The sequence below is a fragment of the Saccopteryx leptura genome, chromosome 4 (genome assembly GCF_036850995.1).
Source record: "Saccopteryx leptura isolate mSacLep1 chromosome 4, mSacLep1_pri_phased_curated, whole genome shotgun sequence".
In the NCBI taxonomy this organism is placed as follows: domain Eukaryota; kingdom Metazoa; phylum Chordata; class Mammalia; order Chiroptera; family Emballonuridae; genus Saccopteryx; species Saccopteryx leptura.
Genome location: NC_089506.1, coordinates 71,653,932 through 71,726,020, shown reverse-complemented (window position 1 = coordinate 71,726,020; position 72,089 = coordinate 71,653,932). Strand labels below are relative to the sequence as shown.

At 39.5% G+C, this 72,089-nt stretch overlaps 1 protein-coding gene across 2 annotated transcripts; it reads right to left on the bottom strand.

Moving 5' to 3' along the window:
- Positions 1–34,102: 34,102 nt before the first annotated feature.
- On the bottom strand, positions 34,103–66,560 carry EDNRB (endothelin receptor type B). Of its 2 annotated transcripts, none has more exons than XM_066380715.1 (8): positions 66,328–66,560; positions 65,058–65,583; positions 41,824–41,936; positions 41,489–41,693; positions 39,579–39,728; positions 39,046–39,179; positions 38,398–38,506; positions 34,103–36,966 (listed from the first exon to the last, which is right to left on the bottom strand). In XM_066380715.1, the coding sequence occupies exons 2-8, from the start codon at positions 65,529–65,531 to the stop codon at positions 36,832–36,834; spliced, it is 1,320 nt and encodes a 439-aa protein (XP_066236812.1). In that variant the 5' UTR covers positions 65,532–65,583; positions 66,328–66,560; the 3' UTR covers positions 34,103–36,831. The 2 variants fall into 2 exon arrangements, with proteins under 2 accessions (XP_066236812.1, XP_066236810.1); XM_066380713.1 differs by having other exon boundaries at positions 66,310–66,559.
- Between the last annotated feature and the right edge of the window lie 5,529 nt (positions 66,561–72,089).

Below are 72,089 nucleotides of genomic sequence, written 5' to 3'. Positions count from 1 at the left end.
GCAAACCTATATATCATATTTACAAACTTATTTGACCAACAATGCTCAGCTTGTATCTGCAACTTACGAAACCAATTGGCCTCCTTTTCCAGGGCACGCTCTAGTTTCAGGATCTGCAGTTCTTTCTCCCGTGACCATTCCAGCTTCTGCCATTGCTGCTGCTCAGTTTGCAGACTTTGGGCAGCCTCTTGTACAGAGCTGTTGGTCAAATAAGTTTGTAAATATAATATATATGTTTGCTCGCTTATAGTTTGCATTGGATGTGGGGGGACAGGCTGTAAGCAGGCAGAATTCTTATAGCCTAAGGCTTAGTTTCAAGACTAAGCCTTTCCTACCCTTTTTGATATAGGGTTGTGCACTCTCATGAGTTATCCCATTATGCCTCATCTAAGTGACTTTGTATCAGAGACTTCCTTGTTTGTATATTGCAGTGGTAGCCAACCTGGTCCTTACCGCCCACTAGTGGGCGTTCCAGCTTTCATGGTTAGTGGCAGAAGAGCAACCAAAGTATAAATAAAAAGATAGATTTAACTATAGTAAATTGTTTTATAAAGATTTATTCTGCCAAACTTAGCAAAAATCCGACATAAAGTACTTGGTAAGTAATTATTATTATATGCTTTAACTTGCTGTAACTCTGCTTTATAAATTTTATATAAAGTAAAGTTATTTCCCTACTTTATAGATCACCATTACTGTGGAACCAGTGGGCCTTTAAGATATTTTACTACTAACAGAGATACAAAAGTGGGCAGTAGGTATAAAAAGGTTGACTACCCCTGGTATATTGGATTAAAGATTTTGTTTTCTACACTATAAAGTGGGACAGACCAGGAGCTTGCTCTCTCTCAGTTACTGAGATTAGCATACAGAGGAGAGCAGAGTAAGGCCACGTGGAGGAGACCAGGAGAAGCAGCCAAGATGGAGGAATGCTGAAGGAGAAGCCAGATTGTGCAGAGTTTGTTTAGAGAGAAGGAGATGGGGAACAGAGGTGAATAAGGCTAGTGAGCTAGAAACCTTTGATTCTAGGAAAGTCGGTGTAAAGCCAGTAGCCAGGGCTACTACTGTCAAAACAGCCTGGCCCATGCAGGTTCACATTGGATTCGGACAGTCGACAAGGAAACAATGGAGCCAAGAACTGCTGGGCCATAGTCTTTAATCCTAGCTTGCACCAAGCGGGCAAGTAAAAAATACACACTGGGCTCCAAAACCCACTCACATTCAGTGCTCACAAAGCTACTGACTTATCCGAGTTTCCTAGAATCAAAGGTTTCTAGCCCACCAGACTTATTCACCTCTGTTCCCCATCTCCTTCCTTCTCCAGCGTCAAACTGCACAAACTGGCCTTTCACTCAATACTCCGCCATCTTGGCTGCTTCTCCTAGCCACATGGCCTCTTTCGGCTCTCTGCTCTGCTCCCTCTGCTCTCTCATGCTAATCATCCCAGGAACCAAGAGGGAAAGCTCCCATTCTCCCCCCATTTTATAGTGTAGAAATCCAAACCTTCAATCCAATATACAAAACAGGGAAGTCTCTAATACAAAGTCACTTCTCTGAGGCATGATTGGATTGTACTGCCCCACATCAAAAGGGGTAGGAAAGGCTTAATCCCAAAACCAAGCCCCAAGCTATAAGGATTCTGCCTGCCCACATCCCGCCTCCAACACACATTAATATCACGTGGGCGATGGACTCCTCGTGGGCAGTGTCATCTTTAACAAAGTGAGCATAATACATTTTATCTGCCCAACAGTCGGATAAGTCCGTAGCTTTGTGTGCGCTGAATGAGTGGGTTTTGGAGCCCAGTGTGTGTTTTACTTGCCCACTGGGTGCCATCTAGGATTAAAGATGATGGCCCACCAGTTTTTGGCTCCATTGTTTCATTACCATCTGTCTGAATCTAATGCGAACCTGCATGGGCCAGGCAACTGTGATGGTGGCCGTGGCTACTGGCTTTACATTTGGCATAGTCTGTGGCAGGATTTGATATAGATTGGCAAGAAGCCACCACCACCTTTGAGCTGTGGAGTAGAGGACTGGCTGCTGTTATGGTTCCCCATGGCTGTCCTTTTGGGGGCCATAGGCTGGCTGACTTTTACAGCCATGCATGAAGAAAACGAGAGCTCTGTGGAAGAGGCTGCCCGGGACCTGCAAACCAAGCAGTGGAAGGAGCTGGAGCAAATGTGGGAGAAAAAAATGCTGACCTGGAGCTGGAACAACACCAGAGAAGGATGCCCACCAGGTTCGTGAGATTCGCTTGGAAATGGAGCAGCTGCTGGAGGAGGATTCACAGGTTTGTGAGTTGCAGATAGCTCTGGACATTGTGGAGAGCCAGCAGTGGCAGGAGGCCGGGAGTGAGGCTGAAGCTGGGGCTGCAAGGCCCACGGAGCAGAAGGCTGCAGCAGCCCAGGGCTTGAGCCCGGCAGCAGGAACTGGTGTTTTCAGTTCCTCTTGGGAGGATGAGGAGAATTGGGCTGGAGTTGCGATCCTCAGTCTCCAGAAGGTGAGAGCCCAGCAGCAAAGAGTATCTACTATGCCCCTTGTAGGTCTGCAATTTTGGGACATAAGGTTGAATGCCTCAGGTTCTCTGGAGCAGAGATGAAAATGCTGACTGCCATTGCCACGTGCTCCTCCTTGGGGCAGTGTAAGACCTTCCAGGATGGCAGGAATGAGGGGGGAGGGGGGTGGCTGAGGCCCCATGTGAATGGACTGATTTCCTGGACTACTACAGGAGTGGGCACTGGCTCCTTTGTTGGATGGACTTATGGATTTTGGACAATGTGAAATACCCTGATGGGGTTGGGGGGCGGCTTTGCTGGAAGCACTCCCCTGCCCCAGGAAGCTTTTCCCATGGCTAGAAAGAAGAGAAAGGACATTTTTCACAAAGTGCTCAGAGACTGGTGAAATGTACCTTTGTAATTGTTGAAATTGTGTGATTTGTCATGTTGTTGTAATTTGTGTAATGTGCCTAATTTCCTTGTGCAGGAATACCTGTGCTTTAGATTGTGAAGTGAGCAAAAGGGGTGGAATGTTGGTCAAATAAGTTTGTAAATATGATATATAGGTTTGCTTGCTTATAGTTTGCATTGGGTGTGGGGGACAGGCTGTAAGCAGGCTGGATTCTCATAGCCTAAGGCTTAGTTTTAAGACTAAGTCTTTCCCACCCTTTTTGATGTGGGGTGGTGCACTCTCATGAGGAATCCCATTATGCCTCAGATAAGTGACTTTGTATCAGAGACTTCCTTGTTTGTATATTGGATTGAAGGTTTTGGTTTCTACACTATAAAGTGGGGCAGACCAAGAGCTTGCTCTCTCTTGGCTCCTGAGATTAGTATTAGAGAGGAGAGCAGAGTAAGGCCACATAGAGGAGGCCAGGAGAACCAGCCAAGATGGTGGAGTGTTAAAGGAGAATCCAGTTTGTGCAGAGTTTGTGCAGAGAGGAGATGGGAAACAGAGGTGAATAAGGCTGGTGAGCTAGAAACCTTTGATTCTAGGAAACTCAGATAGAATGATTTTTTTGGTAGATTTTCAAGTGAGATATATCATTTAAATTCAATCTATAAATAATTACTATAAAAAGTAATTAGAGCCCTGGCAAGGTAGCTCAGTGGATAGGCTATCATCCTGGTGTAAAAGGTTACAGGTTCAATTCCCCTCAGGGGACATATGAGAAGCAACCAGTTAGTACACAACTTTGTGGAACAATGAGTTGATGCTTCTCTCTCTTTTTCTCTGCTTCCTCTCTCTCTCAAATCAATAGGAAAATTAAAAAAACATAATTAGATGATATTGTCATGTAGTACGTACTTTTTAAAAAAAATTCTGTTAGATTTGTCCACTTAGTCTGATAAAATATAATTATAACCTTCTAATAAATAAGAATAAAGCACATAATTAATATCATTGATTTTGTAATACAAAGCAAGGTTATTTATTTAAAGTTTGCGGTGCCAATTACTGAGTCCATGAATCTCTGAAAAAACTACCAAAATAACCTGTTGATAAAGCAAAAACCAAGTTATTTATTACCTCAGTAAGGAAGACTCCTACTTTGAGAGTCTTTGTAGTGTATCAGAAGGGAAAGATGGGTGAAATATTTATAAGATGTTTGAGGATTAATTTTTCAGTATGGGTAGTGATCTGATTTGGACTGAGGAAAGTTTATAACGAAACAGTTTTGAATTGGTGGACATAGTGAGGTAAGGGTTTTAAAGTGCATCTTGAGTAAACAGTTGATTGATAAGCTAAGTGGAGCAATCCAATGTGCTGAGAAGGGGTATTTACTCTGAAGAGGACTAGCTGAACAGTCTATTATTGGAGCAAATGCATTTTGGAGAAGTTCTTCCAAAAAAGCAATTAAGTTATTTGCAACTGCATCTTCCTGGGAAAGAGTTTACTGGAATAGTAAAGTTTCCTTAGAGCAAGAGGCTAAATTGTAAAGTCATTTTGAAGTCAACAGTATGTTGGGTGTTGATTGATAGAAATTTCTCCACAGTAAGTTTTTGTAATGTAATTTTCAGTAACATTTAATTTTTTAGTCATTTGTTGATTGCCCCTGATATAAATAAAATTTATTGAAAGAGGTAATTTAGAAAATATTGTTTAGTATTTTAGAGCTAAAAAAATAGAAACAATAAAAAATTTGAAGTTAGTAAATGCCAGAATAATCCTAAAAAGATGAGATAGAGACTTTTTATATAAAAATTTTTTGCTAGTTATCTATTTTTTAAACTTTTTATTTTTATTAATATGTAATCTGTCTGTGGTTTGTGGTTCTTTCAAAATAGATAATGTTATTTTTATTATACCTTCTTACAGGAAAAATCTTTCTAGACACAAAGCTTATTATATATTTTTAAATTCATGTTTCTTATTAGGAGTTAACATTAATTGTGACATTATTAATGCTGCAGTAAATTTAGAATATTTTGGACGGAAATCCATTTGTTTTTGGACATGTGTCATCTAGTTCTGTCATACTAATTGATGAATTACTCTAAAATTTGGCAAATGCAGCTATTTCAATATTTTGCAGATAGTTTTGGTATAACAGTAGAAGTCAAAACAACATAAAATATCTTAGAGTAATGAAACAGAATTCATAATCTTTTGGGAAAGAGGTTCCATTGGAATATTTTTTGCTATTATTTCCAACATCGCACTAGGAATTACACAGGTGTGTCTGGCTTGTGATGTTTGTCTCTTCTTCCCTTTCTTACAATTTAACTGCAAAACTTTCATTCCCTCCTCTCATTTTATTTAGTAGGTAGCATAAGAACCTATATTTTTTATTTCTCTTTTTTTAAGTTGGAAAAATCAAGATTTTTAGAGGTGAGCAAATTTAATAATAAAAATATATACTACATATTCTTTTGCTTGTTTATATAATATTTTAATATTTATTACTTTCTTTTATGGTTCCCAATTTCTACTTTTCAGATGCTAACAAATACAACCACATAAAAATAACCCTGAGGATGATGTATATAGTTTCTGGTGTATATCATGGGCTTTCTAAGGACTTGAGTTGAGTCTCAATATTGAGAGAGAATTGGGATAATTCCTAAACTAAATCCACACTACATTCTCAAAAGACCAAGTACAATGATTGTGAAACTTAGGTTCAGTGTTGATAACCTGGTATGTCAGTCTCCCTCAGAATGGCGTTATTTGCTCTCGAATCAATCAGGTGGAATATAAACCGAGTAAGTGGCTCTGACAATGAACTACATATAGCATTCAGAACAGCAAATCTTGTAATAATCTTGATCTTTCAATTTCAGATTAATCCAAAGCTCAGGGTCTTGAGATTTGGGTAGAGAAGGGAGTTCATGATGAGAAGAAATTAATTTGGCCAGGAGTTAGTTTAAAGATAGTTGAGTTTGTCAAATGCACATCAAGCTATAGGGTTTTTACTATCACTAAGGCAAATGAATGAGTTTTTTCTTTTCTTCCTGGACTTCTGTGATGGAATATTGTTTTCCCTTTTTAAGACTAACTTTGACAATAACTGCTGTTTGATTTCACTTGGAGGGGAGAGGAAGAATAAAGGGGGAAGACAGAAATAAAGACATAAGTTAGACTCCTAAAAGATGTTTTATTTTATTTATTTATTTTGAAAGAGAGACAGGAAAATCAAGCTGCTCCTGTATGTGCCCTGACCAAGGAATTTAACCAGCAACCTCTGCGCTCTCGAAAAACGCTCCAACCAATCAATTGAGCTATCCAGCCAGGGCTTATTTATTTATTTATTTTATAGACTGAGGGCAGAAGGGAGAGAGAGGGGAGGGGGGAGGAGAGCACTCATTTGTTGTTCCACTCAGTAGTGCATTTATTGGTTGCTTCCTGTGTATGCCCTGATCAGGGATTGAACCCACAACCTTGTTGTTTTGGGACAACACTGTTAACCAACTGAGCTAACCCACCAGGGCCTCCTGAAAGATATTGCATTCATTCTTTTTTTTTCTCTTTTAATGAGCAAGAGAGAAACAGAGAGAGACAGAAAGAAAGAGAGATGAGAAACATCAACTTGTAATTGTGGCATTTTAGTTATCAATTGATTGCTTTCTCATATGTGCCTTGACCAGTTGGTTCCTGACAAGCCAGTGACCCCTTGCTCAAGTTAGTGACCTTTGAGTTTAAGTCAGTGACCATGGGGTCATGTCTATGATCCCACACTCAAGCCTGAGACCCTGCGCTGAAGCTGGTGAGCCTGCACTCAAGCCAGTAACCTCAGTGTTTTGAACCTGGGTCCTTAGCATCCCAGATCGATGTTCCACTGCACCACTATCTGGTCAGGCTAGATTGCACTCATTCTTAGGGATGACCTAATCTTTAAGCGCCTTTCAAATTAAAATGTTAACTAGGAGTATTATTAGTTTTCCCCTAAATATTCAAGTGTATTAATGTTCTGATTCCAATTCTTATTATCAATATGTGTTTATTCAACTAGTATTTATTGGATATTTGCCATGTATAATGTTATCTGATATGACCCAGGGATAAAATGGTTCCTACCCCCATAGAACTTATATTCCAGATAGAAAGACTGACAGTAAATCAAGTAGGTCTGATATAGTTGCACGACAAACAATGTGAAACATGGGAAAAATTAAGCTAGAAAAACTGCAGTTTAATCATTTCCTTCCAGTCTTGTGTCTTATGGTAAAAATCTCAGTTTACCTCTACAGTTTCTTTGTTATGAAGAGAATGTAAATTTTTGGTTATATAACTATAATGAGAGTATATATTTATTGTCTTGTGGGAAGGCTAGAAAGGCATACTTACCTTGTGTTTAACAAAGACAATTTCTCCTTATAGTTTTCAAGTACCAGAGTTGCAAAAGGGTCTGCGAAACTTCATGGATAGAAAAGGATCAAGAACTTGAGCCTTTCTCTTCTGACAATCATTCTAGAACCTCTAATGAATCAAGATGGTCCTAAAAGGAACTGCTTCCAGAATGTCCATGTAAGATCCTTCGCAAGCTGATTTCCCTGGGGTACACCATAACTAAGGAAAATAGTGTGTGTGGGGGGGAGAAGAAAGTGAAGAAAATGTCTTACAATCATACAGAAAATGAAGAAACATTTATGTGAGAAAATCTATTGTCTTAGTAAGTGTTGCGGACTGAAATATAAACGGTATTTTTACAATCTGGATATCTTGGGGACAGAGGTGCTGGGCCTCACCCCCCACCTCACCTGCCTAGTTAACAAACAGCTATGCCTGATTCTCGCTTGTCCCACCCATGTTCTCCGGAAGAGGCTGGAAGCTAGTTTCTTATTGGTGTAAAGTTAGATTTAAATGATATGGTGGAGTTGTCTTTGAGTTATCTTGGAAACAATTGAATTGCTAGTGGACCACGTTTTTTTTCCCTGAATAAAGACTGACACGCTTTCGGGAGCAGGCATGTTACAGCAACTGTTCTCCATGCCATCCTCCCGAACCCATCTGTATGTATACATCTTTAAGTCTCTGTCTATCATTTATTCAATTCCATACCTTTTCCTGTTGGAAGACCCCATAATAGATTTGTCGTGGCTGGACCGTGACAAGTAAGAATAGTAAGAGCCTGTAGCACTTGAGCTATGGCCTGTTTCCTCTCCCCTCTACCTCTCCCCACCGCAGCTCACATTGACAGAAGCTTCCCTTTGTATGGATATGGCTAAAAATACAGGGTTTCTTCTACCCACTCCTCTCCACCCTCACTCCCTCAGCTCTCAGTCAAGGGCTACAGTACTTTCTTCAGGAGGAAGAGGCCATCAGCATTTTTTATTTTACTAGGCTCTGTGTTGCAGAAGGGAAGTTCTAGGTGGTTATGGCTGATAGGTTGGAGGCTCACCTTCCTTTCTTCAGTCCCCACTCAGTTGGGTGGAGGCTGTACACCAGGCATAGCAATCTGGGAACACTGGGGGCCCATTACCTTTGTCTAGGCTTGCTTATAGGGTGGAGGACCCACAGCAGTAGAAGGAAGCGAGAGGATCAGAGGGTATAGTCAGTGCTTAGTGCCCTGATCTTCCAGCAAAGGTGTCCCTCTGAGAACAAAAGGCACTTTCCCAACCTCCAGTTCTGACAGTGGCTCAGACACTTTTCCTAGGATGGAGAAGTAGGCCATTGAACAAAGACCACCAAAAATTTCTCCAAAAGAATGGCTTGATTTTTAATGGAGTGTGGCAATGGTAGCTATTCTATCAGAGAGCAGAGAAAGAGATAGATAAAACAAACTCTCCTATGACCAGAGAATACCTCAGAGACTGACTCCAAACATCACCTTTGCAAAGGAACCTAAATTTAATTGGATCAGGCTATGGAGCAGTTTATATTCTAAGGCATAACAACAGAGCAACTAGTGGAACTGAAAAATGCTTGTAATACTAACAGAGGCAGACAGATTAACAAAGAGATGGAGAGAAAGACAGTCAAAATGAGCCCAGCTAAAATAACTGTCATCCCAGAGCGACTATGCTGTGTCCAGAGCAGTGCCCTCTGAGGACCAACAGTAGAGGCTTTATACTGTGAGGGAATGAGACCTCACTAAAACACTGCAGTCCCAAGCCCTGGCCGGTTGGCTCAGTGGTAGAGCATTGGCCTAGCGTGCAGGAGTCCTGGGTTTGATTCCCGGCCAGGGCACACAGGAGAAGCGCCCATCTGCTTCTCTACCCTTCCCCCTCTCCTTCTTCTCTGTCTCTCTCTCTTCCCCTCCCACAGCTAAGGCTCCATTGGAGCAAAGTTGGCCCGGGCGCTGAGGATGGCTCTGTGGCCTCTGCCTCAGGTGCTAGAATGGCTCTGGTTGCAACAGATCAACAGCCCAGATGGGTGGAGCATCACCCCCTGGTGGGCATGCCAGGTGGATCCTGGTTGGGCGCATGCGGGAGTCTGTCTGACTTGCCTCCCTGTTTCCAACTTCAGGAAAATACAAAAATAAAAAAAAATTAAAAAAAATAAAACACTACAGTCCCACCATTAAACAAATAATTAAGCAAAAAGCAACAATAATATAGCTTAGGGAAATCAATACCTACATCTACAATATATTATCTAAACTGCCTATATACAGGAGAAAAGGAGGCAACAGAAATGGCCAGTGAAAGAGCTCAGATGTTGGATTTAACAGACAAACACTTCAAAGCAGCTGTTATAGAAATGGTCAAAGGATACAAGAAACTCATGCTTAATGACATAAAGAAAGGTATGATGACTATGTCTCTATTCAAAAGAGAGTATAAATACAGAAATAGAAATTATTATTTTAAACAAAGGAACCAATTGGAAATTCTACTGTCGAAAAGTATAATGCCTGAAATGAAAACTTCGTTAGAGAAGCTCCACAGTAGATTTGAAGTGGCAGAAGAAAGAACAAGATAACTTAAGATGGATGAATAGAGATTGTGCAATCTTTATCATTATTTAAAATAATGAAGAAAAATGAACACTCTCAGAGAAGTGTGGGACAGTATTCAACGTACCAATGTCCATGTAATGGGAGTATCAAAAGAAAAGAAGAGTGAGAAAGAAGCAGAAGAAAAATATTTAAAAAGATATAATGGTTAAAATGTGAAAACCAAACACATGGTATCCTGGGGGAAACTTACCACAAGGGAGTCAGAGGCCTAGACTGACATTCATCCAGGCCCTATGTGGGTTGCATAGTTGATGCTGGCAATCCTCTGATTTACTTGTCCTCAGTGTGGAAAAATGACTCATTTCCTGAGTAAATGACATTGAAAGGAGAGAGCTGAATGATGCATGAGAATGAGAGAGGGAGAGGTGCATTTGTTCCCTCATTTAGAACAGGGAGAATATGGGCAATTTCCTTAAGACAGAATAAAACACTGTGTACACAGACAGTGAAGCCAGACGATTTAGTTCCTCCCTGTATGTCCCTGATGCCTTTCAAGCTGCTGCCCCAGTGCTGGAACTCAGAGGGGGTGAGTCCAAGTAAGTCCATTCTCAGGCTCTTTAAGAGGAATGCCTGGGACTCCAGTAGCCCTCTGTACCACTCAACCATAATCTCCACTGGTTTTTACAGTCAGATGTTATGTGGACTTCCCTTCCTGGCAATAGAACCTCGGGCTGGGGGTTCTGGTGTGGAGCTAAAACCTCTGTCTTCTTAGGGGATATCTCTGCAGCTGCGATATCCTTTCTGATTTTTAACTGGCACATGTGGGTGTGGGACCAGTGTGTTCTGCATTTCTGTCCCTCCTACTTAGCTTGACTTAGCTTCTTCTTTATATCCTTAGTTATAGGACTTCTGTTCAGCTAGATTTCAAGTGATTCTGGATGATGTTTGTTCTTTAGTTTAGTTGTAATTCTGGTATGTTGTAGTATGTTCCATGTACCACATTTACCTACACTGCCATCTTGACCAACCTCCCCCCCCCAAATGCATATTATTTACCCAAGTTCCCCTATTGGTGACATCTTGCAAAACTGCAGTGCCACATTGCAACCAGATATCGACATTGATACAGTCAAGATTCAGAACATCTTCATCCCCCAAAATAGCTCTCAGATTGTCTTTTTATAGCCATATCCACTTTCCCTGCTCCCAACTCTTTCTTATTCCCAAGCAAACACTAATTTTTTTTTATTAGAACAATGGCAAATCACTGTGTAGTGAGGTGGTAGAGCTTGAAGCGCAATTAATAAAAGAAATAGATGTTTTGCAGGAGTTAGAAATTCCAAAGAAGTTATTAGTTTTAGAATGTCAAATAATATTCTTAATTCTTAATATGAATTTGATATTTACCTATAAAAAATCTGAAGACATGTGCACCACTGTAGTTTCTACTAAAGTATATATTGCACTTAGAGTTCTCGGTAATAGTGATGTTGACATTATTGATGTGATAGTTGAAGAGTCAATTCAAGAGACAGATGAACAAACCAGGCCACTGTGTGTTGGGAACAGCTGCTGCAGGAAGACAGTTGCTAAAACTGTTTTTAAGAATGGCTGGGAAAGCCGAAGAAAGGAGATAATAAAAATCAGAGCAGAAATAAATGAATTAGAGAACAGAAAAACTATAGAAAAAATTAATAGAACAAGGAGCTGGTTCTTTGAAAAGATCAACAAAATTGACAAACCCTTGGCAAGACTTACCAAGGAAAAAAGAGAAAGAACTCATATAAACAAAATCCAAAATGAAAGAGGAGAAATCACCACGGACACCGTAGATATACAAAGAATTATTGTAGAATACTATGAAAAACTTTATGCTACTAAATTCAACAACCTAGAAGAAATGGATAAATTCCTAGAAAAATACAACCTTCCTAGACTGAGTCAAGAAGAAGCAGAAAGCCTAAACAGACCTATCAGTAGAGAAGAAATAGAAAAAACCATTAAAAACCTCCCCCAAAATAAAAGTCCAGGCCCTGACGGCTATACCAGCGAATTTTATCAAACATTCAAAGAAGACTTGGTTCCTATTCTACTCAAAGTCTTCCAAAAAATTGAAGAAGAAGCAATACTTCCAAACACATTTTACGAAGCCAACATAACCCTCATACCAAAACCAGGCAAGGATGGCACAAAAAAAGAAAACTACAGACCAATATCTCTAATGAATACAGATGCTAAAATACTAAACAAAATACTAGCAAATAGAATACAACAACATATTAAAAAAATAATACATCATGATCAAGTGGGATTCATCCCAGAATCTCAAGGATGGTTCAACATACGTAAAACGGTTAATGTAATACACCATATCAACAAAACAAAGAACAAAAACCACATGATCTTATCAATAGACGCAGAAAAGGCTTTCGATAAAATACAACACAATTTTATGTTTAAGACTCTCAACAAAATGGGTATAGAAGGAAAATATCTCAACATGATAAAGGCCATATATGATAAACCATCAGCTAACATCATATTAAATGGCACTAAACTGAAGGCTTTCCCCCTTAAATCAGGAACAAGACAGGGTTGTCCACTCTCTCCACTCTTATTCAATGTGGTACTAGAGGTTCTAGCCAGAGCAATCAGACAAGACAAAGAAATAAAAGGCATCCATATCGGAAAAGAAGAAGTAAAGGTATCACTTTTTGCAGATGATATGATCCTATACATTGAAAACCCCAAAGAATCCACAAAAAGACTACTAGAAACAATAAGCCAATACAGTAAGGTCGCAGGATACAAAATTAACATACAGAAGTCAATAGCCTTTCTATATGCCAACAATGAAACAACTGAGAAGGAACTCAAAAGAATAATCCCCTTCACGATTGCAACAAAAAAAATAAAATACTTAGGAATAAACATAACAAAGAATGTAAAGGACTTATATAATGAAAACTATAAACCATTGTTAAGGGAAATCGAAAAAGATATAATTAGATGGAAGAATATACCTTGTTCTTGGCTAGGAAGAATAAATATAATCAAGATGGCTATATTACCCAAAGCAATATACAAATTTAATGCAATTCCCATCAAACTTCCAATGACATTTTTTAAAGAAATAGAGCAAAAAATCATCAGATTTATATGGAACTATAAAAAACCCCGAATAGCCAAAGCAATCCTAAAGAAAAAGAATGAAGCTGGGGGCATTTCAATACCTGACTTCAAACTCTATTATAGGGCCACGACAATCAAAACTGCATGGTATTGGCAGAAAAATAGACACTCAGACCAATGGAACAGAATAGAAAGTCCAGAAATAAAACCACATATATATAGTCAAATAATTTTTGATAAAGGGGCCAACAACACACAATGGAGAAAAGAAAGCCTCTTCAATAAATGGTGCTGGGAAAACTGGAAAGCCACATGCAAAAGAATGAAACTGGACTACAGTCTCTCCCCCTGTACAAAAATTAACTCAAAATGGATCAAAGATCTAAACATAAGACCTGAAACAATTAAGTACATAGAAGAAGACATAGGTACTCAACTCAGGGACCTGGGTTTTAAAGAGCATTTTATGAATTTGACTCCAATGGCAAGAGAAGTGAAGGCAAAAATTAATGAATGGGACTACATCAGACTAAGAAGTTTTTGCTCAGCAAGAGAAACTGATAACAAAATAAACAGAAAGCCAACTAAATGGGAAATGATTTTTTCAAACAACAGCTCAGATAAGGGCCTAATATCCAAAATTTACAAAGAACTCATAAAACTCAACAACAAACAAACAAACAATCCAATAAAAAAATGGGAAGAGGATATGAATAGACACTTCTCCCAGGAAGAAATACAAATGGCCAACAGATATATGAAAAGATGCTCATCTTCTTTAGCTATTAGAGAAATGCAAATCAAAACGGCAATGAGATACCACCTCACACCTGTTCGATTAGCTGTTATTAGCAAGTCAGGTAACAGCAAATGTTGGAGAGGCTGTGGAGAAAAAGGAACCCTCATACACTGTTGGTGGGAATGTAAAGTAGTACAACCATTATGGAAGAAAGTATGGTGGTTCCTCAAAAAACTGAAAATAGAACTACCTTATGACCCAGCAATCCCTCTACTGGGTATATATCCCAAAAACTCAGAAACATTGATACGTAAAGACACATGCAGCCCCATGTTTATTGCAGCATTGTTCACAGTGGCCAGGACATGGAAACAACCAAAAAGCCCATCAATAGATGACTGGATAAAGAAGATGTGGCACATATACACTATGGAATACTACTCAGCCATAAGAAATGATGACATCGGAACATTTACAGCAAAATGGTGGGATCTTGATAACATGATACGAAGCGAAATAAGTAAATCAGAAAAAAACAGGAACTGTATTATTCCATACGTAGGTGGGACATAATAGTGAAACTAAGAGACATTTATAAGAGTGTGGTGGTTACAGGGGGGAGGGGGGAATGGGAGAGGGATAGGGGGTGGGGAGGGGCACAAAGAAAACAAGATAGAAGGTGACAGAGGACAATCTGACTTTGGGTGGTGGGTATGCAACATAATTGAACGACAAGATAACCTGGACTTGTTATCTTTGAATATATGTATCCTGATTTATTGATGTCACCCCATTAAAAAAATAAAATTATATTAAAAAAAAAAAAAAAAAAAAAAAAAAAAGAATGGCTGGGAGAAGGGAGAAACTACCAAATGCTGGTACTAACTGTGAGGGTAACAGCTGTTAAACTGCTGATCAGAGCTGCAACAGGGAGCAACAGATAGGGTTAATACTGAGATACGGTCTTTCCAGGATCCTCCATGCCTCTCCATCACCTCAACATGAGTCACTTGAAAGAAAGAAGTGTATGTGTGTGCATGAGTGCCATGTACATGCAAGGGGGAGGGTTGGGGAAGAGTTAAAATTAGATTGAGATTTGTGGGAAGTGATTTTTTTTTTAATCATTGAGGAGAGGGACTAATGATATCTATGTTGCATCCCAGTGGGACTAGCTTCCTGGGAATTTAGAACGGACCCTTGAACCAAATGAAAGAGAGCAAATAGTAAGTAGGCAACCGGAGTACTGGTATCCTAGGCAAGAGGGTTGGGGAAGAACTCGGAGGAGCTAAGTGATGCCAGAATTAGTTATCTCTTAGATTCTCTCTCAACTCCCAGATATTTGTACATTTATTAGATGCCTGATGGAATTGAATTCTCTTTCTGATTTCTGTAGAGTAGATAACTGTGTAGATTTGAAAGTGAGTCACACTGAGTGGATGCTGAATTTTATACTTTAATTGTGACCCATAAGAGAATCTTTCATTTGTGCTGCTTTTCAGCAGAAGTGGAGCCTACAGGTGGAGCCAGAATTTTCATCAGAAGTTTGCACTTCTCACACACTTGAATCCATGCATACTATAGTGGTTTTAAAACACTGACATAGCAGGAGCCTACCCACAGGATTCATGTGACTTTTTTTGAGCTCTGCAATTCTAAGTAGTTTATATTGCATTGCCTAAGGCCGTCAGTATTTGAATTATACTAATATCTATTATAGGGATATATAAATACTCAAGTTGCCCTCCATTTTCCACCTATACTTGCAATAAAAAATCTAGTAATGAAGAGGTTAAATGTTTTTAGCAATAAAAATAGTTACATAAACTGGATTAAAGATATACATATTTTCTAAAATTAAATGGAAAGAAAATTAGAGTCCACAAAATACCACAGAGATAAATTTTAGTTTTCTTTGAGCTTTTCTATTTTGGTTTAAAAAAATCTGAATAATATCCTGTTTTAACTGAGGATTGCAGTGAATTATCTGAAATGAAACAAATAATTTTGGCTCAAGTATACTTAAAGTGGCTAGAAAAAATATGAACTTCTATAGCCTCAAGCTTAAAGTGTGGGCCTCCTAATAGGAAACATATAGTTCTAATAATTTCAGTCAGAATACACTGAAACTTGATAGAGAAAAAGATAAAGCCATTTTAAAGTGAAAGGGGATGTCTCAAGGAAACTTCTGTTTTACATCATTTTCGGCAACATTACTCATTGACTCATTGCCATGAAGAGCCTGCCAAATGTGTCTTCTGATATCATTCTTCTTTTTATATTTGAGGCAGACTAGTAAAAAGATTACAATTTTATTTCCTTGAGTAAAGACTGCTATGACAGCTTAATTATGCTAAGCTATAAAACATGATTTTTTAAACCAATGACACTGATATTTATCATTGCGCATGACAACATTCTTTTTTCTTTTTTTCTTTTCCAAGTGAGAGGAGGAGAGATAGAGAGACAGACTCCCTCATGCACCCCAACTGGGATCCACCCAACAACCTCCATTTGGGGTCAATGCTCTGCTCATCTAGGGCCCTGCTCCCAACTGAGCTATTTTCAGTGCCTGAGGCAGAGGCTCCACGGAGCCATCCTTAATGCTTGGGGCCAATGCGCTTGAACAAATCATGCCATGGCCCCAAGAAGGGAAGAGAGAAAAAAGAGAGAGAATGGGGAAGGGGAAAGATCGAGAAGCAGATGTTCATTTCTCCTGTGTGCCCTTACCAAAAATCGAACCCGAGACTTCAACATGCCACGTTGATGCTCAACCACTGAGCCAAATGGCCAGGGTCTGCATATGACAAACTGACAAATTTCCATTAATTACTGGGTGAAGAATGGAGTTAAAATCATAATCTTGTAAAAGCTAGTTCATGTAAAATTTGTAGTTAATCACAATACTATGAAATGTTTTTCTTTTTTGAAGAATAATATAAAAAATTTTTCATGTGAATTTCCACACATCTGTTTTTGGGGTGGAAAGATATATGTGGATAGTTATCCTCTTTGTCTTCTTTGATTCACCTGTGGTTCTTTGTGGGAATTGTTATTTTACAAATATTGGAGAGTTAGAATCTGAAGGCTCCATAGATGAAATCATCATATGAACCCCCATTCTGCACTTGCTCTTAAATTTTTTGCTTAGGATTTGTCCCCTGTGTTGGTCAATGTCTCTTAAATATGTTCCAAATTTTAAAAATTGTCTATAATTTAGGACGCACAAAAACTTTCTTCCCTAATAGAATGTTATGATTTTTGTTTTCTGATACTGAAAAATAATTAATTGACATATTAACTAGCTCATAATCAATTATACCTATTCATAGAAAAGATATAGATATATTTATAAATTAATCCTTTTTTAAAAAAGATTTTAGATGTAGTCTTCCTTCTAAATGATCAACTTTTTAACTTACATTCTTTGTTGTGAACTCCTCAAATCTCATGTAGAAATAAAGTTGATGTACTGGTAAGTAGACTATACATAACCTCCTCATAGTCCATACCAAGGTATGGCTGGGTTAAGCTGAATTTTTGATGATAGCTAGCCAAGTCATAATAAATCTCTTGTGTTTATGCAAATAAATGAGTATACAGTAGTCCCCCTTATCTATGGGGGATACATTCTTAGACCCCAAGTGAATGCTTGAAGCCACAGATGTACTGAATTCTATTTGTACTATGTTTTCTTTTTCCTATACATACATACCTACAATAAAGTTTAATTTATTAGTTAGGCACAGTAAGAAATTAACAACGAACAATATTGTAGAACAATTATAACAATATACTGTAATAAAGTTACATGAATGTGTTCTCTCTCTCTTTCTCTCAAATACCTTATCCTAGTGTACTCACATTTTCACTTATAGGAAATACTTTCTGGCTTCTCTGGCATATTTGAATCACCAGCACTGCTACTCTTGGGCTTTGGGGCCAGTATTAAGTAAAATAAGCTTTACTTGATCAGATGATCTGATAACTTAAGCGGCTACTAAGTCACTGGTGGCCAGGAGCGTCTGTCTACAGCATGGGGATGCTGGATGATTCATGTCAAGGACAATTGATGTCTAGGACGGGACTATAGAGCAGGATGTCACAAGATTTCATCAGGCTACACAGAATGGTGCCCAGTTGAAAACTTATGAATTGCTTATTTCTAAAATTTTTCATTTAAAACTTTTGGACTACAGTTGACCATGGGTAATTAAAACCTCAGAAAGCAAACCATGAATAAAAAGGGAATTACTGTATGTAGAAATAAAGCCTTTTAATGTTTATTGTTGTATGGCCAGGGGCCTCAGTCAGGGCCATTCACATGCAGGTTCTCATTGAATTTGGGCAGAAAGTGAAACTATGAAGTCAGAGAATGGTGGGCCATTCTGTTTATTAGTGTCTCACCAAGATAGGCAAGCCATAAGGAAAACCAAGAGAAAAGCAGAAAACCTGCTTCCCATAGAGGGTAAGGGATCAGGGAGAAGAGAAAAGAAGTCTTTCCGCACCTCTCAGTGGTGGGGACAGAATCTCCCTTCTAGTAAACACTAGCATAACAATGGCCCTTCCCAAGCAGGAAGGTAATTAGCCCTTCTACCTAGACAGTGGCCATTTTTAACAATGAAAGTGAGCAAAACCAGAAAATGAAGATTTTACAAACTTATTTGCCCAACAATTGTCTTCAAAGCAGTTTTCAGGATAACTGGCTATACTGGGCCACATTCTTTCAAGACCTGCTCTCTATCACAAGAAAATCCTGTAAACTCATTTATGTTATTTTATTCTTTTCTATCTGACAGTGGTACCTTATAGCAAGGTGTAAAGCCAGTAGCTTCAGCCACCATCACAGCCACCTTTCCCGTGCAGGTTCGCATTTGATTCAGACAGACAGTAATGAAACAATGGAGCCAAGAACTGGTGAGCCATTACCTTTAATCCTAGCTCACACCCAGCGGGTGAGAAAATACACACAACAGGAAAACATTTCCCTTTCCATTCAGGGCTCCCAAAGCCACTGACTCATCTGAGTATCCTAGAATCAAAGGCCTCACCAGCCTTATTCACCTCTGTTTCCCATCTCCTTTCTGCACAAACTCTGCACAAACTGGCTTCTCCTTCAGCACTCCGCCATCCTGGCTGCCTCTCCTCTGCAGTGCTGATGGCAGGAACTGAGCCCCGGGTCTGCCTTATTTTATAGTGTAGAAATTAAAGCCTTTAAGCCAATTTACAAATAAGGAAATCTCTGATACAAAGCCACTTATCTGAAGCATAAATAGGATTCTTCCTAAGAGTGTACCACCCCAAATCATGTAACAGTAAAGGGTGTGGGGAAAAGCTTAGTTTTGAGAAGATCTTAGTATTAGAAGGATGTTGAAAAGATCTTAGTATTGAAAGGGTGGGAAAGGCTTAGTCTTAAAATTGAGCCTTAAGCTATAAGGACCCTGCCTGCTTACAGCCTGTCCCCCACACCCAATGCAGACTATAAGCAAGCAAACATATGCATCATATTTACAAACATATTTGACCCACACAAGGAAATTCTGGAGACAATAATACTACAAAGTTTAACACCAGCATAAAACATTCTCACAGTTTGCAGACTAGTGAAGGAGCTGTTTTAGGATTTAGGGGCTTTGTTTTGTTCAAGTTATCTCCAAAGTAGTTTTCTCAGACACTTTATTTGATGACTTAAATGGGTCCATGTAAGGCCAGGAGCCGCCATCGTGGCCATTCACATGCAGGTTCCCATTGGATTCAGACAGACGGTAAAGAAATGGCAGAGTCAGAGGATGGTGAGTCATCCTGTTTATTTGTGTCTCACCAAGACAGGCAAACCACAAGAGAAGACAAGGGAAAAGTAGAAAACCAGCTTTTCCCATGAAGGGCAAGGGATCAGGGAGGCCCCTGCAATGGTGATAGCAGGAACCGAGGAAGCAAGCTCCTGGTCTGCCCCACTTTATAGTGTAGAAACCCAAAACCTTTAATCCAATATACAAATAAGGAAGTCTCTGATACAAAGTCACTTATCTGAGGCATAATTGAATTCCTCATAAGAGTGTACCATCTCATATCATGCAATCAGTCAAGGGTGTGGGGAAAAGCTTAGTCTTAAAACTAAGCCTTAGGCCAGTGTTTTTCAACCAGTATGCCATGAGACATGGTCAGGTGTGCTGTGGAGAAATTAAACATGGGTCCCCAAACTACGGCCTGCATGCCAGAAACAGCCTGCGGAGGCTATTTATCTGGCCGCCGCCAGCCGCCTCCATCCAAACATAAACATTCCCTTCACAATCCCTCCAGCTATCAGCGACAGGAAGAGTAGAGGCCAATCACCTTCTAGGATTCATCCCGACCACTAGCGATGAACTAATAGTAGGCTGCCTCTCATCCACACCCAGGAAGGTCCCCGCTTGGGCTGCCGTGCACTTGTCATTGTGTGGCCCGGTGAGTAGTTGAAGCTGCTACTCCTCCCCATGGTCCCAATTTCTAATCCTGGTCAGGACTGGAGGGAAATGTTGCCACCACTAGATGAAGCCTCAGTTTCAGCTCGTTATGTCTATCCTGATGGTGTATATATATATTTGACCTTTTTCTTTTTAAAAGAGGCCCCCGCAGAGGGTGATATACAATGCATCACAATGTTATCTAACTTTAAAGCTAAAGTTTGCTGATCTTCTTTTGGACAGTTTTTGGTTATCTGTTGCCAAGGAGTTCCCCATTCTGGCCAACAAAGCTATTTTGACATTGCTCCCGTTTTCAACCACATATCTATGTGAGCTGAGCTTCTCAAGCTTGACTGCGATAAAAACTAAAAACAGAGAGAGACTGAGAACTGTTGAGGAAGAGCTTTGTGTGTGTCTTTCTACCATTCCTGCCAGGATATTCCTTTTGTGTTCATTGAAACTGGCCCAGGTTTCACACTAAGTGAGTATAAGTACATTTAGAAACTATATTATTAACTATATGTATAATATGTACTGTGTTAGAGTGTCATTTTGTGTCATTTGGTAAGTGGTGTGCCCCAGGATTTTGTAAATGTAAAAAATGTGCTGTGGCTCAAAAAAGGTTGAAAATCACTGCCTTAGGCTATAACAACCTGGCCTGCTTATAGCCTGTCCCCCACACCCAATACAAACTATAAGCGAGCAAACATATATATCATATTTAAAAACTAATTTGACCGACAGTCCACAACAATGTAAATTATTCCTAGTTATGGCAATGTAAATGATTTTAGTTGGGTGGAGAAAATAAATCTCTTTAAGTGTAAATCTCATTAGAATGAGTTTTACCATCTTTAATTTCTACTGGTTCCTTTTTGCTTTTTGAGAGGTTTTATATTTATCTTTTCAACCCATAGTTCCTAGAATCAATGAAATATTTGTAAAGCTGATATGCAGATAGTAAAGAACAGCTCCAAATCAACTAAGGGCGATTGGAAGGAAGGACGGGTGGAAAAGGACACAGACCTCTGACAGGCACGTGACTGCCTGTGCTGTGTCTGTTTAAGCTGCAACAGGGAGCACTCTGAAAAGTCAGACTTCTGGACAGGACAGTAATGTTATCTTCTGGGGAAACTTGAAAAGAGAATAAACAGCACATTCCTCTTCATTAAAGTACGTCACACTGCTGATTTTTTGCATGTAAGAGTTTACCAAAGAAATCTGGAACCACTAAATGTTACTTGCTCAACCATTACCCTGTAACCATAACATTGAGCTCTTTGAAAGAAGGAAGGAAGCATGACGAAGTATTTTAAAGTATCAAAGTCCCTCTAAATGGCAGATGCACCATCAGAAAGTCAATGGTGTTTGTCAGTTTTTAAATCTATAGCTCAGTTTTAATTTTTATAGCATGAAAATGCTGTGTTTTTTCAGTTGTAGGAGAGAGGAAGTAAGCTGGATTGCCTCAATATCAGTGATTGCTCTCATTCTAGCACAATTCTACTAGGATATATGTTGGGCAGATAAAATGTATTATGCTCACTTTGTTAAAGATAACACAAGGAGGCTGTCGCCCAGGTGATATTAATGTGTGTTGGGGTGGGCTAAAGGCAGGCAGAATCCTTGTAGCCTGGGGCTTGGTTTTGGGATTAAGCCTTTCCTACCCTTTTTGATGTGGGGTGGTACAATCCAATCATGCCTCAGAAAGTGACTTTGTATTAGAGACTTCCCTATTTTGTATATTGGATTAAGGGTTTGGATTTCTACACTATAAAATGAGGACGGAGCGGGAGCTTGCTCTCTTGGTTCCTGGGATGATTAGCATGAGAGAGCAGAGGGAGCAGAACAGAGAGCAGAAAGAGGCCATGTGGCCAGGAGAAGCAGCCAAGATGGCGGAGTGCTGAGTGAGATGCCAGTTTGTGTAGAGTTTGTATCTGGGATAAGGAAGGAGATGGGGAACTGAGGAGAATAAAGCTGGTGAGCTAGAAACCTTTGATTCTAGGAAACTCGGATAAGTCAGTGGCTTTGTGAGCACCGAATGTGAGTGGGTTTTGGAGCCCAGAGTGTGTGTTTTTACTTGCCCACCGGGTGCAAGCTAGAATTAAAGACTATGGCCCACCAGTTTTTGGCTCCATTGTTTCTTTACCGACTGTCCGAATCCAATGCGAACCTGCAAGTGCTGGGCTGCTCTGATGGTGGCCCTGGCCTTGGCTTCTGGCTTTACAATATAATACAAATCCTGGGAAAGTAGGATTTGTTTTTTTATATTTAAAACAACAAGTATCATATTGTTAGGCTCTTTGTCAAAATCAGCTCTGTGTTCCTCAAAGTCTATGTTGAAACTTAATCCCCAATGAGATGTTATTTGAAGGTGGGGCCTTTGGAAGGTGGTTAGGTCATGTGAATAGAGCCCTCATGCATGGGGTTAATGCCCTTCTAAAAGAGACTCCAGGGAGCTCACTGGTGTCTTGTGCTCTGCGAGGACACAGGTTGAAAATAGTCATCTATGAAACAGAAATTGCTACTCAGCTATCCTTTATCAATGACTTCTGTAAAGCCAGCAGCCAAGGCCACTATCACAGCAGCCCGGCCCATGCAGGTTCGCATTGGATTCGGACAGTCGGTAAAGAAACAATGGAGCCAAAAACTGATAGGCTGTCATCTTTAATTCTAGCTTGCACCCGGTGGGCAAGTAAAAACACACACTGGGCTCCAAAACCCACTCACATTCAGTGCTCACAAAGCCACTGACTTATCCGAGTTTCCTAGAATCAAAGGTTTCTAGCTCACCAGCCTCATTCTCCTCAGTTCCCCATCTCCTTCCTCATCCCAGATACAAATTCTACACAAACTGGCATCTCACTCAGCACTCTGCCATCTTGGTTGCTTTTCCTGGCCTACTCCACATGGCCTCCTTCTGCTCTCTGCTCTGCTCTCTCCTCTAATGATAATCTCAGGAACCAAGAGGGCAAGCTCCCATTCTACCCCTATTTTATAGTGTAGATTCAAAACCTTTAATCCAATATACAAAACAGGGAAGTCTCTAATACAAAGTCACTTCTCTGAGGCATGATTGGATTGTACCACCCCACATCAAAAAGGGTGGGAAAGGCTTAATCCCAAAACCAAGCCCCAGGCTACAAGGATTCTGCCTGCCTTTAGCCCACCGCCAACACATTAATATCACCTGGGCGACGGCCTCCTCATGTCATCTTTAACAAAGTGAGCATAATACATTTTATCTGCCCAACAACTTCCCAGCCTCCAAAAACTGAGAAATTTCTGTTGATTTAAAGACATGCAGTATATGCTATTCTGTTATAGCAGCCCAACTAAGATAGAAGATAGAAAAGACCAGGCAAGGGATGGTTGCTCTATCATGTAGGGTAGTCTGGAAAGGTTGATAAGTGAGTAGATGCATCAAGAAAGTGAGAAAGAATGAAAACAGGTATGTTGGGCAGATAAAATATATTATGCTCACTTTGTTAAAGATGGCGCTGCCCACGTGGAAGGCGGCCACCCAGGTGATGGCATTGGTTGCCCTTCTTGCTTTGGATGGCGTGATTATATTAATGTGTGTTGGGGGCGGGCTGTAGGCAGGCAGGATCCTTGTAGCCTGAGCTTGGTTTTAGGACTAAGCCTTTCCCACTCTTTTTAATGTGGGTGGTTAAGAATCCCATTATGCCTCCTATAAGTGACTTTGTATCAGAGACTTCCTTGTTTGTATATTGGATTAAAGGTTTTGGTTTCTACACTATAACGTGGGGCAGACCAGGAGCTTGTTCTCTCTCGGTTCCTGAGATTAGCATTAGAGGGGAGAGCAGAGAGGAGAGCAGAGAAAGGCCACATGGAGGAGGTGAGGAGAAGCAGCCAAGACAGCGGAGTGTTGAAGGAGAAGCCAATTTGTGCAGAGAGAAGGAAGGAGATGGGGAACAGAGGTGAATAAGTCTGGTGAGCTAGAAACCTTTGATTCTAGGAAACTCGAATAAGTCAGTAGCTTTGTGAGTACTGAATGAGTGGATTTTGGAGCCCAGTGTGTGTTTTTACTTGCCTGCTGGGTGCAAGCTAGAATTAAAGATAATGGCTGTTAGGCAGATAAAATACATTATGCTCACTTTGTTAAAGATAGCGATGCCCACGTGGAAGCCTATTGTCCAGGTGATATTAGTTGCCCTTCCTGGTTGCGATGGGCGTGATTATATTAATGTGTGTTGGGGGCAGGCTGTGGGCAGGCAGGACCCTTGTAGCCTGGGCTTGGTTTTAGGACTAAATCTTTCCCACTCTTTTTGATGGGGGTGGTGCACTCTCATGAGAAATCCCATTATGCCTCAGATAAGTGACTTTGTATCAGAGACTTCCTTGTTTGTATATTGGATTAAAGGTTTGGATTTCTACACTATAAAGTGGGGCAGACCAGGAGCTTGCTCTTTGGGTTCCTGAGATTAGCATTAGAGGAGAGAGCAGAGAAAAGAGAGCAGAGAAAGGCCACATGGAGGAGAGGTGAAGCAGCCAAGATGGTGGAGTGCTGAGGAAGAAGCCAGTTGTGCAGTTTGTGCAGAGAGAAGGAGATGGGGAACAGAGATGAATAAGACTGGTGAGGTTAGAATCCTTTGATTCTAGGAAACTTGGATAAGTCAGTGGCTTTGGGAGCCCTGAATGGAAAGGGAAGTATTTTCCCACTGTGTTTATTTCTTATCCGCCGGGTGCAAGCTAGGATTAAAGCTAATGGCCCATCAGTTCTCAGCTCTATTGTCTCATTACTGACTGTCCGAATCAAATGTGAAACTGCATGGGCCAGGTGGCTGTGATGGTGGACGCAGCTACTGGCCTTACATTTGGCATAGTCTGTGGCAGGATTCGATACAGATGAGTTTGGAGCCACCACCACTTTAAGTGGTGGAGTAGAGGACTGGTTGCTGTTATGGTTCCCCATGGCTGTCCTTTTGGGGGCCGTAGGCTGGCTGACTTTTACAGCCATGCTGGAGGAAACCGAAAGCTCTGTGGAAGAGGCTGCCTGGGACCTGCAAACTGAGCAGTGGAAAGAGCTGGAGGAAATGTGGGAGAAACAGATGCTGACCCTGGAGCTGGAGTAAGCACCGGAGGAGGCCAAACAGGTTTGCGAGATTCGCTTGGAAATGGAGCAGATGCTGGAGAAGGAATCACAGGTTTGTGAGTTGCAGATTGCCCTGGACATTGTGGAGAGCCAGCAGTGGCAGGAAGCCGTGGCTAAGGCCGGAGCTGGGGCTGCGAGGCCTGCTGAGCAGAATGCGGTGGTGGCCCGGGTTTTGAGCCTGGCAGCAGGAGCTGATATTTTCAGTTCCTCTTTGGAGGATAAGGAGAATCGAGCTGGAGTTGCAATCTGCAGTCTCCAGAACATGAGAGCCCAGCAGCAAGAAGTACCTGCTACGCTCCTGGTAGGTCTGCGATTTTGGGACATAGGGGTGAATGCCATCATGCTCTCCGGAGCTGAGATGGAAATGATGACTACCATTGCCACGTGCTCCTCTTTGGGACAGTGTAAGACCGTAAGACCTGCCAGGATGGCAGGAATGAGGGGGGTGGCTAAGGCCCCATGTGTGTGGACTGATATCCTGGACTATGACTGGAGTGGGAACTGGCTCCTTTGTTGGATGGACTTACAAATTTTGGACAATGTGAAATACCCTGATGGAGCTTGGGGGTGGCTTTGCTAGAGGCCCTTCCCCTGCCCCAGGAAGCTTTTCCCATGGCTAGAAAGAAGGCTGGGGCATTTTGCACTTTTGGCAAAGTGCTCAGAGACTGGTGAAGTGTATCTTTGTAATTGTTGAAATTGTATGATTTTTCATGTTGTAATTTGTGTAATGTGTCTAATTTCCTTGAACAGGATGCCGGTGGTGTAGGTTGTGAGTAGTAAAGTGAGCATGGGGTGGATAGTTGGACAGATAAAATATATTATGCTCACTTTGTTAAAGATGGCGCTGCCCATGTGGAAATCCATCTCCCAGGTGATGGTATTGGTTGCCCTTCTTGCTGGGATGAGCATGATTATATTAATGTGTGTTGGGGGCGGGCTGTGGACAGGCAGGATCCTTGTAGCCTGAGGCTTGGTTTTGGGACTAAACCTTTCCCACCCGTTTTGATGTGGGGTGGTGCATTCTTATGAGAAATCCCATTATGCCTCAGATAAGTGACTTTGTATCAGAGACTTCCTTGTTTGTATATTGGATTAAAGGTTTTGGTTTCTACACTATAAAGTGGGGCAGACCAGGAGCTTGCTCTCTCTCTGTTCCTGAGATTAGCATTAGAGGAGAGAGCAGAGAGGAGAGCAGAGAGAGGCCATGTGGAGGAGGCCAGGAGAAGCAGCCAAGATAGTGGAGTGTTGAAGGAGTAGCCAGTTTGTGCAGAGAGAAGGAGATGGAGAACAGAGGTGAATAAGTCTAATGAGTTAGAAACCTTTGATTCTAGGAAATTTGGATAAGTAAGTAGCTTTGTGAGCACTGAATGAGTAGGTTTTAGAGCCCAGTGTGTGTTTTTACTTGCCCGCCGGGTGCAAGCTAGGATTAATGGTAATGGCCTACCAGTTCTTACCTCTGTTGTTTCATTACCGTCTGAGTCTAATGCGAACCTTCACAGGCCAGGCGGCTATGATGGTTGCTGTGGCTACTGGCTTTACAAGGTACAAAGGCCCTGGGCAAGATTCATAAGAGCATGTTCAAAAAAATAGCAAGTAAAGAAAATATGTTCTGGTCAAAATATCAGTAATGCTGCAGTTGAGAAACCCATTGTAGAGCATTCCATTGTATAAACATACCACAAAATTTTGCTATTTAAATGACAACTGATAAAGTTTGAGTTTTTCCATTTTTGCCAGAAACAAACATTACTTTTATGTATATTCTCGTATCTGAATCTGGTCACATGAGCAGTTTCTCTATAAGTGGATACTTTTTTTTTTTTTTGTATTTTTCTGAAGCTGGAAACGGGGAGAGACAGTCAGACAGACTCCCGCATGCGCCCGACCAGGATCCACCTGGCACACCCACTAGGGGGCGATGCTCTGCCCACCAGGGGGCGATGCTCTGCCCCTCCGGGGCGTTGCTCTGCTGTGACCAGAGCCACTCTAGAGCCTGGGGCAGAGGCCAAGGAGCCATCCCCAGCGCCCGGGCCATCTTTGCTCCAATGGAGCCTGGGCTGTGGGAGGGGAAGAGAGAGACAGAGAGGAAGGAGAGGGGGAGGGGTGGAGAAGCAGATGGACGCTTCTCCTGTGTGCCCTGGCCAGGAATCGCACCTGGGACTTCTGCACGCCAGGCCGATGCTCTACAACTGAGCCAACTGGCCAGGGCCTATAAGTGGATACTTTTGATCATAGGATAAGCATATCTTCAACTTTTCTAGGTAGTTCCCAATTGTTTTCCAAAGTTGGTGTTGGACATTTGCCGTAGAAAATTAAGGTTCAGCTTTCTTGCATCATAAACATCATATATACATTCCTTCTCCTTTTTCTTCCATTTTATTTATATCACAATTTTGGTTAAAATAATCAACCATGTTGGTAAATTTGCTTATATCCAAGTGATGTAGCTATGATTAAATAACTTATTTCTCTACAAGAAAAAATTGGGAGGGGAGAGATTAATGATTGCTTAATTATTTTTTGTTTGCTTACTGTTTATGTAACTATCATTTATTTTTGAATGCTTTCATGGAACTACAAACTCCTATAAATATGATCAAATATAACAAGCAATCTCTTCTTTTTTTTTTTTTTTTTTGAGATATTCTTTTTTTGCTCTTCTGCTGCTGACCAGATTGATTGCATTTTAGACAGGTTAAACAGTATTTTTTTCTTCCTGTAGCATATTGGGAATCATTTTTGAGTCTTTCCTGTTTGGGATTCACCTGTTTCCTGGATTTCTTAATTTCCTTCCTTGGTTTTGCTTAAGCACAGTTGGTAGAGTGGCTTTTCATTTTACTTTTTGTCAATTTCACCTTTGAAATTTATCATTGCATTTTGTTTCTCCTAACATATTTTCAATCTACAAGACCACATTCTCAATCTTTGAATGTTCTTTTTGTTCACGTAGCATCTTGTTTTTGCTTCTTGTTTCTTAGTGGGAATTCACTGGGAAAATGAATTGTAATTATCTTAAATTTTTAATTGTGCTCCCTGTAATTTTTCTGCTTCCTCAGTCTCCTTACAAATTTTGATTTGTTTCAGGTTGTCTTTTACTTCAAAGGTTTTTCTAAATTGTCCACTGGACTTTGTTTGCTCATTAAAATTGAAAAGTGTGGCATTAAGAGACTAATTAGAAATTCTATGTATGTGAACATATAACCCATTTTGATGAGAACACTTCTCACCTCCAATATTGGTATCTTTTTTTTTTTCTTCATCTATTGGTATGTATTTTTTTTTTCTTGAGCTGGTTTTTTATCCTGGCACTGTGGACAAGTCCTGCCAGGGGTGAGGATGATGGAGACACAGACCCGACTCCAGGGACCAGGTTTAGTGATGCAGATCCACTTTATTCAGGAAGTAAGCTAGCTTATATACATGGGTTCAGCCTATAAGGTGTTACAGCATGTTCTTCAAAGCCAATGGCTAAAAAGGTCAGGAAGTAGCCTGGTTGGTGCTGAGTCACTTCCTTATAGCAGGTGAGCTCCCTCCTGGGTATGCCTAGGAGGGTTTCAGGTGCTGGAGTGTTCTCACAACATTGCATCAGCCACAGCTGTAAGGAATGTGCTCTTCACTTTACCTACATGGCACATAGGCTACTAGTCACTTTTCTAGGATTAGGACTGAAGCTCTTGCTATCTCTGAGGTATTTGGTTACTTTTTTTTTTTTTTTATTGAGAGAGAGAAAAAGGGATAGACAGAAACAGACAGACAGAAAGGGAGAGAGATGAGAAGGATCAACTTATTGTTGCAGCACCTTACTTGCTTTCTCATATGTGCCTTGATCAGGGGACTCCAGCCAATCTAGTGATCCCTTGCCTAAGCCAGCAAACATGTGCTTCAAGCCAGCAACCTTTGGGCTCAAGCCAGTGACCATGGGGTCATGTCTATGATCCCTCGCTCAAGCCAGTGACCTTGGGGTTTTGAATCTGGGTCCTCAGCATCTCAGGCCAACGCTCTATTCACTGCACCACCACCTGGTCAGGTATGCTTACTCCTTTTGATTTCAGAAAAGGGCCTCATTTACACCTTTAGTTGTTCTCATTGTGACAAAGTCCGTGAATAAGCTGGTTGTCCTCTTCAGAAAATAAGCTACATGTCATTTGGTTGACTAGGGAATAATAACCAATTGTACAGGATGCTAGAGTCTGATCTCTTAAATTTTCATCAGTTCTCTCATTTAAAAAATTTTTTTATTGATTTTACAAAGAGGAAAAGGGAGAGAGAGAAAGAGATTTGTTGTTCCACTTGTTTATGCATTCAGTGGTTGACTCCTGTATGTGTCCTGACTGGGGATCTACCCCGCAACCTTGGAGTGTGAGGATGATGCTCTGACCGACTGAGCTATTCAGCCAAGGCCAGTTCTTTCATTTTTGGCCTAACTTCAGTCCCTTGCCTTCAAGGCCACTTCCAATTCTTGAGTCACTTGTGGTGTATGAAACATGTCATGCAGCCTCCCTGGCAGACGTTTATTAGAGGAAGCTGAGCAAGATAGCTCTCATCTATCTGGTTTTCATCTCACACAGTTTTGTTTACATTTCTAGTCTGTTGGTGCCTACTTCTTCATTTCTGTCCTTGTGGGTTTATTACTTTTTATTTTATTTTATCTGTCATTTATTATTTAGTGGAGTTTTGGAAAGAGGATGAGAAAAAAAAAGCATATATGTTTAATGCACTTATCTTTAACCAAAAACTTAATTCTTTTCTATTGCTGAAGTGATATGATATACGATATATAAAATATATATTCATGAATAGGAAATGAGAAAATAGAGATACGTCATCATATCACACACACATATGCATACGCACTAATTGTTCTGAATGAAGAGTCTGATGTTTTTTGAATTGACAGTTTCAAAGGTTACTTTTCTCTTTTCACTCTGATTCTCAGCCTCCTTTGTTTCTGCTTCACCTTCTCCTTCTGCAACACCAGTCTTCTCTGTTTCTTGCAGTCTCTCTCTTCTTAATTTCTTTTCTCTGTCTACTTTTCCTATATTTGTGACCCATTATTTTATTCTCCACCTCTTCTTTCCTTTTCCCCCCTTTTCAGCTTCTTCTTGAGTATTTCTATTCATCTTCTTCTTTAATTAGCATCTGTAGACCATGATAAACAAATTTTTGTCTTTAGCCCAGATAGATCTCAGTTTCTCTGTGAATGCTCCAGGGTACTTAAGCTCATTATACCCAAGGCAGAATTTATTACATCTCAGAACACTTTTTCTCCTTCAATTCAATGGCTGCTTATTGTTTCCCTTAATATTGTTTATAAGTTAGTGGTCAGTAAATTTTTTTCTGTAAAGGTCAGATAGTAAATATTTTAGGCATTGTGGGCTATAAGGTTGTTGTCACAACTACTCAATTGTGTTGTCATAATGTAAGGCAACAGCAGTTGATATGTAAACAAATGGGTTTGACTGCATTCCAATAAAACATTATTACAAAATCAGGCCACAAAGCAGGATTTGGCTCTTGGGCTATAATTGGCTGATCCATGATGTAGGTTGATGGTCATTCCAGCCAGAAGCCTCTTAATTGACCTTTACCTTTATCTGGTCAGTATGTTAAGATGACTCCATCTTTTCATGAGATCTGACCTGTTTCCACAGTCCTCACACTTACTTTTCTCTTTTATCTGTCAAGCTAATTACATTAGCTTGTTTATTCTGTCTCATTACATTTCTTGTTTATCCTGTCTCATTGATTTTGGTCTTGTAGTCTTCTAATATCTGCCCCACACTGCTTCCAAAGCAGTCTTATGAAAAAAATAATTTATTCTATTATTCCTTACTTAAAATACTCAGTCTTGGCCCTGGCCAGTTGACTCAGCGGTAGAATGTCAGCTCTCCATGTGGATGTCTTGGGTTTTATTCCCAGTCAGGACATACAGAAGAAGCAACCATTTGCTTTTTCACCCCTGCCTCCTTCATATCTCTCTCTCTCTCTCTCTCTTCTCTCTTCCTACAGACATGGCTTGATTGGGTCCAGTGAGTTGGACCTGAGTGTTGAGAATGGCTCCTGGCCTCCACCATGGGTGCCTGTTGATCAAATAAGTTTGTAAATATGATATATATGTTTGCTCGCTTATAGTTTGTATTGGGTGTGGGGGACAGGCTGTAAGCAGGCAGGGTCATTATAGCCTAAGGCTTAGTTTTACGACTAAGCTTTTCCCCCATACCCTTGACTGTTGCATGATAGGGGGTGGTGCACCCTCATGAGGAATCCCATTATGCCTCAGATAAGTAACTTTGTATCAGAAACTTCTTGTTTGTATATTGGATTAAAGGTTTTGATTTCTACACTATAAAATGGGGCAGAGGAGCCCATGCTGGAGGAGAGCAAAGAAAGGCCACACAGAGGAGAGGAGAAGCAGCCAAGATGGTGGAGTGCTGAAGGAGAAGCCAGTTTGTGCAGAGTTTTTGCAGAGAGAAGGAGATGGGGAACAGAGGTGAATAAAGCTGGTGAGCTAAAAACCTTTCATTCTAGGAAAGTTGGATAAGTCAGTGGCTTTGGGAGCCCTGAATGGAAAGGGAAGTGATTTCCCACTGTGTGTATTTCTTGCCCGCCGGGTACAAGCTAGTATTAAAGCTAATGGCCCACCAGTTCTTGCCTCCATTATTTCATTACCATCTGTCTGAATCAAATGCAAACCTGCATGGGCCAGGTGGCTGTGATGGTGGCCAAGGCTACTGGCTTTACAGTGCTAAAATTAGCTCAGTTGCCGAGCAATGGAGCAATGGCTCCAGATGGGCAAAGCATCACCCCATGGGGGCTTGCCTGGTGGATCCTGGTTGGGACACATGCAGGAGTCTCTCTCTGCCTCCCCTCCTCTCACTTAATAAAAAAACCAACTCAGTCTTTGCAAGTATCTACATTGCAGGGCTTCCTTAATTCTAGGTGCATAAGAGCCACTTAAAATCTTGGTTAATAAATACTTCTGGGTTTTACCCCAGAAGTTCTAATTATCTAAATCAGAGTTAGAGGCCAAGAATGTGCATTCTAAACAGACATCTCAGATGAATTCATGGCATGTATTCGGAAGTTTGAGAAACACTGGCCATGAGAAAGGACAAACTTCACCGTATGGAACACAGGCTCTCCCTGGCTTGCTTATCTCAGCAGTCCACCTCTCACAACCCTGCCTCTACCAGACTGGGATTTAACTGTTTCTCCTCAACTAGCCGTGCTGTTTCACTCCTTTCAGTTTTCCCATAAGGCTGTCATTTTGTCAGCAATGCAATTAACTTCTTGTCTGCTTAGCAAACTTCCTTTAAGGCTCGAGTACCAATTCTTCTGATGTGTTTTCCTAAACTACCTGATTCTTCCATTGATATTTTAGTGCCTATGATGTATTAACTGCTTTTATTTCTTTATTTGTCTATCTCTCCTATGGATTGTGAGTTTCTGGAGAGCAGGGACTATTACTTCTGCATTTTTATGCCTATATTTTAGAGAGTACACTAAAATTATATAGTAAATCCACTCAAATGTTGATTTAATACAAAAATTAGACTATAGATATTAATATATATATTATAGATAATTAAACTAAGGTTGTGAGCTATTAACTGACTTGTTTGAGGTTAAGCATACTGACAAAACAATCAAAGATATCTTTTTTTTTTTTTTTGACTTAGGGTGTTTTTACTATTCAAAATACTGTTTTACTAATATAATAAGAGTATTCCCTGTGCTCAAATAATTCTTGAATCTTGGAAGTGTCCAGTAGAATTTTCCAATTCTGATACACTTTTTTGATCTGTTATTTAATGTTGTCATTTTTGAGGCTGACTAATGACTGAGAGCAAGAAGTCCAGTGTCATTGTTCTTCACAATATAGCCTCTGCATAGTTTAGACGTTTTCATTTTAAGGCCGCCACATTTCTTGGTTTTCTTCTGAGAATTTAAGTTGAATTTATTCTGCCTGCTTTACTGTAATAAATTGTATGGGAATTATTATTATTGTCATTACTTGATAACTAACATTTGAAAAGAAAGTAGGCTGTTTTTGCTGACTGCTTAGAATACTCCCTGTTTTCCTCTCCTGTATGTCTCAGATGCTGCTGCAATTCAGAGACATATCTTCAAATGCCCAGCTGAGATTAGGCAGCTGAAATCCAGCAAAGGTCAGGGATAAATCCAGAAGCTTTTGGAGCTAGGTTTAGCACAATTACATAGGAAAAGAGAAAAAATACTAATTCCTGATTATTTTTGGCCAGTGAAGAAAGAGATTATGTGCTAAGAGACATAGACATGTGAACTTCGAGAAGAGTCAATATGTAATCATTTCGTTATCGTTTCATTTTGCATTGTATTAATTAGCTTTGTTATCATTTGTCTCTTATCCAGTAGGAACCTTGTATTTTATTAATATCATCCTATCTTGAACATAGGACTGAAAAGAAGCTTGTGAAATAAAATGAGTAATCCCCAAATCTCATTTCAACCTTTCACCTTTGACCTGTGATACAATACTGATTAAACAGTGAAATGCTCCAAATGCAGGCAACCAGAGGAAGACAGGAATAAATGGGCTATCAGAAATGATCACCCCAATCAACCTTGGAAAACTGAATGTCTGCCGTGTATATCTGGTTTCTCTCAACAAGAAAAGATCACAACAACGCAGCCTGGAGACCAGGAATTTGGCATTTTAGTTTAAAAACTTTCATGTTTTCTTGCTAGTTGTATGTGACATAAATATTCTCTATTTGTAACATTCGTATTTTCTTTTAAACACTTATTCAGTTAGCATTTAAGAAATTATTGCCTGCACAATGAAAAAGAAGCTGGTCTTTTTCTTAAAACAATTTAAATGTTTATTAATTTTGTCTTCATAATAAGGGATCCATGGCTATAGTAGTTGCCACTTTAAGTGACCACAGAAAAACAAAAGATATAATTATTTTACATGATCATTACAATTTTATAAAGTTAGCTACAGCATACACATGTTTTGCTATAAACTATATTCCTTTGGCCATATGTGAGCTGTCACTACTACAAGGTGTTTGAACATGTACCCTTATTAGCAGGAAAGTAAGCTAATATTGCCTAAAAATATTTTACATTTTTTGTTTGTTAACAATATTTTTGTCTGTTTCTATATTTTACAGTTTTTAATAGTAAGTAATGTGTTTTATACAATGGTGCCTTTTCCTATCTTGATCTCACTTATGTCAATAAATCATGTTTGTTTCTTATTAACCTTTATCAGTATATTAAAATTTTGGACCAATTTATTTTAGAAAAGCTACTAATAAACAGTGCATGTATGTAATCTGTGTGCAGTTTTATAATTTGACAAGATGATAAGAGACCATAATTCTGACATTGAGAAGTGTATTAAGGATGTAAATGAGGAAGAACAACCAAAACTCAGTACGTGATAATAAAAACAAGCCAAATTTTAAACAGAAATAAAAATATATTAACAAACTGTGAAAATATTAGTCTTAATACTTTTTTTTTAAATATTTTGCTTAAAATCCAAAGTTTGAAATGTCTTTTGTGATGACAGGCAACTGAAACAGTACTTGGGAAGAAATTAATAAAGAAGTCTGAGAGGGATCTGTAAATAGAATCTATGTGGCTTGTGAATTAATTATTGTCCTTTCTTTTTGGCTAGATTGTTGGGTTTTGGTTTTACTATAACATCAATTAGATGCTGACAGAAAACAACATTGCTAGCTTATTTTCAACATGTGGCCCTGGGTTACTAAGAGAAAAAAATATAGAAACTCTGTTATATTTTAAGAACTTTGTTAAAGCTCTGGGGCCCAGTTTGTTCCTGAAGTCACTCTGAGAACACTGCCCTGTGTTTTGCTGGAACAGAATCAGGACCTTTTGCATTGATGTGACGGAGCAATGACGAACGTCAGGCTAAGAATGGGAATCTGTCCCCATGGGCTTCCACCCACCCCCACCTTATTTCCTCTCTCCTCTGTTTGTTCTTGTACTTTCACACACATATCATCCCAAGTTAACTTCAGGCATTTCGCTAGGGAGATGAAAGAATTAGGCTCGAAGTAAGAGGTTCTTACCGTCTCAAAAAAACAGTTTGGCCTGTGACAGAAGAGCACCACGTCAAGAACTTTTTTCTATTAGTTGCTTATAAAAATAATATAAAAATTAGTAACAAGCTTTACAGGTAGCTGTTAAATTGCCTAATTTGTATGATCTTAAAAACTAGCACTTTAACTACAGCACAGGTGAGAGAGGGTGCTGCCCTGTCCTTGGCCATGTGAACAGTGCTCCAGGCAACTCACATTCTGTCCACTATGGGGTTACTGTCAGCATCCCTCCGTTGTTAAGGTAGGAACCCTGGGGCCTGCCCCTAGTTCAATCGTCTGCGTGTTGTGTATTGTAGCAAAGTATGTACAGATGAGAAAACTACACAAGTAGCATTTAAACTACAATAGTGATTGTAAGAGTGTTTTTATAATCCTGAAAAAATTACTGTAGGTAGTATTTTCTTTGTGGAATACTTAAACAAGGGATTTCAAAGTCGTCTTTTGAGACAGTATTCCAAACTTTCTCTTTTTGTTTGTAACATTTAGTCTTATCCAAATATAAAAAGTTAAATGAGTTCAAATAGTTCTCTCTCTCTCTTTTTGATACTCCCTTCTGATCATTTAAATCAGGGGTCCCCAAACTTTTTACATAGGGGGCCAGTTCACTGTCCCTCAGACCATTGGAGGGCCGGACTATAAAAAAAACTATGAACAAAACCCTATGCACACTGCACATATCTTATTTTAAAGTAAAAAAACAAAACGGGAACAAATATAACATTTAAAATAAAGAACAAGTAAATTTAAATCAACAAACTGACCAGTATTTCAATGGGAACTATGCTCCTCTCACTGACCACCAATGAAAGAGGTGCCCTTTCCGGAAGTGCAGTGGGGGCCGGATAAATGGCCTCAGGGGGCCGCATGTGGCCCGCGGGCCGTAGTTTGGAGACCCCTGATTTAAATGTTTCTAATGTCAAAACAAACAAACAAACAAAAAATATCAGCTGCTTATGTATTTTGTATCTAATAATGGCCCACCCAATGATGTGACACTAATAAACAAGTTTTCCTAATAGGATTTTTAAAAATTTAAGTGATCTAAACTTCTTTTAAAAATTCCATTTTACATGACATATTTTTCCTTTATATCAGATTCATATTAATTTAAAAATAAACCTCTTTAATACAAATTCTGAGTGAGTGTTAATTTAAATGTAAGTAATATATGACTATGCTGGAAGTTATTAAGAGCTACATTGAAGTGCTGACTGTAAAATATTAAGTGCTTTCACAATGAAGCTTTCTTAATTGTCACTGCTTTTCTTCTCATTCTGTAAACAGTTTATAAAATGTCATATGTAACTATGAGTGTTAAGAAAATAATCACTCTTAAATTTTTTCACTGTTTTGTGCAAACACACAGTTTGTTTTGTTTTGGCAAATGCCTCATTGTTTTAATGACTTCTGTCCAAAATTAGGAAAATGAAATCAGGCGAATATTTCTTCTTTCAAGATGAGCTGTATTTATTACTGGACCGGAAGTTGTCATATCCGTGATCATTAGCTTTGAACTTTAAGCATGACTGCTTTTCCTCCAAAGACTGTTTTTCTTCAAATGACTGGCACCAGCAGCATAAGCATGACTGCACAAAACAAAGTCACTCATTATACATTTACATCAGTCATATTGTCACGAATCCTCTTACTCTCTAGGGTTCTGACTTGCTTGCATGACTAGGAATTCTTGGGCCACTTTCTTACCATGATCTCTTTTTTTTTTTTCCTTTAGAAACATATAATTACATAAGTAGCATATGATAATTATTTTTAAACTAGAAGATACAGAGAAGAAAAAGATGTATAATTAAAATTTATCACCTTTTAATTAAAATTAAAAGAAAAAGCCGTTCTTAATTCTTGATATTTAATTGTGACTGCTTGAGAAATACTCTTACTGTTTGTTAAGTATGTAAAACTGGACTTTTCCCTTTTCCCTATGCAAGGAGATATATCTCCACACACATGTACACATGACTGTACATGAACATGTGTGTAGAAGGGCGTGTATAATTAATTTTAATAAAATTGTATTATGTGTACTACTTTATAGCCTGCTTTCTCTCACTTAACAGTGTCAAAGACATCTTTCCACATCAATGAGTTTAATATTACATTGCCAGTTTTTCAGCCACATGCCATTCTCATGTGCCTATTCAATACTGTTACACGGTAAGGTTATCAAGTGTATAAGTGTCTCAGTTTTATTTATCTATTTTTTTCTTGGACTTTTAAAAATTCAAAACTTTGTTCATTCTGTTTGTTTTCTAAGAATTTATGTGTATAAGGAAATGAGAGGCCTCTGTTTTCTGTTTTGTAAACTGAGGAAGTTGATCTTGAAAAGTGTTCTCTTCTGGCTTTAGAATCAATGAGTTTACAGACTGCCTTAGAGTTTACAAGGAAGTTGAGTTCTTGGCTTTCCAGTAATGAACTACCAGGGACAAACGGATCATTCCAACAAAAGGGAAGGAAATATGTTTTTCATGTTAAATTGTTGAAGGAATCAGTGATGGACGGATGAATGTTACAATGCAAGCAGCAAATGAGGGCTAAATTGATATATTCTATATCAAGTAGCACATCTCTGCTAAGGTGGAAAGGAAGAGATAGAACCTGAACTAAGTTTCTTTCTTTGATGTGCTGTTCTAACATTCATGTGAAAAAGAGACCCATGTAGTTATAATCCAAATTGTGCTGCATAGGCCAAAATCTACCCCAAACAGGATCAGCACCTTTAATTCATATGTAGCTCTTATCGTGTGATGTCTGTCATACATCAATGCATGTAATTTTTATTAATTTGCTAAGCAATGCTATGAGTATAATGGATTGGCTGAAGCAGTGAGGAGGGGTTGACTAGGATTTAAAGGCAGAAATACAGTTTGAGAACAAAAACTATATTTTAAAATATCATCCATGGTGTATTGCAAGGGAAAACTATAAATTTACTAGAATTCTCAAGATAGAAATATTAGCCAGATTATTAAAAAACCTTTTTATTTTATGAATGCTCTTACCTTAAAGCAGTTTTTGAATCTCTTGCTCACCAAATACAGAGCTATTGGATTAATGCAGGAATTCAGGGAGGCCATGTTGATGCCAATGTAGTCCAATACCAACAAAAAGCTGCAAAAAATAACCCAAAACATGTGTGTGAAAAATATGCTGCTCTGAGCATGTATTCTTTACATACTTTTGTGTTTTAATGAAGGAAAAATTACACATTTACAATGGTTTTGACTTTGTTATTGGTCTTTGCTAATAATGATTCCTGTTTCTCTCTCTCTCTGTCTCTGTCTCTCTCTTTCTCATTCTCTATCTGGCATCTTACAGACGCTCCTCCACACCATGCCCAATTCTCTCCTTTAAAAACAACTTTTACTTAGAAGTTCTGTGGCTGGCTGAAGAACATTTTACAATGTGCAAAGGAGAATCAGACCTGATATTTTCAAGCATGCCACTAACTTATTGGACAACTCTGGCTCTAAGTTCCCTTTATTCCTCCCTTTAAAATAGTAGGGAAGGTAAAAAAAAAAAAATGGAAATCTTAATTGTTCCCTAAGGATAGAACCAAAGGAATATGCTTCTGCCTATGAAAAGGATCAGTGGAAAACTTCTGCACGGCATCTATTTATAAAAGTATGTATCTAGTTTACTTTTCTTACCTCAGAAGTTCACATCTATTGGGATCATTCTGATCATAAACAGTGAGCTTCAAAATCCTGCTGACGTGAAGGGGAAGCCAACACAGGGCAAAGACAAGGACCAGGCAAAATACTGTCTTGGCCACTTCGCGTCTCTGAAATAAAACCATAGTCAGATCCTGAAATGATGGCTCATAGGATCACAGTATTCTCCTTACCCAGACAAAATATTTAATATTATTGGCAAAAAATCAGTGGCATTTATAAAAATTCAGGACACTGAACTTTAAATAGAACAGTTTATGTGAATGAAGACTAAAATGACTAGAGAGTCATCTTTAAAAACTAATGGTTCTTTCTAGATTGTTTAGATTATATAGAATATGTCTAGATAGATCATATAAAAATTACCAGAGTAAGAAAAAGGAACTATGCTCTGGTATAAAATAATTTTAATTTATCATCAAAATACTTTTGTTATTCATCATCACAATACTTTTGTTATCCATAATCATAGTTGTAATCGTGGGTTAGAAATATTTCTACTTTCTTACCTGCTTTAAGTGATCATTCAGAGCAATTTGCATGCCACTCTTCTTTCTCAACATTTCACAGGTCATCAGGGTATAAAAAAATGCGGTGATGGCCAATGGCAAGCAGAAATAGAAACTAAATAGCCACCAATCTTTAACTGTCTTGTAAAACTATAGGGAAGAGAGAATTTTTTGATTAATAGTCTTCTGTAAGAAACTCTTATGTGACAAATGTTAAATTTTAAAAAAATCCATCACAGAATAATTATTTTTTAAAGTAGACCCATTTTATAAACATTGTACAGAATCTTTCAGGTCACATCTATTGAACAAATAATTACATTCTTATAGTAATTAAATAAAACAGACATTTTCTAAAAGGTATTTCAATTCTCAAGAGCAATGTGCTATAAATATACTTTATAATTTATTCAGTTAGAAAAAATTTAAAATATTTGGTAATTCAGATATTTTTCTCTTCACATAAACTAGTTATCCCTACCTTATTTTTTATATGAAATACCACATTGGAGTATGTAAAGACATAGTAGTGTTTAGGGAATATTTTCACTTTTTAATATGTTTATTTCATAGAAAAAATAGATACAAAAAGGTCTATGTTAATCACTTAGCTCAGTAATATATAATTCTAACCAATCAGTTAAAAAATCAAAGGGGCTTAAGACATATGGCTTTTCTCTTATTCCTTTTCTGTCTTTTTTTTTTTTACTTGCTGCTGCAGACATATCTGTGTGTGAGCAGATCTTATGTAATCTATGCAGGACTTTTTCCCTATAAGAAACAAGAAAACAGCAGTTTTATTCTCAATTTCACATTAATGTTTGTCTTTATTCTTTTGATTACCATAATATATAATTCACAAAGTTTCATATAGTTTTCTTATATGTGAAATGGAAAATAATCCTTGGTGACCCTAAGACGAGCCCCCTTTGCATTAACTCCTCTTCACCCATTCTGTTGCAAAGAGGTTTTCACTCTTAGAACCTATCTTCTGATGACCAGCACTGCCATTCTGTTTCTATCGCCTAATTAAACATTCTCGAATAAATGGCCGAGAGGAAAGCTTCTTTGCATGGCATCTTTCCCTTTAGAGAGAAGACAGGCTTGCCATTAAGAACCCATCCATACCAGAGTGCCATCTACTTCATCAGTCTCTGAGCTATCTACTCCCTCTGAGGACTACTGTCCTATGCAGAAGACACAGTAGTTGTCAGTCCTTGTTTGGGTTTGAGTAGAAAAGCTATAAATTCAGATCGATTCTCTCATGTGAACCTGGTTATCTGTATTTTTGTATTTTTTTCTGAAGCTGGAAACGGGGAGGCAATCAGACGGATTCCTGCATGCGCCCGACCGGGATCCACCCGGCACGCCCACCAGGGGGCGACGCTCTGCCCACCAGGGGGCGATGCTCTGCCCCTCTGGGGCGTCGCTCTGTCGTGACCAGAGCTACTCTAGCGCCTGGGGCAGAGGCCAAGGAGCCATCCCCAGCGCCCGGGCCATCTTTTGCTCCAATGGAGCCTCGGCTGCAGGAGGGGAAGAGAGAAACAGAGAGGAAAGAGAGGGGGAGCGGTGGAGAAGCAAATGGGCGCTTCTCCTGTGTGCCCTGGCCAGGAATCGAACCTGGGACTTCCACACGCCAGGCCGACACTCTACCACTGAGCCAACCGGCCAGGGCCTGAACCTGGTTATCTGTATCCCTGAGCGCCAGGGGATTCTTGGAGAAGTAGGGATCCAGTTTCTTGCAGCATGGATCATTAGTCACTGTTTACCCTGCAGTCCTGAAAACTACACTCTTAATTTATGCCAAAGATAGTCATAAATTAATAGCATCCAAGAAGGGGAAATCAGGGGAAGATAGCTAAATATTTATTAGGCAAGAAGAGAGAGGGGAGAACAAAAGTAGACTTTACCTGCATGAAGGGTGTTTTCTGAATGGGATGAAGCAAGCAGATTCGCAGATAGCTCCCTTTGTAGTCAGTGGTAATCATATCAAAACCCACAGCTTCAGGGATAGCCAAAACCACAGAGACCACCCAAATTAAAACAATTTCTACTGCTGTCCATTTTGGAACTCCAATTCCTTTAATTCGACTCCAAGATGCAACGGCTCGATATCTGAAGAGAAAACAGAATTGTCAAGCTGACAGAGCCTGGTTTTATTGAATTACATAGTTTATTTTCTAAGTAACATAGCAATCACTAGCAGAGTGTTCAGGATATACCTGACTTAAATATACGCTCTTACCTGTCAATACTTAGAGCACACAGACTCAGCACAGTAATGCCCACGGAGGCCTTCTGGATGAAAGGCACCAGCTTACACATCTCAACTCCAAAGGGCCAGTCCTTTGCCAGTAGCTGCATTGAGAAGACATGAAGCTCTATTAGGGAGATTTTTCATGAGGCACCCTCTGAACTGCATTACTTAGTAGAAAGTAATTAACATGCAGTGTAAGATAACAAATTTCAGTTCTTGTTTTTTTCCTCACGGACGACTCCTTTGAAAAGCACCAGTGTTTGATATATGAATAGGAGAGTGTGTTTGGAATAATGAAAATGTAGCCAGTTTGTGAGTTTGTCATGCATCTATAGTAACTTAGGGTCAGGATCTCCACTGTGGGCCCAACTGGGGCCAGTTGCTTAAGCTTCCTTACAAAATTGAAGCTGAAGTACTGAGAATGTCTCTTACACGGTTATGGAGTCTCCAATGCTCAGGTCATGGCCAAATCAAAACACAGCTAAATTAAAAATAGGTGAAACCCTGGCCAGGTAGCTCAGTTGGTTAGAGCAGTGGTTCCCAACCTTTTTTGGGCCATGGACCAGTTTAATGTCAGAAAATATTTTCACGGACCGGCCTTTAGGGTGGGACGGATAATGTATCATGTAACCGAGACAAGCATCAAGAGTGAGTCTTAGACGGATGTAACAGAGGAAATCTGGTCATTTTAAAAAAATAAAACATTGTTCAGACTTAAATATAAATAAAACAGAAATAATGTAAGTTATTTATTCTTTCTCTGTGGACTGGTACCAAATGGCTCATGGACCTATACCGGTCCGTGGCCCGGTTGGGGACCGCTGGGTTAGAGTATTGTCCCAGCATGCTGAGCTTGTGCGTTCTATCTTGTCAGGGCACATATAAGAATCAACCAATGACAGCAAGAGTAAGTGGAACAACAAATCAATGTCCCTCTCTCTCTCTCTCTCTTTCTCCATCTCCCCTCCTCTCTCCTTAAAAACCAATTAAAAAAATAAATAATAAGTGTCCTTAGCTAGAAAGAATACAGTGCTCCTAGAATAAAGAGAACTTATTTTTATTTATTTTTTTTTTCATTTTTCTGAAGCTGGAAACAGGGAGAGACAGTCAGACAGACTCCCGCATGCGCCCGACCGGGATCCACCCAGCACGCCCACCAGGGGCGACGCTCTGCCACCAGGGGGCGATGCTCTGCCCATCCTGGGCGTCGCCATGTTGCAACCAGAGCCACTCTAGCGCCTGAGGCAGAGGCCAAGGAGCCATCCCCAGCGCCCGGGCCATTTTTGCTCCAATGGAGCCTTGGCTGCGGGAGGGGAAGAGAGAGACAGAGAGGAAAGCGCGGCGGAGGGGTGGAGAAGCAAATGGGCGCTTCTCCTGTGTGCCCTGGCCAGGAATCGAACCCGGGTCCTCTGCACACTAGGCTGACGCTTTACCGCTGAGCCAACCGGCCAGGGCAAGAGAACTTATTCTTTACCCCAGTCAACTCACTTGACTGCACAGTAACCCAGCTCAAGTAGCATGCTGCTCCTTGAACGGACTAGCTAGGCACTCTCCAGCCTTCAGGCTTTACTCTAGAGCAGGGGTCCCCAAACTACGGCCCGCGGGCTGCATGCGGCCCCCTGAGGCCATTTATCTGGCCCCCACTGCACTTCTGGAAGGGGCACCTCTTTCATTGGTGGTCAGTGAGAGGAGCATAGTTCCCATTGAAATACTGGTCAGGTTGTTGATTTAAATTTACTTGTTCTTTATTTTAAATATTGTATTTGTTCCCGTTTTGCTTTTTTACTTTAAAATAAGATATGTGCAGTGTGCATAGGGATTTGTTCATAGTGTTTTTTATAGTCCGGCCCTCCAATGGTCTGAGGGACAGTGAACTGGCCCCCTGTGTAAAAAGTTTGGGGACCCCTGTTCTAGAGCAGGGGTAGTCAATCTTTTTATACCTATTGCCCACTTCTCTGTTAGTAGTAAAATTTACTAACCACCCACTGGTTCCACAGTAATGGTGATTTATAAAGTAGGGAAGTAACTTTACTTTATAAAATTTATAAAGCAGAGTTACAGCAAGTTAAAGCATATAATAATAATTACTTACCAAGTACTTTATGTCGGATTTTTGCTAAGTTTGGCAGAATAAATCTTTATAAAACAACTTACTATAATTAACTCTATCTTTTTATTTATGCTTTGGTTGCTCCGCTACTGCCCACCATGAAAGCTGGAACGCCCACTAGTGGGTGGTAGGGACCAGGTTGACTACCACTGGTCTAGATCTTCCTTTATCCTGAAAGGCTCTTTCCCCACAGATTCGCTAGGTCAACTCCCTTGCCTCCTTCTGGTCTTGCTCAAATCTCATCTTTTCAACATGACCACACTATTAAGAACAGTAATCAGTCAGGCCTCCTGATCTCACTTACGCTACTCCACTTTCTTTTTTATCTATAGTACTTATCAACTCCTATTGCTTAGAGCATTTACTTGTTTGTTTTGTATAATTTTTGCTGTCTGGCACTTCTAGAGTATTTGACAGAATGTGGATTCTGCAATTGCCTGATATAGTTTCTGATACATAACAGATGCTTAATATATATTTAAATCCTAGTATGGATAGGCATTGGTTACACAGTGAGCAAAAAGATGTAGTTCTTGCTATTATTGATATATATATATTTCTTTTAATCTGACTTCAGACCATGTAACCATTTATTGTTTTTTTGTTTTGTTTTTTTAATTTTTCCGAAGCTGGAAACGCGGTGGCAGTCAGACAGACTCCCGCATGCACCCGACCGGGATCCACCCAGCATGCCCACCAGGGGGCAATGCTTTGCCCCTCTGGGGCATCGCTCTGTTGCGTCTAGAGCCACTCTAGTGCCTGAGGCAGAGGCCACAGAGCCATCCCCAGCGCCTGGGCCATCCTTGCTCTAATGGAGCCTCAGCTGCGGGAGGGGAAGAGAGAGACAGAGAGGAAGGAGAGGGGGAGGGGTGGAGAAGCAGATAGGTGCTTCTCCTGTGTGCCCTGGCCGGGAATCGAACCCGGGACTCCTGCACACCAGGCCGACGCTCTACCACTGAGCCAACCGACCAGGGCCACCATTTATTGTTTAACTCAGTTTCTTTCATAGGATAACTGGGTGTGCCTCACATTGGTAAATGAATCACTTTAGGGAAACATCTGGATCACATGTTTATGAGGTTTTGAAAATAAAAAGAATATTTGAAATTTATGTTTTTTTTAATGTTTTTTTAAAATGACCTTCCAAAAGTGAAAACTATTTTGAAACACAATTGAGTCTTTTTATTTCATGAGTGAAGGTTCTTTGTGGAATTTGTCAAGCTGGGTGATTTTCCTATAGAGAAATGACACCAAAGGCTGAAATGTATGTCTCATTATGAATATAAGTTGGAAATCCAACATGGGGCCAATTTTATTTATAAGTTATATATGAAAAATTACACTAATATGTAGGCAAATATTGGCAAACGTATCATAAATATGCTTATTCTAAGGTCCTGAAAACTTACAGGGCCAGGCAGGTAATAGAGAGGAGTTAGGGGAGCCAATTGTAAGGAGGTCATTGGAAGAAGATAATGGGGGGGGGGGGGGGCCTGGGGAAAATTATATCTAAAAGGAGCTGCTGCTAGTAAATGTGATGTAATTTTTGCCAAAAAACTCCATGTACAAAAACCTCAATTTTTAGCCAAAAATGGGAATTTTTATATGAAATTCCCCAATTTATGAAACTTGTCAACTAAATAATATTAAAAAAAAAAAACAAAAAAAAAAACCACATCGTGCCTGACCAGGCAGTGGTGCAGTGGATAGAGTGTCGGACTGGGATGCAGAGGACCCAGGTTCAAGACCCCGAGGTCGCCAGCTTGAGCTTGGGTTCATCTGGTTTGAGCAAAGCTCACCAGCTTGAACCCAAGGTCGCTGGCTTGAGCAAGGGGTTACTCGGTCTGCTGAAGGCCCGCGATCAAGGCACATATGAGAAAGCAATCACTGAACAACTAAGGTGTCTCAACGAAAAACTGATGATTGATGCTTCTCATCTCTCTCAGTTCCTGTCTGTCGCTATCGCTCTCTCTGACTCTCTCTCTCTGTCTCTGTAAAACAAACAAACAAAAAAAGCACATCACCCTCATATCCATACATTGTGTTAACAAAATATATCTGTGGGTTAGACTAGCCTCTATCATGTGATATTTGGATTAATTAATTGACTCAAAACTCTGGTTGTTCATTCATTCACTCAATAAATATTTATTGAGTATCCACTATGTGTCAGACGCCATTCTGAGGATAGGGTGCATATTATGTCAGTGAACAAGGCAAACTACTTGCTCTCATGGAGATTGTAGTCTAGTGAAGAAGGCAGATAAAACATGTAAATATTTACTGTGGTGTCACACAGAAGGTGTCATTACATTAAGGGAGTAAGGCAGGGGTAAAATGGGTTCACAAAACCACACAGGTTTCAAATGTACAACCCAGGAAAACGTCCTCTGTACACTGCATAGTACGCCCATTCCCCAAACCAAAGTCTTTCTGTCCCCATTTCTCCCCCTTTGCCCACCCTCCCCTCTGACAGCTTTCAATCTGTTACATGTATCTATGTTTCTGTTTCTATTTTGTTTGCAGCTTATTTTGTTTATTAGATTCCACATATAAGTGATGTCGATAGTATTTGTCTTTCTCTGACTGGCTTATTTCAGTTAGCATAATGCTCTCCAAGTCTATCCATGCTGCTGCAAAAGGGAATATTTCCTTTATTTTAATGGCCAAGTAGTATTGCATTGTGTAAATGTACCACAGCTCTTTTATCCACTCATCTACCAATGGACACTTGGACTGTTTCCAGATCTTGGCTATTGTAAGTAATGCTGCAGTGAACATGGAGGTGCATATATTCTTTAGAATTAGTGTTTCAAATTTCTTAGGATATATTCCCAGAAGTGGGATTGCTGGGTCAAAAGGCAGTTTCATTTTTAATTTTTTGAGGAAACTCCATATTGTTTTTCACAGTGGCTGCACTAGTCTGCATTCCCACCAACAGTGCACAAGGGTTTCCTTTTCTCCATAGTCTCACTAGCACTTGTTTGTTGATTTATTGATGATAGCCATTATGACAAGTGTGAGGTGATACTTCATTGTGGTTTTAATTTGCATCTCTTTGATGATTGACATTGAGCATTTTTTCATATGTCTAGTGGCCATCCATTTGTATGTCCTCTTAGAGAAATGTCTATTCAGACTCTTTGCCTATTATTTAATTGGGTTGTTTGTCTTCCTGGTTTTGAGTTGTATAAGTTCTTTGTATATTTTAGAAACAAGCAGACAAACAAACAAGCAAATAAATAAATGCCCTGGCCAGTTGGCTCAGTCATAGAGCACTGGCCTAGCATGTAGATTTTCCGGGTTTGATTCCATGTCAGGACACACAGGAGAAATAGCCATTTGCTTCTCCACCCATCTGCCTTTCACTTCTCTTTCTCTCTTCCCCTCCTGCAGCCATGGCTTGATTGGAGCAGGTTGGCCCCAGGCACTGAGGATGGCTCCATGGCCTCCACCTCAGACACTAAGAAAGGCTTGGTTGCTGAGCAATGGAGCAATACCCCAGATGGCAGAGCATTGCTCCCTCATGGGCTTTGGGATCCCAGACAGGGTGCATGCAGAAATTTGTCTCACTGCCTCCCTTCCTCTCACTGAATAAAAAGAAAAACAAAACAAGTTAATGTCTTATCAGATGTATCATTGGAAAATATATTCTCCCATTCAGTCTATTCCATTTTCACTTTGCTGATGGTTTCTTTTGCTCTGCAAAAACTTTTTAGTTTGATGTAGGCTGGTTTGTTCATTTTTTTCCTTTATTTCCCTTTCCCAAGGAGATATATCAGCAAAAATATTGTTACAAAAGATGACTGATATTTTACCGCCTACGTTTTCCTCCATGCTTTTTATGGTTTTGTGATGTACATTTAAGTCTTTTATCCATTTTGAATTTATTCTTGTGTATAGTGTAAGTTAGTGGTCTAGTTTCATTTTTCTGCATATGCCAGTATAATTTTCCCAGCACCATTTATTGAAGAAACTGTCTTTACTCCATTGTATGCTCTTACCTCCTTTGTCAAATATTAATTAATCATAAAGGTGTTGTTTATTTCTGGGTTCTCTTTTCTGTTACATTGATCTATGTGCCTGTTCTTATACCAGTACCTGGCTGTTTTGATTACAATGGCCTTGTAGTATAGTTTGACATCAGGTGTGTGGTACCTCCAACTTTGTTCTTCCTGCTCAAGATTGCTGAGGCTATTTGGGGTCTTTTTTGTTTCCATATAAATTTTTGGAATATTTTATTTCTATGAAATATGCCTTTGATATATTCTTTTTTTTTTTTTTTGACAGAGACAGAGAGAGAGTCAGAGAGAAGGATAGATGGGGACAAACAGACAGGAAGGGAGAGAGATGAGAATCATCAATTTTTCTTTGTGGCATTTTAGTTGTTCATTGATTGCTTTCTCATATGTGCCTTGACCATGGGGCTACAGCAGACCGAGTAACCCCTTGCTCAAGCCAGCGACCTTGGGTTCAAGCTGGTGAGCTTTGCTCAAACCAGATGAACCACGCTCAAGCTGGTGACCTCAGGGTCCTCCACATCCCAGTCCGATGCTCTATCCACTGTGCCACCGCCTGGTCAGGATGCTTTTGATATCTTGATAGAAATTGCATTGAATCTATAGATTGCTTTGGGGAATATGAGCATTTTAGTGATGTTAATTCTTATCTATGACCATTGTATATGCTTCCACTTATTTGTATCTTCCTCAATTTCTTTAGTATTCTATAATTTTCTGAGTACAGGTATTTTGCCTGCTGGGTTAAATATATTTTTAGTTACCTTATTTTTTTGTTGCAATAGTAAATGAGATTATTTCCTTAATTTCTCTTCCTGATAGTTCATTACTAGTATATAAAAATGTCACCACTTTCTGAATATTAATTTTTTATCCTGCTACTTTGCCAGATTTATTTATTAGATCTAGTAGTTATCTGGTAGAGTCATTAGGATTTTCTATGTATAGTATCATGTTATATTTGAATAATGACAGTTTTATTCCCTGCTTTCCTATTTGTATGCCTTTTATTTCTTCCTTTTGTTTTATTGCTGTGGTTAGGGTTTCAGTACTATGTTGAATATCAGTGATGAAAATGAATATATTTTTCTCATTTCTGAAACACTTTTAGTTTTTGCCCATAGAGTATGATGTTGGCTATGGGTTTGTCATATATGGCCTTTATCATGTTGAAGTATCATTCCTCTAGTCCCACTTTGTAGAGAGTTTTTATTATAAATGGTGCTTTTTCTGCATCTATTGATATGATCGTGTGATTTTTATCCTTTATTTTGTTTATGTGATGTATCATACTTATTGATTTGTGGATATTGTACCAACCTTGCATCCTCAGAATAAATCCCACTTGGTCATGGTGTATAATCTTTTTAATGTATTGCTGAATCTGGATTGCTAATATTTTGTTGAGCATTTTAGCATCTATGTTCATCAGGGATATTGACATATAATTTTCTTTCTTTATAGTGTCTTTATGTGATTTTGGAATTAGGATAATGCTGGCCTCATAAAAAGAGCTTGGAAGTCTTGTCTCCATTTGAATTATTTTAGAATAACTTGAGAAAGATAGGTGTTAGTTCTACTTTGAATATTTGGAAAAATTCACCTGTGAAGCGATCCAGTCTAGGACTTTTGTTTGCTGGGAGGTTTTAATTTATTTATATGTATTTTTTTGAAGTGAGAAGCAGGGAGGCAGAGAGAAAAACTCCTGCATGCGCCTGACCGGGATCCACCTGGCATGCCCACTAAAGGGTAATGCTCTGCCCATCTAAGCCATTCCTCCTTTGTAACCGGAGCCATTCTAGCTCCTGAGGTGGAGGCTGTGGAGCCATCCTTAGTGTGTAAGCCAACTTTGCTCCAATGGAGCGTTGGCTGCAGAAAGGGAAGAGAGAGAGAGAAAGGAGAGGGGGAAGGGTGGAGAAGCAGATGGGCACTTCTCCTGTGTGCCCTGACCAGGAATCAAATCCAGGACTTACACCGAGCTGATGCTCTACCACTGAGCCAACTGGCCAGAGATTATTTATGTTTTAAAAAAGATGACTCTGGCTACTCAATGTAGAATTTACTGTGGGGTCAAGAAAGGAAGAATTAATGAGTGCTCATGGTGAGCTGGACCCTATGGTGTCCTGGGGCCTAGGGAAATGAGTTAGAGACTGGATATATTATGAAGGTAGAGCCAGCAAGACTTGTTGGTGGGTTGGATGTCAGAAGTGAGAATTCAGCAAACTCAAAAAGGTTTATTATGTGAAAAGTGAAGCATCAGAATACCACAGGTCTGAACCAGGTACACCTCAGGATGCTTTGAAAGAACTACCAATTGCCCTTGGATACATAAGAAAAAATAGATTCCAACTATTTACAAGGACTCTGCCAGTCCCAGTTTGGTATAAATTATCCAGACAATATTCTAATTATCCTTAGCTATATCAGGAAAGAAAAAAAAAAAGCAAAACTAACATTATATGGCACTTACAATGGCATTATTCTAAGCACTTTACATATATTATGGAATTCCCACAACAACTATGAGGTAGTATAAATACTATCTTCATTTTATAGATAAAAAAAATGGAGGCACTTAGAAGTTAATTAACCTGCTGTATTGATTTGAAATATGTCTACAAATTGTTTGAAACTCCTCCCTTTAAAATGTGAAGTCTCATTTCCTTCCCCTTGAATGTGGGTTGATTTGCTTTAATGGATAGAATGTGGTGCAAGTTTTGGAGTGTGACGCCTGAGTACATAAAAAGCATTATGGATTCCTCCTTGCTCTCTCTTGGACCACTCATTCTGGGGGAGGCCTGCTGCCATTCCAGTACACTCATACACTTCAACAGAGAGGCCAGCACGGCAGGGGAGCAAGACCTCCTGAAAACAGCTAGGATTGATTTGCCTGGTGTGTGAGTGAAAAAGACCCTACAGCCCCCAAGGCAAACCTTCAGATAACTTTGAACCCTGCCAATGTCTTGACTGCACCTCCATGAGAGACCCCGAGCCAGTGGCTCCTGAATTCCTGAACCACAGACACAGTGAGTGGTAATAAATGTTTACTGTTTAAGCCACTAAATTTTGGGATAATTTGCTATTCATCATTTGATAACTAATATATTTGTCCTTGGTCACTCACTTAGGTAATAGATTTACATTTGAACCCACATGGTCTGATTCTAGAATCTGTAGTGTTTTAAAGAAGCTGATCTTAGAAAATAGAATATTTAGAATTAAAATTAATATTAGTATTTTTGAACACAAGGTATAGGTCAAACAATAGTAAAATATGTAGATGCAGAATAAAATTTTCTTCTAACAACCTAGCTATTTTATCCAAATAATGTCCAAAAATTTGGATAGTTTCAAGTATTTTACTGTCTCAAACTATTTTTAAATATGCAAATATTAGTATCATGGAAGTACAGCCGTCAGATGGATCAAGATGAACGAGTGCCCTGGCCACTGAAGGGAAAGAAGTCTGGCAAATGAAAATGGGCTCTGCACTGAGTCCAGGCCCTGCTTCGTGGTCACTATTGTTTTTGGCTCAGTGCAGAAATTGGATTATTGTTTCTTTATACCACTGGGAGGCCTGCGGCTCAACCTCTGACCCAAGTTATCAGAGAGGACGGGGAAAAAAACTGAAAATTATAATAATTTTCTTCAAGTGCATCACAAAAGTAGTCAGAAAGGTAATCATAAAGGTAATCATAACTGACAGATTACAATTTTCTTATCTCCCCTTATGTAAAGCCAGTAGCCAGGGCCACCATCACAGCCGCCTGGCCCATGAAGGTTCGCATTGGATTCCGACAGTTGGTAAAGAAACAGCGGAGCCAAAAACTGGTGGGCCATAGTCTTTAATTCTAGCTTGCACCCGGTGGGAAAGTAAAAACACACACTGGGCTCCAAAACCCACTCATTCAGTGCTCACGAAGCTACTGACTTATCCGAGTTCTCCTAGAATCAAAGGTTTCTAGCTCACCAGACTTATTCAGCTCTGTTCCCCATCTCCTTTCTTCTTCCTGCACAAACTCAGCACAAACTGGCTTCTCCTTCAGCACTCCACCATCTTGGCTGCTTCTCCTGGACTCCTCCACGTGGCCTTTCTCTGCTCTCCTCTCTAATGCTAGTAATAAAACTAAGCCTTAGGCTATAAGGATCCTGCCAGCTTATAGCCTGTCCCCCCACATCCAATACAAACTATAAGCGAGCAAACATATATATCATATTTAAAAACTTATTTGACCAACACCTTACAAAAGGAAAGTAAGTACAAATTAGGGAATAGAACTTTTATCAGCTTTCAGGATTTTAGGCTTTCAAGTCAGACCTGAGTGCCGCTGGTTTTTAGTAGCCACAAAAAAATGGGAGATGGAGTGGCTATGCTCAATTCTATGTTTAGTAGTGAGAAGGATGACTTCGATAATCTCTACCTCTTTCTGATCAGAAGGCTTTGTGCAGACACTGAGAAAAGTCTGATAGCCTCTGACAGAAAACATACCTACTACTCTTTCTTAGTGGCCTCTAGCAAGAATATCTTTGAGAATTTAGTACTTGGAGCTTATTTGAAATGCAAAGACAACAACCTCTTGTTTAATGGTAAACAGAGCCTTGGGTGAGGAGAAACCTATGAAGTTAAAAAAAAATCACTGTCGACTAAGGTGGCTTCTTTAATATTTGGTTTAAAAATGATCTCATAGATTTTTATAATTCCTGGAAATTAATTATTTCACTATTCAGTGACAAAAATAATGACATCCAGCATGTAGAATTTGAAGTCTAACAATATAGCTTTTCTCTTTGTGGAAGAAATTTATTTACTTTAGTACAGTACAGGAGAAAACAACTAAAACTTTAAATCTAGTGATGACATTTTCATTCTTTATATTTATTTATTTACTTTACCTCATTAAATTAGATATCTTACAGGAAAGGTCTGAATTCTGAAGACAAATCAAGCATGTAATCAAACAAGTCTCTCTGACCGAGAAAAGAATATTAGAGTTTGATATTGTTTCTAGGTCTCTGACACATAAATTAAATTTTTAGGTCTTGTTTAAAATTAAGTTTGGGGCTCTGGCTGGATGGCTCAATGGATAGAACATCAGCCTGGCATGCAAATGTCTTAGTTTAATCCCTGATCAGGGCACACATACAAAGTGACCATTTGCTTCTCTTTTCCTCCCTCTCCCCCTTCTCTCCTTCTTCCCCTCTTGCATCCAGTGGCTCAGCTGATTCAAGCATTGGCCTCAAATGAGAATTGCTAGGTAAATCCTGGTTGGGGCATGTTGGGAAGATAAAATATATTATGCTCACTTTGTTAAAGATGGTGCTGCCCACATGGAAGCCCATTGCCCAGCTGATTGCTTGGGATGGGCGTGATTATATTAATGTGTGTTGGGGGCGGGCTGTGGGCAAGCAGGATCCTTGTAGCCTGGGGCTTGGTTTTAGGACTAAGCCTTTCCCACCCTTTTTGATGTGGGGTGGTGTACTCTCATGAGGAATCCCATTATGCCTCAAATAAGTGACTTTGTAACAGAGATTTCCTTGTTTGTATATTGGATTAAAGGTTTTGGTTTCTTCACTATAAAGTGGGGCAGAACGGGAGCTTACTCTCTCTCAGTTCCTGAGATTAGCATTAGAGAGGAGAGCAGAGAAAGGCCACGTGGAGGAGGCCAGGAGAAGCAGCCAAGATGGCGGAGTGCTGAAGGAGAAGCCAGTTTGTGCAGAGTGTGCAGGGAGAAGGAAGGAGTTGGGGAACAGAGGTGAATAATTCTGGTGAGCTAGAAACCTTTGATTCTAGGAAACTCGGATAAGTTAGTAGCTTTGTGAGCACTGAATGAGTGGGTTTTGGAGCCCAGTGTGTGTTTTTACTTTCCCGCCGGGTGCGAGCTAGAATTAAAGGTAACGGCCCACCAGTTCTTGGCTCCATTGTTTCATTACCATCTGTCCGAATCCAATGCAACCCTTCATGGGCCAGGCGGCTGTGATGGTGGCCCTGGCTACTGGCTTTATAGGGCATATTAGAAGTCTGTCTATCTTCCCTTCTCTCACTTAAAAAAAATAAAAATAAAAATAAATAAAATTAAGCTTGAGTCTGGCCTGTGGTGGCACAGTGGATTGAGGATTGGTTGCCATTTTGAAACCCTGGGCTTGCCCAATCAAAGCACATGCAATAAGTAATCAATGAACTAAAAGTGAAGCAACTATGAGTTGATATGTTCCACCCACCCCCACACCCCCTTCAAATCAATAAATGAAATCTTTAAAAACTAATAAAATAAAATTAAGCTTGAATATTTATTGCCTATCATTTAGGAAAAGTGAATCAGTTAGAAAGTACTCCCATAACTGATGCTGGTTTTCACATCATGATGGCTCATCCAAGGGTGAGCTTTTGTTACTTTGAGTCCTATAAGCAATGTGTTATCCATTTGACAAATGATAGCCTATGATTGTGCTGACTCTTTCCCCTTAGGCTTATACTGTTTCCCTAGCACATTTCCTTTATGTGAATAAACACAAATAAATAAATAATCACTAGATTAAAAAAAGACGTGAGCATAAGAATTATAAGGTTTCAAATCAAGAACGGCCATCATTTCATAACTTTATGTTGGAATAGCTGTTTAAGAAAGGAAAAATAGACAACAGAATCCAAATAAATTATTTTTATATTACATTGTAAAATTATTTTTAGATTATAATAATTTTTTAAAAAATGTCTAAGCGGCTAAATAGCATAAACAGCAAATTAATGTTTTTTCTTTAAGGGGTATTAAGTGAGTCTCTCCAAGTGGGGGATTTACATTTTTAATATCTCATTTTAATTAAAAATTACATTCTTGAGAAATTAAATGGAAAAAAAACCCTGCAATACATACCACTCTTAGTTATCAAAGGATTCAAGCCCCATAAAGTCTGGAAATTCCAAAGTTAACCATCTTATATTAACAAATGTTCATTTGCCTCATTAATCACATATATCATTTCTTTTTTTCCTTTTTTTTTTTTTTTTACTTTCTGTTAATTGAATTTATTGGGGTAACATCAGTGGTGGGATTCAAATAATTTAACAACTGGTTCTCTTTCCTAATGACCATTTTAAGTATAAAAATATGATAAACCAGTTGTATGGCCAGTTGTTGCCACCATTATGGCCATGTACATGCAGATTCTCATTGAATTCAGACAGTCAGTAAAGAAACAGTGGAGCCAAAAAATGGTGGGCCATCTTTTGTTAAAGTCTTGCACCAGCCGACGAGCAAACACACAGGGAAAACACTTCCCTCTTCATTCATTCAGAGCTCACAAAGCCCTGACACATCCAGTTCCACAACTAGGAGAATCTTCTCCAGTTCCTCCTAGAATCAAGCCCCCACCAGTCTAAGTGGAGCGTGCAAGAGCCTCTCACCTCTGGTTCCCCATCTGCCAACATGGCTTCTTCCTCAGCACCCTACATTCTCTCTGTTCTCTCTGCAAAACATGGCTTCTCTCTCTTTCCCTGCCATCTTGGTTTCTTTCTCTCTTTTTCCTTCTCTCCTTTCGAAACTTTTCTGGTATGAAAACCTCTCCATTAAACATTAACAAGACAGTGACCCTTCCCAAGCAGAAAGGTATTTTGCAATTTTACAGATCATATACCTGGCTGCCCAGCACCATTTTTAACAATAAAAGTGAGCAAACTCAAAAAACACAAATTTTACAAACTTATTTGCCCAACAAAAAGGTAGTTTATTACACTATTTCATGCATTTAATACTTAAATAAGAACAATAAAAGGATTAAATAAAACTAGATTATGTTATGAGTTTTAAAATATTAATAAAAAATATTAAATAATACCTGACAAAAAAAAAAACAATAAAACTATTATTTAAGATATTTCCATATTGCTTCTTGATTGGCGTCCTCACTTGCAATTTTTTTTTATCTATGGGTGAAATAACATTACTATGGGCATTTAGAATATGCTGTTGTGAAGATGAATGTTAAAAAAAGAGTAAGGAATGTAAATATGTGATTTCCACATTCAGCAACTGCCCAGGTGCCCACCTTAGAGAGAACCCCGATTACAAGTGCCATTTTAACAACTGGTTCGCTGAACTCAATAAAAAATTAGGTATCAGTTCTGCCAAATAGGTGCGAATCAACTAAATTCCACCACTGGGTGACACTGGTTGTTAACAAAATTATACAGATTTCAAGTGCCCGATTCTGCAACACATCTCTGTACACTGCACTGTGTGTTCACCCCCACGTCAAGTCTCCATCCATCACCATTTATCTCCCCATATCCTCCTCTACCATCCCCTCCCTGCAGTCAACACACTGTTGTCCATGTTCATGAGTTTTCTCTTTGAATCCTTTTTTGTTCAATCCTTTTGCCTCTTTACCTAGACCCCCTCCCAGAGAGCTGTCAGCCTGCTCTCTATCTATAAGTCTGTCTCTATTTTACTGTTTTTTAAATTAAGAGTAAACACTGGGTTTTAACTGCTTATTTGTTTCATAATATTCTACTACATTTTTAATGCTTAGCACAGTGCCTGGCATACAGTAGTCACTCATTTAAATGTTTGTTAAATGGTAGTGAAAAAATGAATAAATAGATGAACAAATTAATTTGATTTGAAAACAAATCTTATAAAACTTTTGTTATGAGCATTTCAGTTGTCAAATTTGAAACAAGTTCCTTAGAAAATTGAGATAGCTTTGCATTTATTTTTTTGTCTTGCCTACTCCATATCTTTCCCGATTCAAGATGATCAGGTCTTCTCAACACATAGAACCAGAGCCTTGAAGTGTGAAGGCTGGCTGTTCTATTGTTGGACTTCTGCCTTCCAAGGAGGCTGGAAAAGGTCAAAAGCAAAAATTCTTCTTCCACACTCTTGTTCCTACTCAAACCTGTCACAGAAATGACTGATATAAAACAGAACCTTCTGTTTCTCACTATGTAATGGGATTTTATGAGGAGCTTTAGTTGTAAATTTGGGGGTGACGGTGCAGTGAGCATAGAAACCCTATCAGAGACGATCATTTAAGAGGCTGGGGGAGCACTGTATTAACAAAGTCAAACAAGGATTATTTTGCCAGATTGCTATTTGTTCCATGTCATGATGAACTGTGAATGTTTCTTTCGAATGACTGGCATTACGTTTTCACAGTAAGAGTCAGCAGAAGGAAATAATGGTTGTGTTTCACAATTTTGGAAAAGGCTGTATTCTTCTGTTTTTAAATCTCTGTTTCCTGAAGCAGATAAGAGCTTTTTCTGCATTTGAACTATCATTTTGATAACATAGTACACTCTCATTCAAGGATTTCCTTGTCAGATCTCGCTTTCTTTTTGTAGTTATGACTAAGGAGAGAATTTAAGGAAAGCTGCTGGTCAAGTGCATAGAAAATATTTTCTTGACATACATTTCACCCGTGCCCTAGGGGACAAATATCAATTACAGGTTCCATTCTGCATCCATTAAAATGCACTTAATCACTTATGAATTAGACCATGTGGGTCAGAAATAATGTCGGGTTATCTCCCAAGAGTGCTATTTAAAATAGACCAGAATGTGAACAGTGCCCCCTGGAGTTGTGCATGACAGAAGCTCTCTCCCTAGGAATCTCTTGCATGTATGCTACTGCTCTGGAAAGATTCTATGGCTTGTTAAAATAGAATGTTGACTCCATGAATATGAACTAAGGTTCTTGAAACAAAAGCTCTAAAAAGAAGCAAAGAGATAGAAAATGATTAAAAAAATATCATAGGAGAAATTTGTTTCCTTTCAAATATTTCTCTACCATTGTTACAATAAAATTTATTCCCAAATCTGTAACAAATAAAAACAAATGAATTACTACTCTTCTGTTATCTGAATTAAAATATAATCCATAGCTTGTGCTTAAAACCTTTCACTGGCACATTACATATTTTGAAAAGGTTCACCTAAGAGCATTAAGAAATACCATTTATTTTTATTAGTCGCTTATTTATTAGTCACTTATTTGTACTCAATTTTCTGAGAAGATCACCATGACAATGGAAGAAACTGAAGAATTATAACTTGATGGCCTCATGGCTCAAAAGAGACTCAAAGTTAATGAGTTCAACAAACCTTATAAAGTAATTTTATGTCTGTCTTAAACCTTATTCTATTCAAAGAATACCTTATGAGACATTGGTACATTATTAAGAGAAAACATTTGATTACTACGGAAATAAAAATCTCTTTAAAATACAAGGTGGATTTTATAGTTATTTGTATGGAAAATAATGCAATAATTAATAAATAATAATGCAAGAATAAACTGTTTCATGTACTCACAAGTGTAAACCTACTTTTGCCCCACCCTGTAATCTGAAAACACTGAATGAGAGGAAAAAAGACAGTGTACAGTGTATATATCCAAGGCAAGTTTTCTTCCTTTCTGGAAACTATGATGGAGCAAAAGAGGAGATAAATGGAGAAGGGACCCACATCAGGAGACAAGACTATGGCTGTCTCAGGCACAGAGACTTGCTTGAGTAATGCTTCAGTCAACTATGCTAATAAATTTCTGATTCAAGAATGGTCCAATTTCTCTCTCCTTCCAACCACCACATTTTGGCTATTTTCTTGTTTCTTTACATTTTGACCAGAGGATCTATAGCATAAGAAAAGGAATAAATCTCTAAACTAAAATCATTGGAAAGAAAAGAAGTCTAAAATTAGAGAAGTTGTTGGCAAAGGTATGCCCATGCACCAGACTCAGCTATCTTCCAAACATAACCAACCTCTTTTTAACTTTGTTAAATACTGAAAGGGAATGTTTCACATCATAAATTACATCTTGAATCTCTTTTCAGCTGAGGCTTTATCTGTCAACACCCTTTAACACACTTAATCACTTATTAGCATTTGGCATGTTTCTTTAAAAATAGTCAACTATAGCATATTAGCCACACAGAGATAACCTTATATGGTTTTCTTTGTGAAATGAAGAACATGGTGTCTTGGCCCTGACACAACAGGGTCTTGGCTATGTCATCCTCTCGTACAGCTATGGAAATATCTTCAATCTTGAACGACTCATTTAAAGTGAACAAAGAAAAAAATGTAAAGCCTTTTGATATGTAAGCCTTACCCTATTGAAAGAAACATTTCCTTAACATTTTAAGAGTCTTGGATTTATGAAGTTATCAAGCTGTAGATCAAAGGCAAATACAAGAAGTACTGTGGAGTTAACCTAAAGAACCTTTCATTGCCCAAGGCCAAGTGTTTGCCAACCATTTTGTGACGGGAATCCAAGTGTGAAGCAGTAAATTGGGAGTATGAAGTCTTGAGTTTCTGGGTTATTTGAATTCTGTGATTGAACTGTTATTCACTTATGACCAATACCTTCATACAGAAAGGAGAACAAACTTCTCCCTTTCTTTTTTATCTGCACAGTTATAAAAAAATGTAAGTTAGAGAAATCTTGCTGCTGTTATATCTTATGTGTAATATCTTTTGTCACCAACACTTGACTGGTACTGACTGTTGCAGGTACTATGCTAGGTGGGCAGGACTGTTAGTTTTATTTAATTGAATTGAGGTCATTTAAAGTCTTCCTCTTTATTAATACTTTTTAAAAGCTAATATTTTAAATGTGCTTAATTGGTGCTCCTTACATTTTTTTCCAAATAAATGAATCTCAAAGGTATCTAGGTTCCATTTGGGTTGAAAATTCTTCTGCTACTAAAACATCTCAGGATATTAATAAATATTAGTAAAATATCTCACTCAATTGGAAATGAAAACCATTTTATTATCCTGGAAGAAATTAGACTCCCCTACCCAATGATACCATTACATCTGTTTACTGATTGGAAAATTATAACTTCAAAAGTTAAATTCTATTATGTTCCATTAACTTTTACTTCTAATTTATGAAACTGGTTAATTATACACAAACTTACTGACTATCACTACTAAACTTGTTAAATACTATAAGTACCCTAAGATCAAATAGTGAAAAAGGTGACTTTGTTCAGAAATATAGTTTTGATTGTGTCACAAGCAGAAAATATCTGATTACCAGACAAGGTCACTTGACTCAAAACTCATTTGTGGGTTCAGTGAAGCAATTCCACATTTTGACATGCTAGCATTTTAATGTTATCCGTACCTCTTCCTTAACTAAACATTAAAGATCAGCAGTTTTGCCTCTCAGAATTATGAAGGCAGCCTGTTGCCTCTAATAATAGCCTATAAAGTCTTACAGCAAAGCCATCTAAAAGCACTCCAACAGGTCACCAGGCGAATTAAAAAAAAAAACCCTCTCTGCCACAACTGAACAACTAATTACGCTCAGATCCTTATCAAACTAATGTCCATATCAATATTTGCCTTATCAGTTTACAAGCAAATTTGTTTTCAAAAGCAATTTGCTTACACATAAAGGAAGCCATCTTTGAGAATTAGCTGTATCAACTCAGTTGTCCACATAAATATAACACAAAGAGAGTGAAATTGTTCAATAAAATCCATAAATAATTTAAAAATTCATTATTTGCTCAAAAAAATTAACTTCTTGAGAAGTTAAAGAAATTTAAACTTCAACCTGACAGCAAGGCTTGTTGAATATCCCTACTAAACCAAACCAAGACAAACCAAATAACCAAGCAACCAACACTATAAAAACCTTCACAGCGTCTACAAGAGCACCCAGCTCTTTTGCTTCCCATTCTGATTCTCATGAAGCTTTGACAGTGGTGCTGACTTAGTAGCCAGACAGGCTCTCACAGATAGCAGACATCTCGATTACCCCGCTCATTTTAGTCTATCTAGGAAGGATACAAAGGAGTAGCTTGTGAATAAGGAGAGATGCATCCTCACATCAAAGACTTAACCCCTGGCTTTTGGGTCAGGAACATATATAACCCATTTGAAATACTGATATATATATATTAGAGCTAGACATCAATGCATGTATATCTCTCTGGAGATGTATAATAACTTTGGAGTACAATATGGCGATACTATCAGAATTACAAATGAATGCATCATCTGATATAGTAATTCTAGTTCTAGAAATTTACCCTTCAGATAGAGTCCCACGTGTGCAGAGTCATATGTAGAAGGATGTTATTTGTAGACATGGTTATAATGGTAAAAGCTGAAAGAAAACTCTAAACAAATTTTGATTATTATTCATACACACACACACACATATTTGCTTACTATGTGCTAGGTACTATACCAAATAATATTTACTTATCTACTTATGTATCTATTATATATATGTATATTAAATACTCTCTTTGGGTGATTGCATTTTTATTTTCTATCAGGATGGTCTTATGCAATACAGTGTATAACAGCCCTGCTGTGTGCGGCTGAGAAGGATAAACAAAAATTTTATTTTCAGAATGTTTACATGAATATTTGAAGCAGTTCAACGACTTCGGGTAGCTGAATGTTCTACAGTAGCTCTCTGGCTTTCAGCACAGGATTTCCTCCCTGACACAGGACACCTGGTGAGAGGACTGGCTCTACCTACAAGTTTCCAGAGTTCCAGGTCCCTGAGAGAGTAAAGGTAGAGTGGACAAATTCCCTAAGGTTTTCCAGCCCCTCAAGCAGCACCTCTCTGGGATGTCCTGCCTCCCTCCACAGCGGTATCAAGGACTATGGCTTCCAGCAAATCTATGACATCCTGTGGATTGTCTGCTTTACTAAACTCTAGATTTACTGAACTCCAGGTTAATGGGATAGACTCACACTGATGCTCTGGAGCTCTCGGTGTGCCAACAAAGGGGTTCAGGGAGTCTATGAAGCCCCAGAAATTGTTTGTGCATATATATGTGTATTACTATATATTATGTATTTATTATAGCATATATATAAATTGTATATGATATGTTAATTATATATAATATAAATAACTGGATTCTCAAAGACAACTGTAACACCTTACCAAAAAGAAAATTAGAAATCACTGGTTTACAGATCCAAGTCTCCACTTTAGGAGAAATTTAAATTGCATTCATAATTATAAGTGAATTGCATTTGCTTAAATTACTTTCTGTGAAGTATATATAATACCTGACTGCTCTGAAATTCTCAATACATTTAAAAATAATTACTTATATAGTGTCACAATCATTTAGCATATTAAATGGCTTTTAACTGTACCTGTATTAAGTGATTTGGTAAATAAAGCCTTTCGGAAATAGCTATTATCAATATTGTGCACTACAGACCATTGTAAGGGAATTTCAGGAAACAGAAACACTCATATGACTAGCCCTGCAGGTAGCTCAGTTGGTTAGAGCATCATGCTAACACACCTAAGTCAGGGTACATACAAGAGTCAACCAATGAATGCACAAAATAGTGGAACAATAAATTGATGTTTCTTTTTCTGTCTCTCTCTAAAATCAATTAAAAAAAAAAAAGAAAAAATCCTCACATGACTCAAATTAAAACAGAAAATGCTTGCCAAGCATCCTGCTGTGTGGTCGGGTGTCACGATTCCATCAATGCTCTCCGATACAGCCATAACAATACTCCAGGTTGGAGAGAGGTGTGCTGTGTCTGAGCTCACTTAGGGCAGGGAATGAGGAGGGCCGCAGGTTCTAGGGGTAGATGGCCTGGGTTCAAGCTTAGTTTTGTCACTTCCTCATGGTATGACTGGGCAAGTTACTTCACCTAACATGTGGTTTCTCCATAAAATGGGAGGAGTGGTTACCAGATGTTTTGTTGCAGTGATTTAATAAAATAAACCAAGTACCTAGTGCATAATAAATGCTAGCCATTATTGTTATATTACACCTCAAATGACATCTATTTATACATATTATATAAATCAACCAAAGGGTACCAGTGTGGGATTCACTGATGATAAACATAATGTTGGGACCTAATCCTTTGTGATGGATTTGTTTATGATCAATATAGAAGCCTAGATGGCCCAATTTGTAATGACTCATTAGTTTGTTAATTTCAGAAGTAAAAACACAGTTTCAACAGACTAAGGCAGAAGGATGTAGCTTCCTATGGAAATAATAAAGGAATTTAAAATGAATGAAAGTAAAATCTGTGAGCCTCCTTGGGAGTCAAATATTCTCTGGCATATTGAATGTAATAATTTGACAAGATGTAGAAAGCAGTTCTTCCAGGGAAGAACTGATTTACATCTTGTCTGAAAGCAACCTATGAAAGGGAAATGTTTTCCACCCCAGGTTCCACACAGCCCTTCAGCTGCTGGCTGACTTCGGAAGGTTTCTAACTGGGCTGGACATGTGGGGTTTCCTGGGACCTCCCTAAACTGACTTTTACAAAATTCTGTTCAAGTCTAGCAAAACTAGACATAATCTCCCTTTTGAGAGGGATCTCGTTTCACATATTTAAAAATTTCTCAGAAAATCATGTACTCTAAAGTTTCTCAAGTCAGTTTTAATGAATTGAATTGAAATTCCTCTGACAAATTAAAATGGTAATACTTGGTCTATGGGAATCCTTAAGGAATAAATGGGTCACTTCTGGCCCAAATGGAACTTTGACAGTATTTAAGGGGCCCATTTCAGTCTGCACTGCTCCCAGATAACTCTCAAAGTTCATAAGTACCAGCTGTCATGCAGAATTTTAGAATTTCTTCTATTTATCACCTCTTTCTAGGACTATTTTCCTCTAGGGCCTTGATCGAAACATGAATCCTATCTCTATACCTCAGAAGTTTCTAGAATTCCCTTAAACTATGGCCGTTTGGATTGGGATTTTCAGAGATTCATGAAGGGCAATTTAAAGGTTGCCTTATGATAATTCCTCCTGCCACAAGATCAAGCATCCCTTATAATCTTTCCCAACCCTACACCCCCTTTTCTTCTCCCGTACTGAGTCCAAGACTAGCTTCAGGCAAAAATCTGCACAGCACATACGCATTCCCTTACACTTCGGTTCTGTTTTGTGTGCGACTTCCTATTGCTGATCATAATGGGACAGCAGTTTCATACATTTTCACAGGCCTTTAAATTTTTTTCAGCTCTTTCACTTAGGCTATTTTTTCTTAACACCACAAAACCCCAGTGAGTGGGCATGAGCAGTCTTATTGTAGAGTTGAGGAAACTGAGTCCCAGAGAAGTTGGGATGTGTCCAGACTTCCAAAGCCACCTGGAGTCAAGTAGTGTGGAGGTCTCTGTCCTGATTTAGCTCTCTGTGCCTGATTCCTCTGATGCCTGTGGTGATCATATAATAATGTTAGCTACTGAAACCATTCTTCACAGACTTTGAGTGCTCTTGGTCTGGTCCATGATGTAATCTATGGGTTGCACTTGGAACCTGACAGATTAGCCTGATTACTGCTTCCATCTCTTACTCATTGTGCGACTTTGAACATCCTATTAGTCATCTGTAAAATGGAGTAATATTTACTTGTAGGTTGTCAAAATGAGTAAAGGACTGTGACACATCTAGCCCAGTGCTTGGCCCACTACAGGCATCTAAGAGAAAGTAGGAACAATACAGTCATTCACAGAAGGAGAACTATGTTCCCCTACTCCTCAGGCTAGGTCTTTTTCTTCTAAAACGTTTGATTCTTAAAAACAGATCCCAACCCTCCTACTTTCAGGGTCTTCCAGGAAAATGCCTCCCAAAGTTAGTGCATGAGTCACTTAAGTATCTTAAGATGCAGGCTTGATTTAGTAAGTTTGGGGTGGACCTGCAGTTCTAACAAGCTCTCAGGTGATATCAATCCCACTTTTAAACGACACTTTGAGCAGCGAGAATGTGCCCAGTGAGCTGGACTTAGGGACAAAATTCTTCAGGACCTGTGGTTCTCAAACTTCACAGTTCATCATAACCAAATGGAGGGCTTTTAAAATAAAATAACAAATTTGTGTCCCACCTCAGAGCAAGGCCATAAAATGTCATTTCTAACTCATTTCCAAGTAATGTTGATGCTGCTGGTCTAGGAACTACAGTTGTTCTACACTTGGAAGGAGGTACTGAAGACCAGAAGGAAATTTGGTTCCAGTGATTACTGACTTTCAGGAGGGGATAAACCCTTTTGAGTATGCTCCCTCCAAATGCTTTCCCATCCCCTACTCCCTAAGAAGTCACCCTCCCCTCTCGATATTAACGGGCACCCTTTACCTTGTAGACATTGATGGGGATGTCAATGATGATGTGCAGCAGGTCTCCCAGAGCCAAGCTGGCTATCAAGATATTAGGGCCGTTTCGCATGCACTTGTTCTTGTAAATGATTCTCAGCAGTGTGGAGTTTCCGATGATGCCCAGCACGAACACTAGGCAGGACACCACCGTGTTGATGTACTTGAAAGTCTCTTTGATTTCGATGGAGCTTTCGCACCAGGGAGGGGAGAGGTTGTGAGCCGGCTTCCCTGCTTTGGGCACCCGCGGAGGTGCAGACGACCATGGCACGCTGGCGTTCAACCCCGTCGGCCGGGTGGTCTTAGTAGGGGGCGTCATTATCTCTCCGGTACCCAGAAGTGGCGGAGTGGCCCAAGCAGAGGGGAATCCCTTCTCTTCTCCCTGGGCCTCCGCCATACCGCTGGCAAGGATCAGGGCCACCAGGGTACATCCGCACAGGCTTAGCCGAGGCTGCATGCTGCTGCCTGCTCCAGTAGGCGTTGGGTGGCCGCTCCGCAACTTTCAGAGTCTGGAGACCACCAGGGGAAGGAAGACAGATCACTGGGTCAGCTCCCTCAGCCACGCCCCTGCAAACCGCTAGCTCGGAACGCAGCCGCGCCTCTATCCGCGCGCAAAAGTAACTCAAGTTTGCGCGCCAGTGGGAGACTGGCCGGTGTGACCAGCCTGCACCCGTTGTCTGTCCTTCCAGAACCAGATTTCCCGGTGGTTTTTCTCCCCCGCGTCATCCCACCTCCCCCCACCCCTCAGGGTTAAATGACTCGCAGTGGGGCGGGGAATTCTGGAAGGCTGGGTGTCCAAGGCAAATCTCTGAGTTTCTCGGTGCCCGGGGTGAGCGTGCACGTTCTAAGGACGCGTGGGGACTGGGGAATCAAGGCACTCAGAGGCCAAGGTTGTGACAATCTAAGCATTTTGCCCCGCAGGGAACCCCGATATCCTGTCTGTGAATGCCAGGACTCCTCCTGGTGGGTGAAAGCCGCTACTCCCCGGCTGCCTGCGCTCAGGTTCCCGGGCAACTCGGGAAATCTGGGAGACTTCTTAGCTCCGTCCGATTTGGGAGGACTATCCGCATTAACTCGCAAGCTTCTCTCCGCCAAGGAGCTTCACACACTCACACGCCCACCTTTCCGCCAACCTCAATTCGTGTCTATACTTTTTTTTTCCTCCCAATAAAGCTGAAAACCCAGGACAAGGTTCAATCACTGATTTTAATTCAACACCAAGCCAACGTGTTTACCTCGCAGAAAGGACGCACCAGGCGCAAAGCGACAAAGCCGGGACCTCTTTCCCGGGAGCCGCTCGGCTCGCAGCTCGGTTCCCCCCGCGCGCTGGGAGCAGAGCACGACTCCCTGCGGCTGCAAGCGGGTCTGGCTCGACGGAACTCGGAGGGAATGCCAGACCGTGCAGTCTCCACAGTTCACTCGGGCTCTTTGCTGTCCTTAGACAAGTACTTTTTATTCATTCGTCCCTTCCCCATCAATCACCGCCAGACTCCTCCCGCGCCCTGCGACCGCGCCGCAACCTTTCCCCTTGGGCGATGCCTGGACAGCATCAGCAGGAGCTGCCCGAGGGAGAGGGCAGTCAGCTCCCGGCCGGGACGCGTCCGGAGGGGCAGTTTATTTGCCACAGTTCCGAGTTCTTCAAACCTCGAGCCTAAACCGGAGGCAAGTTTCTACGCACTCGGTGACATGCTCGGGCTCCACACTGGAGTATTAAACTCTGTATTAAACGTGATAACCTGGATTTTTAATGCAGACGGTGATCTTTTATTAAATATCCCGTGCGATGCTCTTTGCTCTGTTTTTGTTTTGTTCTTGAATTTCAAGTTCACATCGTCCCCAGCACGGAAGAATGCGACCCTTTCTTCTCAAGACCTCTCACTGTCCTGGGACAGGACTAAAATCCCACCCTTTATTGTCTATAGCTGCGGCTAGTCTCTCTTCCTGCTCTGTTCTGAAGTGTTATTGTCTGGCCATCTCATGGACCCGATACAGAGAACATGAAAATAATCAGAACATTGCCATTCAAATTCAGGATGATATTTATAGGATAGAGTCATAAAATAAATTTTTCCTATTCATCCCTGAAATTAATTTTTTTTGGTGAGGTAAAAATAGTAGCGACTGATCTGATAGTTTTGCCCAAAGATTGTATGAAACAGAAGTCAGAAATTTTAGGCTGTGTGATGCACGTGGGATGTTACTCTGCTGTCTTCCAGTCAACTGGTTGGATCTGTGAAATTTCAGACCAAGAAGGAACCATTTCATGGAGCAACTCACCTAGAAACCAGGTGTCTGTCTGGTCCTGGCTTCACAACTAGTTGATGGCATAGGTGGGACAAGAATCCTGAATTTTTTACTTCTGTGCAATGCTTTCTGGGAAAGTAGAAGTAGAAAATCAAGTTCTATTTAAAAAGATGAACTTTGAGTGTGAAATACAGTCTAAAGAACATGATTAAGGAGTAGGGAAAGGAATGAGAATTATGGTCTAGGGTTGTGAATGCTAATTCCAAATCTGGCTGTTTTGAGCCCCGAATTTACCCTCCCTGTCTGGATAAAAAAGTGGTCACAACATTCAGTTGCTTCAAGCTGAGCCGAATAACGACGATATACAGTGTTGTGTGAATGAGGCATTATGTGGGTGCTCCACGCATTCATTTGGAGTATGAATATTTTGCTCAGTTTTTAACCTGATCTTCTTACACAAGCCTTTTCCCCATCTATAGAGACCCTTCAAATGGGGCCACTTTCTCTCCCTCCCATTCAAGCGTCCATCTTCACCACCACCTGTATTCATCCTTCCTCCACTCAGTCTTAGATGTCTATTCTAAACCTCACTGAGACTTCTTTCCTTTTTCTCGTAGCACTATAAGACTGTTAAACACACTGAGCACTCAAATACATAAAGAATTTTATGAGTCACTATTGATTTTATGTCGATTTCTTCTTTAGGATAGGGGCAGAATTGTTTTTATACCATCGCAATACCTGCTATAAGTTGAGCTCAAGAATACTTTTTATAGATTTCACAGTTGCATTTTTTTTTTTTTTTTTTTTTTTTTTTTTTAGTGAGAAGCTGGGGGAGAGAGAGAGACAGGAACACTGAGCTGCTCCTATGTGTCCTGAATGGGCAACCTCCATGCTCCAAGATGACTCTCTAACCAACTGAGCTATCTGGCCAGGGCTTTATTTTTATTGATTTTTAGAGAGATAGAGGAAGAGAGAGAGAGAGGCGAGAGGGAAGGGAAGCACCCATTTGTTGTTCCACTCATTTGTGCATTCTCTGCTGCTCCCCAGGTGTGCCCTGATGGGAGATTGAACCTGCAACCTTGTCGTTTCAGGATGATGCTCTTAACCAACTCAGCTAACTGGCCAGGGCCTCATTATATCATATAATAATGATATTTTAAGTTATCCAATTATACTTTAGTAACTCTAGCTATAGGGCTCAAGAGCAAAACCAAATAATTTTAATGTAAACATATACGTTCTTCATCTGGAATATAAAATACAGTATTGACTTCCTATTCCTGGGTCTACTACCTATACTAGACACTTCATTTACAGAGTCTTATTTATTCCCTCACAGCAGTCTTTGAATTAGAAATTGTTTTCTGCCCTGGCCGGTTGGCTCAGCGGTAGAGCGTCGGCCTGGCGTGCGGGGGGCCCGGGTTTGATTCCCGGCCAGGGCACATAGGAGAAGCGCCCATTTGTTTCTCCACCCCCACCCTCCTTCCTCTCTGTCTCTCTCTTCCCCTCCTGCAGCCAAGCCCGGGCGCTGGGGATGGCTCCTTGGCCTCTGCCCCAGGCGCTAGAGTGGCTCTGGTCGCGGCAGAGCGAGAGCATCGCCCCCTGGTGGGCAGAGCCTCGCCCCTGGTGGGCGTGCCGGGTGGATCCCGGTCCTGCGCATGCGGGAGTCTGTCTGACTGTCTCTCCCCGTTTCCAGCTTCAGAAAAATACAAAAAAACAAAACAAAAACAAAAAACAAACAAATAGAAATTGTTTTCCATGACTTTATAGGTAGCAAAAGGAAATCTCAAAAATTCACTCAAGGTCGTGTGGCGAGTTGTAGGACTGTGATTTGGAGACAGGATTTGAATTCAAGATTATCTGGTTACACAGATTGTGCTTTGAGTAACTTAAATACATAGAGTCTAAACAGATTTTTTTCTTATTTTGAAAAAGCAGCATTTTAGACATCATTAATATTTAATTGAAGTTTCACCTGAAGTTGACTGAAAAGGTAAAGGTAACCATATGAAAGCTTTATTATTTGATCCTCATGAATGACTTTAAACAAACCACAAGAAATTGAGTCTCAGTTTATCCTTTTGTAAAACGGAGGGAAGGGATTAGATGATCTCTAAAGTTACTGCTTGCCCTAAGACATCAGCCTGGCAGACACACTAACTGACCCTGAAAAACAGAAAAGTGAGAATAGATCTTACACCAGACTTTTCTTTCTCTTTACTTTTTCTATTCATGCCTTGGGCAATGCTACTACAGGTACACAGGTGCAAGGTGGGGGTTTTTTCTTTGCATTTTATGACTTGAAATCCCTTGCTGATACAGTTTATTTGTAAATTCCCCAGTAGTTAAAGTAGTATGTAAATTTTATTTGTAAATAGAAGCAAAATGTTGTATTACATTTTAATAATCCTTTACTGATAACTTCTGATTTTGAACTAATTTTGCATTTATAAAGTATTTTTTTATTTAATAAATGTGTAATCATTTACAAAGTTGCTTTTAGGGTGACACTTTTTGAAGCACCCTTGGAAGTGTATCAAAATCCCAGGTTGGCTAAAATCACCCATCAAAGACAGAAAGGGTGGGGAAGGACAGTGTCCCAGTATCCCTTTTAAATGCTTTAACTAGATGGTCCTGAAGACACGGTTGAATGCACTTCAGAATTCATTCCTCAAAGAGCTTTGCCATGGGGAGCCCGCCCAAAGCAAACGTTTTCCCCTGGTAAGAGAACAAAGAAAAGCCCTTTTAGCCACACGAAAAAAGCTAATACTTTCATGTAATTCCCTTGATGTAAATGTACCCTTCGAAATCTACCTTGCATTCTTTAAATCATGAATGCTGAGGGACAAGGTGTGTGAAAAACGCATAGAGAGTTTCTTCACTTGCTTCTCCACACATTCCCTTAGGAGCAGATCCAAGGATCAAATAGTGGTTGAAGTAAAGCATAAAGATTTAAAGTGACTGCACAAATCTATAGCAAACAGCCTGAGCATTCCTATTGCTTGGATTTTTCTCTTTTATTAAGTCACTGTAGCTCTTTGGGCCTTATAGTTAAGGATGCTTTTTTTTTATTCCTTTAACATAAAGGTGTGATTTATATATAGTTAAATAGACAGGGCATAAGTGCACAGTTTGAAGGGTTCTGATGTATGTGCGTCCTTGTGACCCATACTTAATGAGGCTTTTATGAAAATGCATTTATTTTTCTAATGTAGTAAAATTTGGAAATTTTGGATTTGGACACTTTCTATTAAAAGTTTAATTGGGACATCTTTTCTGCTTTGGCAACGTATTTCATACTTATTATTAGCTCTGTCATGGTTTATAAATTAGCTGTGTGATTATAAATGAGAGACTCTAAGATTTGAAACTTTGTCCTGGTTGCTTGATAGTTCTAGTTCATACCCCTAAAGTCATGCAAATTTGATAGACTTACAGTAACAAGAAGTAAGATATCATTAGCTCTCCGTTGCTTACAGAATAAATGAGAAACAGGAAGGATTCACATTTTTTATTCTGTCTGAGGAAAGCACCATAGTTCAGCTACTTTTACTAGTAGGCTACGATCTACTTTAATTTAGGGATTTAATTGAAGGTTTGCTTTTCTGTTTATGACAAGTAATATTTATATTCTTTTCTTTGATATATTTTTTCTTTTTACACCAACATCAGTAAAAAAAAAATCGACTATAACCTGGTTTATCTACTCTTTAAAACTGTTCACAAGAACTCTTTGGCACAACTTTAAAAGTGTATTAGAAATTCCAGTCTAAGCAGGCAGTCCAACCTGTGTCTTCTTGCCTTGTCAGTGCACACTTGACTTTTATGTAAATTATTTTTAGGCTATTCAATCATAGACAAAATACTACCATTACTTTATGTTAGAACAATTCTATCGGGTGTAAGGCACTTTTTTGGGAGGTTGTTATTTCATATGGAATGTAATTTATGATGAGTTTATGGATCATCTCCTCTATTTTCTTTAATCTTCACTTTTTCTTATCTCTATTCTTTCAGTATCCTAATGGTGTGTCTAAAGAGATGCAAAATAGTCAAAGGAAGTTAGAAAGAGAGGAGAAAGAGAAGCTTGGCGATTAAACAATTTATTGTTGAATAAAGGAGACTTGCTATTTCTTTAAAGAAAGGAAAAGTTCTTTGCAGTGCAAAATAGAATATTCTAAGAGACAAGAAAAAGAAGAATTTTCACAGCGGGATTTTATTTTTAAATAAGAAAGAACTGTATTTAGTCAGTGAAATATTTTTATTTCATTTCTGCTAATAGTTAGGATCTAGATTTTAATGAAAATCTTTTCAGTCAAAATTTACCAGCATCTTTAAAAAGTTTCCTATCCTTTGAGATTTGGTTATAGGAGAATAAAACTACTTGAGCCAAAATATAAAGGAAAACAATAATTTTCCTGTAAGTTTATTTACTGTACATTAGATGAATAATTAATCTCTGGCCTAATTTAAAATAAATAGCTCAGAGTTTTGGCAGAACTTTGTCAAAGTGAGAGATCATCGGGACTTTCAAAGCTGTTCCCAGTTTTTTAAAGCTGTTTCTGGTCATCTCCTTTAGAGACGCATGTACAAGAAATTGCCTCTTCTCTTTTAATCTTACTAGAAAGAACAGTTCTTGCTACCTGTGGACATGGAATCTGAAGTGATTTGATCAACAGTGAATTGTGCAAATAAAATTACTCCCGTAATCTCAAAGGAAATGGGGAGGAGACATACTTCCTACAAGGGCAGCAGGGCGATGTGAAGC

Excerpts from the sequence above, each read along its gene's own strand:
- EDNRB (XM_066380715.1), bottom strand. The coding sequence starts at position 65,531 with ATGCAGCCTCGGCTAAGCCTGTGCGGATGTACCCTGGTGGCCCTGATC. Across the intron at positions 41,937-65,057 it reads TCCCCATCAATGTCTACAAG|CTACTGGCAAAGGACTGGCC; the intron begins GTAAAGGGTGCC and ends TTCTCAATGCAG. Across the intron at positions 41,694-41,823 it reads TGTGCTCTAAGTATTGACAG|ATATCGAGCCGTTGCATCTT; the intron begins GTAAGAGCGTAT and ends TTTTCTCTTCAG.